Source organism: Macaca fascicularis, chromosome 11 (assembly GCF_037993035.2).
Source record: "Macaca fascicularis isolate 582-1 chromosome 11, T2T-MFA8v1.1".
NCBI lineage: Eukaryota > Metazoa > Chordata > Mammalia > Primates > Cercopithecidae > Macaca > Macaca fascicularis.
Window position 1 is genome coordinate 59,307,919 of NC_088385.1, and position 69,936 is coordinate 59,377,854.

At 48.9% G+C, this 69,936-nt stretch overlaps 3 protein-coding genes across 3 annotated transcripts in view; all 3 read right to left on the minus strand.

The window, feature by feature from the left end:
• Positions 1-16,542: 16,542 nt before the first annotated feature.
• On the minus strand, positions 16,543-22,396 carry KRT5 (keratin 5). Its single transcript, XM_005570943.5, has 9 exons — positions 21,747-22,396; positions 20,951-21,165; positions 20,116-20,176; positions 19,916-20,011; positions 19,610-19,774; positions 19,129-19,254; positions 18,643-18,863; positions 17,877-17,911; positions 16,543-17,217 (listed from the first exon to the last, which is right to left on the minus strand). The coding sequence occupies exons 1-9, from the start codon at positions 22,296-22,298 to the stop codon at positions 16,907-16,909; spliced, it is 1,782 nt and encodes a 593-aa protein (XP_005571000.3). The 5' UTR covers positions 22,299-22,396; the 3' UTR covers positions 16,543-16,906.
• A 19,331-nt stretch (positions 22,397-41,727) lies between these two features.
• KRT71 (keratin 71) lies at positions 41,728-50,932 on the minus strand. Its single transcript, XM_005570942.3, has 9 exons — positions 50,416-50,932; positions 47,805-48,019; positions 47,067-47,127; positions 46,496-46,591; positions 45,948-46,112; positions 45,653-45,778; positions 44,099-44,319; positions 43,371-43,405; positions 41,728-42,559 (listed from the first exon to the last, which is right to left on the minus strand). The coding sequence occupies exons 1-9, from the start codon at positions 50,860-50,862 to the stop codon at positions 42,348-42,350; spliced, it is 1,578 nt and encodes a 525-aa protein (XP_005570999.3). The 5' UTR covers positions 50,863-50,932; the 3' UTR covers positions 41,728-42,347.
• Positions 50,933-63,562: 12,630 nt separating this feature from the next.
• KRT74 (keratin 74) overlaps positions 63,563-69,936 on the minus strand; it is a 7,980-nt gene continuing 1,606 nt past the window's right edge. Inside the window, exons 3-9 of the mRNA XM_005570941.3 lie at positions 69,661-69,721; positions 69,089-69,184; positions 68,400-68,564; positions 67,605-67,730; positions 65,949-66,169; positions 65,440-65,474; positions 63,563-64,949 (exon numbers count right to left, since the gene is read on the minus strand). Coding sequence (XP_005570998.3) covers positions 64,750-64,949; positions 65,440-65,474; positions 65,949-66,169; positions 67,605-67,730; positions 68,400-68,564; positions 69,089-69,184; positions 69,661-69,721 — 904 coding nt within the window. The 3' untranslated portion in view covers positions 63,563-64,749. The remainder of the gene's footprint in view (positions 64,950-65,439; positions 65,475-65,948; positions 66,170-67,604; positions 67,731-68,399; positions 68,565-69,088; positions 69,185-69,660; positions 69,722-69,936) is intronic.

Here is a 69,936-nt window from a genome sequence, read left to right on the forward strand (position 1 = left end):
AGGTTGAGGCGGGTGGATCACTTGAGTCTAGGAGTTTGAGAGCAGCCTGGGCAACACAGTGAGACCTCATCTCTACTCTCTACAAAAAGTACAAAAATTAGTGGGGGATTATGGTGCATGCCTGTAATCCCAGTAGCTTGGGAGGCTGATGTGGGAGGACTGCTTGAGCCTGGGAACCAGAGGTTGCAGTGAGCTATGACCATGCCACTGCACTCCAGCCTGGGCAACAGAGCAAAACCCTGTGTCAAAAAAAAAAAAAAAAAAAGAAAAAGAGGAGATTTTGGCAAGGAGTCTGGAGTGAACTGGAAACAATCATTAGCCTGTACGATTGATCATGTTCTGTGCTTCGAGGGGCAAATATTGAGTGTTTGTACAATTACAGAAATGACTCTGATGACTCCCTACACATTGAGTTTGACGCATGTTCATAGAAAGTGTGGTTACCAAGTGATGTATTTTGCATGTGCCCAATCCGTCTTGATTTACCCTGTGCATGCTGGTATTGGGTAAGTAGGTGCACTTGGACTTTTACATCATTGGAAAGTGCACAACTGGGCTGGGCACTGGCAGGCATATTTGGAAGAAGGAGACAACCTTTGGCTTTCCTGATCCATGTGGGAACGCTAGTTAGAGGAGGAAGAGCAGTGTGTATCTTATGAATGAGACATTTTGATGATGGGAGGCAAGAAGGGAGTTTGGAGGTGCAGATAAGTGCTTCAGGGAAGATGAGAAGGTGGGAAAGGGACAGGTTGCACAACTGCATGAGGCAGGGGCCCTCCTCGATGAGCAGGGGATTGTGTGCAGGTGAAGGACCAGGCTCTCCTTCTGTCACGTGGCTGAGGTCCTTGATAAGAACAAGGTTGAAGGGAGCCCTGCCAGCATTCCAGAGAGACCAGTAAAATCTCCAAGAAGAGTTTCCAATGGACTAGTTTCCTTTTCTCTCCACTGCCTTCCCCAGTTCCCATCTCCCTTCTTATCCATCTCCACTTTGAACTCTGGTTTCTACTTCCTCACCCTTCATGGCTCCCCTCACTATACTGTGTAATTTTTTAAAAGTATAATTGGGAAAAAATATTTCAACTATCCCCCTGTGACATACCCAGGGCCTGGCTTAAATAATGTAAGAGATAGGATGAAGTGCAATCTTATAGAGGGTTGTCTCACTCCATTGGCCTTCTGGTCAAACAACCCTTATTTCTGGAAAATATCTGGTGAATTCAGGAAAATATTTCAAGAAAAATATCTGATTAATTATGAGGTAATAGGTAATTCCTCCACATTTGGAGTGATTTGGAGTAATTCACACCCATAAAATTTACTTTCAAATCATTTTACTCTTAGAGTACAAATACCCTAGAAAGCAAACCAGTCTCCTCTGAGATTTCCTGGAATTTCATGGCTGCTTCCATCTGTTAATCTTATATAATTTCACTTTAAGCCTAGGGGCAGGATTAGCGACAGATCATTGATATTCTGGCAGAAGTCTGTGGAACTCATGTTGCAAGTGAGGCCTCAGGGGGATCTGATAAATTTAACTTCCTTCTCCTTTTCCTCTTCCCTTCCTTCAGCTGTTTCAGGGAAATAGCCTGGATTTTTCCAGATAGGCGCAGAAGCACACACAACATGGCTAGGAAAGTTTGGACCTGTGGCAGAAACTGTAGATTGGCTAATCCATCCAACGGAAGTTCCATTCCTAACACACGTCTTTCTTTGCTATCTCCACTATCGCAAGAGGAAAAGCGAAATCTTCTTTCTCTCTTTATTTTTATTTTATTTAATATCATTTTATTTCATTTTTTAGAGATGGAGGTCTTGCCCTGTTGCGTGGCTTGGCTTGAAGTGCAGTGGCATGGTCATAGCTCACTGCAGCCTCCAAGTCCTGGGCTCAAGTGATCCTGGCCTTAGCCTCCCAAAGTGCTAGGATTAAAGGGAAGTTCCACCTTGCCCAACCACTTTCTCTTTTTAAGAAAACAGTTTCGTTTATTGAGGTAGAATTTACATACAGAGAAATGTACAGCTCTTAAGTATAGAGTTCAATCTATTTTGAAAAATTCATGCATCTCTATAAATCACACACTATCAAGGTATAGAATATTCCCATTACTCCAGAAAATTATTTTGTGCACCTTCCCTATGAATCCCACTGCACCAAGCAAACACTGTTTTGATTTTGCCAGCAAAGAATCATACAGTGTATACATAATGCACATGTGCCATGTATATACATGTTGTGTGTGTCTGGCTTTTTTCACTCAACAAAATGTTTTTGAAATTTACCCAGGTTGTTGTTCGCATCAGTAGTTTATGCTTTTTTACAGCTAAGTGGTGTGCTGCTGTATGAATATACCACAGTTTGCTTACTCATTCCTACAGATGAGTTCCTGGGATATTTCCAGTTTGGGATTACTGTGAATAAAGCAGTTATGAACATATTTGTGAATATTTCTGTGGGCAGATGTTTTCATTTTCCTTAAACAAGTACTTAGAAATTGAATTGTGACATCAAGGGCCAGTGTGTTTTAGCTTTCCAAATTAATTGTACAATTTTTAAAAATAGACTTTATGAACAACTTCAGGTTCACAGCAAAATTTAGCAGAGAGTACAAAGAGTTCTCATATAACCCCCGCACCCACACATACATGCATAGCTTTCTCATTATCCATATCCTCCACCAGAGTGGCACATTGGTTACAACTGGTGAGTCTACATTGATGTGTCATTGTTATTCAAAGGTCATAGCTTACATTAGAGTTCACTTTTGGTTTTGTACATTCTATGGGTCTTTAAAAAATGTATAATATGTATCCACTGCGGCGGTTTACCACGGTTACTATGGGACTGAACGAAGGGGGACAAATGTATAAATGAAAACTTAAGACAAAAGAAACTGTTTTAAAGAAGGAGTCCAGGGAAGAAGAAGAGAGCTCCCTACTTCTAGTGAGCAAAGGCAGCCCACTGAGCTTCCACAGTCCTTCGTATTTTTTGGGTAGAAAGAGCAGGGAGGAGGAGGTAATGATTGATCAGCTGCTTAATTTATCACAGGTTCACATTGCTGTTAACAGGCATCAATTATGCCTAATCACAAGAAACACTGCGCTTGGGGTTTGACTGCCCTCAGCATTCCTTCTGGGTGGCAGATGCTGTTTGTCAGTTTGCCAACAACCTGCATTCATGAGAACAGTTTGCTGTTTACTCATATAGCCTCCAGTGGTATACTGAGTTGATCACGACCCTCACTCTTTCTGCCTGCAACAATCCACCATTAAAGTATCATACACAATAGTTTCATTGCTCTAAAAATCCTCCTGTTCCACTTACTCATCTCTTCTTCCGCCCTAACCATTGGAAGCCAGTGGGCTTTTGATGGTCTCCATAGTTTTGCCTTCTTCAAAATGTCATATAGTTGGAATCATGCAGTATGTAACCTTTTCAGATTGGCTGCTTTCGCTTAGCAATATGCATTTAAGGCTCCTCTAGGTCTGTTCACGGCTTGATAGCTCATTTTTTTTAGTATTGAATAATGAAATTCTATTGTATGGATGTACCACAAATTGTCTATTTATTCACCCAATTATCTATTTAAGCACCCATCTTGGTTACTTCTAGGTTTTGAAAATTAGGAATAAAGTTGCTATTAATATATATGTGCAAATTTTTATGTGGGCATTAGTTTTCCATTTCTTTGAGTAAATATGAAGGAGTGAAACTGCTGGATTGTATGGCAAAAGTATGTTTACTTTTTTGGGGTTTTTTTTTTTTTGTTTTTTTGTTTTTTTGTTTTTTGAGACGGAGTCTCACTCTGTCACCTGGGCTGGAGTGCAGTGGCGCGATCTCGTCTCACTGCAACCTCCGCCTTCTGGGTTCAAGCAATTCTCTTGCCTCAGCTTCCTGAGTAGCTTGGATTACAGGCAAGCGCCACCACGCGCAGCTAATTTTTATATTTTCAGTAGAGATGGGGTTTCACCATGTTGGTCAGGCTGGTCTCTCACTCCTGATTTTGTGATCCGCCCGTCTCAGCCTCCCAAAGTGCTGGGATTACAGGCATGATCCACCATGCCTGGCCTTATTTGGGGACTTTTAAACTATCTTTCTGTTATTGATTTCCACCTTACTTCTATTGTGGTATGAGAGCATGCATTGTATGATTTATATATTTTTAAAAAGTTCTGAAGTATGTTTTATGGCCAGAATCTTGGTGAATGTTCTATGTGAGCTTGAGAAGAATGTGTAGTCTGCTCTTGTTTGATGAAGTATTCTAAAGAAGTCAATTATATCGAGGTGATTGATGGTGTTTTTGAGTTCAACTATGTCCTTACTGATTTTCTAATAAAAAATCAATATAAATATGTTCTAATATAAAATAGTGTTGAAGTCTCTGATTAGAATAGTGGATTCATCTGTTTCTCCACCCCATTCTATTGGTTTTTGCCTCACATATTTTGCTGCTCTGTTGTTAAGCACATATACATTAAGGATATTTATATCTTGGAATTAAGGATTGTTATTGACACCTTTATCATTAGGTAATACCTCTCTTTCATACTGATAACTTTCCTTGCTATGAAGTCTGTCCTGTCCAAAATTAGTACAGCTACTTCAGCTTTCTTTTAATTAGCGTTAGCATGGTATGTTCTTTCTCCATCCTTTTACTTTTAACCATGTATGTCTTTATATTTAAAATGGGTTTCTTTTAGACAGCATACAGTTGGGTTTTGTTTTTTGATCCATTCTGACAATGTCTATATTTAAATTGGTGCATTTAGACCATCACCATTTAAAGTTATTATTGATGTAGTTGGATTAATATCTACCATATTTCTTACTGTTTTCTAGTTGTTACCCTTGTTCTTTGGTCCTTTTTTGTCTCCCACTCTTTTTTCACCTTTTGTGGTTTTAACTGAGCATTTTATATGATTCCATTTTCTCTCCTTTTTAGTGTATCTTTAGTTATACTTCTTATTTTTCTTTTTTTTTAACCTCTTTCAGTGGTTGCCCTAGAGTTTGCAATATACATTTACAACAAATCTAAGTCTACTTTCAAATAACACTATACTGCTTCATGGGTATTGCAAGTTCTTTGTAATAACCAAGTACAGTTTACCCTTGAACAACATGGTTTGAACTTCATGGATCCACTTATATGTAGAATTCACAAGATGCAATATCCAAGTATCATGAAGGGGCAACTTTTCTTTTCAGGTAGAGGATTCTACAGGGCTGACTGTGGGACTTGGCTATGCCAGGATTTTGGTATATGTGCAGGATCCTGGAATCAATCCCTGGCATATACCAAGGGGTGACCGTATTGCTAATTCCTTCCTCACATCCTTTGTATCATTGCTGTCATTCATTTCACTTACCCATAAAGTACAAACATTGAAGACATTGTTGCTATTATTATTTTGAACAAATATTTATCTGTTAGATCTTATTTCTTCTCTAATGTTTTTCCCTTCTTTATGTAGATCCAAGTTTCTGACCTATATAATTTTCCTTCTCTGTGAAGAGCTTCTTTTAACATTTCTTACAAGGCAGGACTACTGGCAACAAATTCTGTTAATTTTTGTTTGTCTTGAGAAAGTCTTTATTTTTTCTTCACTTTTGAAGGATAATTTAGCAAGATATAGAATTCTGTGTTGGTGTTTTCTCACCCAACAGTAAATATTTCACTCCAGTCTTTTCTTGCTTGCAAGGTTCCTGTGAGGAAGTGAGATTTAATTATTATCCTTGTTCCACTATAGATAAGCTGTTTCCCCCCACCCATGGGGAAAATCTTCTTTCAAGATTTTATGTTGTTTATCTTTCATTTTCTACAGTTTGAACATAATATACACAGGGTGTTTTTTTATGTCTGACACTAAGTTTTGGAAATTCTCAGTCATTACTGTCTCCAATATTTATTCTGTTCCTTTCTCTATTTCTTCTTCTAGTATTCCTTTTATGTAAGTTACATCTTTTATAGTTTCCCCCACAGTTCTCGCATACTCTGTTCTTTTTTCTCAGCCTTTTTTTATTTTTGCTTTTCAGTTTCGAAAAAACAGTTCTATTGACATACCCTTAAGCTCAGATTCTAATGTCAGCTGTGTCTAGTCTACTAATGAGCCCATCAAAGGCGTTTGTCATTTCTGTTATAATGTTTTTTTATCTCTAGCAATTTTTTTTTATTATTAGAATTTCTGTCTCTCTGCTTTCATTACCCATCTGTTCTTGCATGTTGTCTACTTTGTTCATCTGTGCTCTTAGCTTGTTAATCATGGCTGTTTAAATTCCCGATCTAATAATTCCAACCTCCCTGCCATAACTGAGTGTGGTTCTGGCATTTGCTCTGTCTTTTCAAACTGTGTTTTTAAAAAATTATGATTATACTTTAAGTTCTAGGGTACATGTGCACAATGTGCAGATTTGTTATGTATGTATACATGTGCCCTGTTGGTGTGCTGCACCCATTAACTCATCATTTACATTAGGTATATCTCCTAATGCTATCCCTCCCTCCACCCCCACCTCACGACAGGCCCCGGTGTGTGATGTTCCCCTTCCTGTGTCCGAGTGTTCTCATTGTTCAATTCCCACCTATGAGTGAGAACATGCGGTGTTTGGTTTTTTGTCTTTGCGATAGTTTGCTGAGAATGATGGTTTCCAGCTTCATCCATGTCCCTACAAAGGACATGAACTCATCTTTTTTATGGCTGCATAGTATTCCATGGTGTATATGTGCCACGTTTTCTTAATCCAGTCTATCATTGATGGACATTTGGGTTGGTTCCAAGTCTTTGCTATTGTGAATAGTGCCGCAAAAAAATACGTGTTTTCTACCTTTAAGTATGCTTTGTAATTTTTTTGTTGAAAATGGGTGGAAGAAACTGGTAAATAAGGCTTTAGTAATGTAGTGATGAGGTATGAGGTGAGGGGAGGTGTTCTATGATTAGGATTAGGTCTTAGTCTTTTAGTGAGTCTGTGCCCCTTGGCTGTGAACTTCACAAGTGCTTCTGAGGTTTTTTTCACCTCTTTAAGTAGGGCCAGCATAGCTGGAGGGAGCTGGGGTTGGGTATGTCCCTTTCTCCAGTTAGACCAGGCTCTGATAAAACCTCAGCAGGGCTGGCTGTGGTTAAATAGTTTTTCCCGACCGCAGACTGCCTTAAGAACAGAATGCTGAGAAGAATGTATATTCTGTTGATTTGGGGTGGAGAGTTCTATAGATGTCTATTAGGTCTGCTTGCTGCAGAGATGAGTTCAATTCCTGGATATCCTTGTTAACTTTCTGTCTCGTTGATCTGTCTAATGTTGACAGTGGGGTGTTGAAGTCTCCCATTATTATTGTGTGTGAGTCTCAGTCTCTTTGTAAGTCCCTAAGTACTTGCTTTATGAATCTGGGTGCTCCTGTATTGGGTGCATATATATTTAGGATAGTTAGCTCTTCCTGTTGATCCTTTTACCATTATGTAATGGCCTTCTTTGTCTCTTTTGATCTTTGATGGTTTAAAGTCTGTTTTATCAGAGACTAGTATTGCAACCCCTGATTTTTTTTGTTCTCCATTTGCTTGGTAAATCTTCCTCCATCCCTTTATTTTGAGCCTATGTATGTCTCTGCGTGTGAGATGGGTCTCCTGAATACAGCAGACTGATGGGTCTTGACTCTTTATCCAGTTTGCCAGTCTGTGTCTTTTAATTGGAGCATTTAGTCCATTTACATTTAAGGTTAATATTGTTATGTGTGAACTTGATCCTGCCATTATGATATTAACTGGTTATTTTGCTCATTAGTTGATGTAGTTTATTCCTAGCCTAAATGGTCTTTACATTTTGGATGTTTTTGCAATGGCTGGTACCGGTTGTTCCTTTCCATGTTTAGTGCTTCCTTCAGGGTCTCTTGTAAGGCAGGCCTAGTGGTGACAAAATCTCTAAGCATTTGCTTATCTGTAAAGGATTTTATTTCTCCTTCACTTATGAAACTTAGTTTGGCTGGATATGAAATTCTGGGTTTAAAATTCCTTTCTTTAAGAATGTTGGATATTGGCCCCCACTCTCTTCTGGCTTGCAGAGTTTCTGCCGAGACATCTGCTGTTAGTCTGATGGGCTTCCCTTTGTGGGTAACCCGACCTTTCTCTCTGGCTGCCCTTAAGATTTTTTCCTTCATTTCAACTTTGGTGAATCTGCAATTATGTGTCTTGGAGTTGCTCTTCTCGAGGAGTATCTTTGTGGCGTTCTCTGTATTTCCTGGATTTGAATGTTGGCCTGCCCTACTAGGTTGGGGAAGTTCTCCTGGATGATATCCTGAAGAGTGTTTTCCAACTTGGTTCCATTTTCCCCCTCACTTTCAGGCACCCCAATCAGACAGATGTACCATATGACCCAGCCATCCCATTACTGGGTATATACCCAAAGGATTATAAATCATGCTGCTATAAAGACACATGCACATGTATGTTTATTGCGGCACTATTCACAATAGCAAAGACTTGGAATCAACCCAAATGTCCATCAGTGACAGACTGGATTAAGAAAATGTGGCACATATACACCATGGAATACTATGCAGCCATAAAAAAGGATGAGTTTGTGTCCTTTGTAGGCACATGGATGCAGCTGGAAACCATTATTCTTAGCAAACTATCACAAGAACAGAAAACCAAACACCGCATGTTCTCACTCATAGGTGGGAACTGAACAATGAGATCACTTGGACTCGGGAAGGGGAACATCACACACTGGGGCCTATCATGGGGAGGGGGGAGCGGGGAGGGATTGCAATGGGAGTTATACCTGATGTAAATGACGAGTTGATGGGTGCTGACAAGTTGATGGGTGCAGCACAGCAACATGGCACAAGTATACATAAGTAACAAACCTGCACGTTATGCACATGTACCCTAGAACTTAAAGTATAATAATAATAAAAAATAAATTAATTAATTAAAAAAAAAAAAAAGAAATACAGATTCCCTGTGCCTATCCCAGGCCTACTGAACCAGAAACTCTGCGGGTGGGGCTCATTAATCTGTGTTTTAACCAGCCTTCTGAAAGATTCTAAAGTATGCTCGTGTTTGAGAATCGCTGCTGTAGAAACCTGGAGGTTAATTTGTAAGAAATGTAAGAAAAATTGGGAAATGCAGATGCAAATAAAGTCAAATAAATTTCAAAAAAAAAAAAAAAAAAAAAAGCCTGTGTGATTAAAAAAAAAAAAAAAAAAAGAACAGAATGCTCTGGCTATTTCAAAATGATTCTTTTTCTACTCCCTCTACTGGAAGCATGAGATTTTTCTCACGTTTTCTCTGTGAGGACCTGGTGGAGCCCCTGGAGGTAAAACTAATGAGAAAGTATGCCCCTCTAAGACTAGGCTCCCCTGGAATTTTCAGCACTCAGACTTATTCACCTGGAGCCTCCGGCAATTTACCAATTACAGCTGAGGGTTTTCTACCCAACTACTGGTTCCTGTGGGGATTTCTCCTCATGGGTTACTACTCTAGTAAGTTAGGATTCTCTGTAATTGCCTCTCTAACTCTCCAGTTGGAAGGCAGTGAGTGGTTTGCCCTGTAACCTCAGTTCTCGGACAGATGGAGGAGAGTTGTTGCTTTTCATTTGTTCAGTTTTTTACTTTCTGTTAGAATGCAGTGATGGCTTTCAACCTCCTGACGTGCCAGACCCCAAACTAAAAGTCCCTCTGGTCTCTCTTGCTCTTTAAGTCGGAGCTGAGGTTTTCTGCCCTTTGTTTCCCCTCCTTGCCGATACCTGCTCCACGGGGCTCCCCTTGATCACCATCAAAAGACCAACAATCATTGTCACGCAGACATGCAAATGTCCTTCTCATGCTTCCATCTTATTACAGATACATGAGTCTGCCATAATTCTGGGACAAAAATGACATATGCCCCCCACTAAAAACTGAAGCTCAATCTGGGTCCACCTGCAGAGGAGGAGTCCTCTCTTCAATTCCCAGTAGTCCTGCCCATCATAACTACACTCAGGAGTTCCCATCTGACAAATAACGTGTCCTAATCTTCCCTTGCAGTGTCCCTGAATGGAGTGTGACGTACCTTCTGATGCATTCTGCATTTCTGCACTGCTTTTCTTTGCTCTCTTTGCCTTCTTTTGTTCTGTTGAATAAAGCAGATTGAGAACATGAACTTTTCTGTTAGATTGCCTTGCTGACCATGTGCTGGTTTAGAAACATTCTCATCCCACAAACATTCCTCATCTTCGAGGAACTGCCCCTCTCCACACCGACAACTCACCATGCTCCACACCCTCCTCTGTCAGTCAGAGATTCTGTAGGACACTCTGGGTGGACGATCACCAATGTTGTATAAGCCCCAAAAGCTGTTAGGACAAGTTTCCAGTGTGCCAGGCAAAGTCTGTTCTCCTTCCCCAACTGAAAAGCTCCAGGACAGCAGGCTACTGGCAAGGTACCTCACCAGCCTCGAGTGAAGGTCAGCTCTGAGAGGCCAACTAGACACCAGCTGGCTTGAGACTTGGAGAAGGCATTGCCATCCAAGTCACTTGTGAATAGGGTTGTTCAGACAAAATAGAGGATGCCCAGTTACATTTAAATTTCAGAAAAACAACAAGAAATATAGAGTAAGTATGTTCCACATGTTGCATGGAACATACTTATACTAAAAAATTATTTGTTGTTTATCTGAAATTCAATCTGAACTGCACATCCTATATTTTTGTTTGCTAAATCTGTCAACCCTGACTGTGAAGTCATCCTGCCTTTATGTGGAATCACAGACAAGGGCACAGGTTGTTGGGCTACTGCTTTGGATTTCTCCTATAAGGGGCAGACAATAGACAAGGACCAAGCTTAAGACCCTTCCTCCAAATCATCCCCATTAACTAACCCATAGGTTGCTTAAAAGTTTTGCTCAGTTTCTAAATATTTTTGAATTGTTGAGCTATATTTCATTACTGATTTCTAATTTAATATGCCATAATCATGGAACATAGTCAATATGTCTTCAATATTTTGAAGTGTATTGAGACTGTTTTATGGCTTAGCATATTACTTATCTTTGTGTATGTCTTAAGTACACTTGAGAATAACGTTGTTGTGGGTAGTGTTTTGTAGTTCTTTGTATATTCTGAATACAATTTCATATATATATATAAAAATTATGTCTATATATAATACACTATTTTTATATATTCAAAATTTTCCAGGGCTGTGGCTTACTGTTTTGCTCTCTTCATGTTGTTTTATGAACAAAGTTTATCAATTTTTTAAGGTAAGCTTTTTTTCTATCTCATTTAAGAAATGTTTGCCTATCCTCAGGGCATAAAGATATCTTCTGTTTTCTTCTGAATGAATTATTGTTTTACCTTTCACATATAGGACTATAATACAACTGAAATTGATTTTTTTCTATGGGATGAAGTAGAAATCATAATAGATTTTTCCCATATAGACAGCCAACTAACCTTGTACCATTTATCAAAAAGACTATCCTTTCTCTATTGCACTGTAATAGTACCTTTGTTGTAAATCAATTGAGTCAATATGTGGTTTGCTTCTAGATACTATATACTATCTCATAGGTCCATTTGTCAATCATTTCCCAAGTACCATACTTTCTTAATTACTACAACTTTTTAATAAGTTTCAGTATCTGGAACTATAAGTCTTTCAACTTTATTCATCATTTTTTCTAATTGAATTTAAAGTTCTGGGATACATGTGCAGGATCTGCAAGTTTGTTACATAGGTAAACATGTGCCACAGTGGTTTGCTGCATCTATCAACCCATCACCTAGGTTTTAAGCCCCGCATGCATTAGCTGTTTATCCTGATGCTCTCCCTTCCCCCAACCCCTTTGAGAGGCCCCAGCATGTGTTGTTCTCCTCCCTGTCTCCATGTGTTCTCACTGTTCAGCTCCCACTTATAAGTGGGAACATGTGGTGTTTGGTTTTCTGTTTCTGCGTTAGTTTGCTGAGAATAGTGGCTTCCAGCTCCATCCATGTCCCTGCAAAGGACATGATTTCATTTCTTTTTATGGCTGCATAGTATTCTGTGGTGTATATGTATCACAGTTTCTTTTTCCTATCTATCATTGTTGGGCGTTTGTGTTGGTTTCATGTCTTTGCTATTGTGAATAGTGCTGTAGTAAACGTGCATGTGCATGTGTCTTTATAATAGAATAATTTCTATTCCTTTGGGTATATACGCAGTAATGGGATTCCTAGGACAAATGGTATTTTTGGTTCTAGGTCTTTGAAGACTCATCACACTGTCTTCCACAATGGTTGAACTAATTTACATTCCCAACAACAGTGTAAAAACTGTTCTTCTTTTTTAAGGTTGTTTTGACTATTTTAGCTCCTTTTCATTTCCTGTCTTAATTCATTTTGTGCTGCTATAATGGAATAGCTGAGACTGGGTAGTTTAAAAAACCAAAAATTTATTTCTCACAGTTCTGGAGGCTGGGAAGTCCAGGATCAAGACACTGACAGGTTTGGTTGTCTAATGAGCGCTACATTCTCTGGAGGGGAGGAATGCTATCTCCTCACATGGCAGAAGAGCAGAAGAGCAACCTAACTGAACCCTGTGTGAAGCCTCTGAACTCTGAAAAGCCCCGTTTCTTAGTATCATCATATTGCGATATCCAAATTTTGGAGGCAATACATTCAAATCATCGCATTTCAATACAAATTTTAGAATAGACTTATCAATTTCCACAAAACATCTGCTAAAATTTGATTGAAATTGCATTAAACCCAGAGTTCAATTGGGAGAAACTGATGTATTTACATTATTAAGTTTTCCAATCCATGAAGATATTATGTACCTTTGTTTATTAGGTCTTCTTTAATATTGTCAATGGATCATTTTAGTTTTATCTTTGGTTAGGTTTATTTCTAGGTATTAGATTTTTCATGCTGCTAAAAATATCTTTCAAATTTCATTTTCTAATTGTTGTTTTCTAGCGTACAAAAACATAATTGATATTGGTATATTGATTTTCTGGTGACCCTGATAAATTCACTTATTAATTCTAGTAGTTTGTAGATTATTTTGATTTTCTATATATACAATTATGTCATATGTGAGCACCTGCAGTTTGCTTTTCTTCTGATCCTGAAGATGTTTATTACTTTGTCTTGCCTTATTGCAATGGCTAAGATCTCCAGTATAAAGTTGAACAATTGTGGTGATAATAGTTATCCTTACCCCCTTTTTGCTCAATGGAAAAGTTTCATTTACCATTAAGTATAATATTTTTTGTTTTTTGGGGTGGTCATTTGATTTCTCTCCCTTTATTCTATAGTTTTGTGTATTACATGATTTTTTTAAATATTAAACCATCTTGACTGCACTGATGTTTGATTGCTGACAACTTCTAAGCAAGTCCCTTGCCTCTCTTTCCTATTATGCTCATATCTGGGAAAAGCTGATATGAAAACCCAGGTGTTCCATCCTTTGGCACTGATAGCAACTTCCACCTTCAAACCACATGCAGACCCCACCCCTAATTACCATTAAAAAAACCTGATGCCATAAAAATCCCTGCCCACTCAAGCCACTTTTGGACCAGCTTGGAAGTCCTGTCTTGCTTTCCTCAGAAAGCTTTATTATTTGAGTTAAATATCCATTCATCCCCTCTTGGAGAGAGAGAGAGAGAGAGAGAGAGAGAGAGTGTGTGTGTGTGTGTGTGTGTGTGTGTGATGCCATTAGTCTCAATAGCTAAATGAAATTTTGGGTGGCTGTCCATCTTGCCTCTGGAAGGTGGTCATGACATGACAATCGGTACTATGAGCCTGCTAGATGTCTAGATGATGACTGCTACCACCAGAGTCTTTTCTTTCTTGCTTTGGCTTCCAGTCTAGCTCTGCTGTCTTGCTCTGGGCTGCTGTGTGCTGACTAGGGGGCCCTTTGAGTTGTGTTGCTGCCTGCTGGCAAACTTGCACTTTGAGCTGTGTTGCTTTGCACTGCATTTGCTGAGTTCTGCTGAGCCTCTGTTATAGATTTAACTGACCCAAATCAGAAGTTTCAAAAATTGGCATTTAAGGACAGGAGTATGGGATTGGGGGCTCTCTTAAGGAGGCCCTGGATCATGTTCATCAGCCCAGACCTATCTGTATGTCCCATATTGAATTGTATTTCTTGCTTCCAGCACAAACTGGGACTGATGCTAAGCTCAGGGGAGTGGCTCTTACCCCGTGACTATTGATTGTGTGTCTCCAGCAGGTGCTGGCCCTCATTCTATGGAGTTCTCAGGGAAAAGACTGATATGTGGTCCCTTCCGGTGGTCACTCATGTGGAAGAAGAACAGTTACTATGTGGCATGCTGAAGCCACGCTCCTAAAAACAGATGGCGGCCAGGTGCAGTGGCTCACGCCTGTAATCCCAGCACTTTGAGAGCCCGAGGCAGGAGGATCACCTGAGGTCAGGAGTTTGAGACCAGCCTGACCAACATGGAGAAATCCTGTCTCTACTAAATATACAAAATTAGCCGGGCATGGTGGTGCATGCCTGTAATTCCAGCTCCTCGGGAGGCTGAGACAGGAGAATCGCTTGAACCTGGGAGGTGGAGGTTGTGGTGAGTCGAGTTTGCGCCATTGCCCTCCAGCCTGGGCAATAAGAGCAAAACTCTGTAGGAAAACAAAAAAACAAAAACCAGAGGGCTTACTAACTAGTGTCCTGTAAAATGTCTTGGCTGCCGTTGCTGCCGTTGCTGCTGTTGCTCCTGTTGCCACCGCTGCCGCCGCCTATGCCTCTGTTACCAGAAAAGATCCTCATCCTCTGGGCTCTATGGAAAAACATGCATGGCACAGCCAAAGGGTTAATTCAACTATTTCCATATTTCCAGGCCTTGAACCCTGACAATACAGATTTGAGGCTCTTTGGAGGAATAAATATGTAAATATGAGCAGAGTAGAGAGAATTCCTTGCCTGCCAAATTATATTCAGAGACCACAAGAAAGAGAGAGAGAGAGAGAGAGACAGAGAAACCTGAAAACAGGGAGAAGAAACAAAAAATTAAAACAAAGGTCCATACTTTGATACAATTGGAAATCCGAAATTGCCTAAATAATTTATACATCTAAAAGATAAAAAGGCGTGCAGCTTGTCTTGGTGTCTTCACCACAAAAATTCTTTCTTTCACATCTGCTGACATACAATAATTGACAATTCTTCACGTCTTTAATCCATACTGAAGCTCAAATTATACTTATACTTGGGGATCCTATCAAATTTAAACAAGGTACCCCTGTAATCTTGGGGAAGTTACTGAACACAAAATAGAGAACAAACAGGCATGCCTCACTTTAATAGCAAAACTACTGACTTGCTTAGATTTCCCACGATCATAGAATCCTCTAAAGTATCCCACATAGCATCCTCTAAAGTAAAGGGCATGGACAGTCTGACCCAATAAGTCATAAATTAAAATTAAATCAAATCCTTGGCATTTATAAGTTGGTTTGACAAAATGGAACATCATGGGCCTCCCCAACCCCTAGTTAAAATAGTTAATATGCCCCAGTGTGAATTAAAACAGGACCTTTAAGGAGTGAAGCCCATTAAATAGGATCTATTTAGAGAAGGGTTGTTTATGTCCATTGTTTTTTCCATCAACAAGCTAATTTGGCCTATTTTTAAACTTGGAAAAAATGAATGGTGCCTCACAGTGGATTACCACAACCATAATGTCATGGTCATGCCTACTAAGGCTCCATACCCAACATTATTGGAATTATTGATGTATCCAATCAGCAGCTGGTAGATACTTCCTTCTTACGGATTTGGCTGTCGAATATTCTGTTGAGTGCCCATTGCAACAGCCTCTCAGTCACAACTCGCTTCACCACCAAAGGGGCATGATGCAGCTTTCCTAGATACTCAGGAAGTGCCTCAATGAGCCTGCCATGACATGCGATTTTTGCAGTCAAGCTCTTAAATGCATCTGACTTTCTCCAGGAGCACAGATATGATTTATATTGCTGAATCCTCCTCCAAAGAGATGCATTTGATACACTCATTCAGGACATATAGATACCAAGGAGCTCAGAAAAAAAGGGTGTGCCATTGTCCCACAGGTCATGCAAAGTCCTGCCACCTCCATTAAATTTCAGAAATTATTTGGTAAACCAAGAGCTACTCTATCCCTGACACTGTCAAAAAATAGCTATCGAGCATCTTAGTACCCACAATTTTTAGAAAAGGCCCAACATCTTTTAGGTCTTTTGAGGTCCTGAAGGCAACATATTCTTCATTTACAAACTTTACTTAAGCCCAAATACGCTGCTACTTGCAAATCATCTCACCTTGCATAGGCCTCTCTTTAACAAAAGGCTCTAAAATCTAAATTGCAGTACAATGCACACGCCCATTATTGCCCTCCAGAGACTCCTTCATTGTAGAGACTTTACAATCTCTGTACTTCTTGGAGTCTCTGGGCCACCCCCGATAGCCACTTTCCCTTAAATGTTATTCCATTCTCCCTGTGAATTGTCAAAAGAATCGCATCTGGGTAGACTGACCCTCATGGTATCTCTAGGCTGATTGTAAACCTAGAAGAAAAACAATTCTGCACACCAGCTTATATTATAAAAGCATTTTATTGAACACACTCTGGAGGTAGTTAGAACCAGAACAAAATTTGGGATTGGGGTGGGGATTCTGTTTTGACAATTTAGATTTGGGAATACTTTGGGTTCTTGTGTCAGCAGGGACCATGCTGTGGGAAACCTAAAGGCTGATTTGAAGCAGAATATAGAACTGTGGCAAGGGAGACCAGGGGCTGGGAATTGGGTTCTCCTGGGAACCAAAGAATGTGGTTCTGCAATGGGCTTGGTCTAGACTACTCTCCAGAAAAGGATAAAACATGGCTTGAGCAACTGCCTAGAAGAGGCAGTCTCCGTGGGCTGGGTTGCTGCACTTGGAAGGCAGTGACTTGCAGCAGACTCTTAGCTCTTGAAGCTCTTCCGGGAGGAGGAGGTGGTGGAGACAAATTTGACGCTGGAGCTGCTACCCCCACCACTGCCAAAGCCCACCCCCAGGCCTCGGCCACTGCTTGCACTGAAGCCAGAGCCCCCCACACTGAGCCCACCGCCTAGGCCGACACCCCCACTGCTGCTGGAGTAGTAGCTTCCGCTGCTACCTCCGCCAAGACCACCGCCAAGACCTCCACTGAGGCCGCCGCCAAGACCTCCACCGAGACCACCGCCGTAGCCACTGCCGCCGCCATATCCAGAGGAGACACTGCTTGTGACAACAGCTACAGGGAAAGGAGGGAGGACTCAGTGACACCGTCTGCCAGGCTGATCCTGCATGGCCCACTTATTTGATCTGCTGGTGTTGGAGCACTCTACAGGGCCCCCTTTACAGAGTAACAAACAAGGCCCAGAAGAACTGTCATTTAGTTAAGGTCCCTAAAAAAGTGGGTGAGCATAAGAGGCAAGGTGCTAGGTACTGAGGGGAGCTAGGTACTGAGGGGAGCTAGGTACTGAGGGGAGTGAGGTACTACAGGGAGCTAGGTACTGAGGGGAGCTAGGTACTGAGGGGAGCTAGGTACTGAGGGGAGTGAGGTACTACAGGGAGCTAGGTACTGAGGGGAGGAGCTAGGTACTGGGGGGAGCTAAGTACTGGGGGGAGCTAGGCACTAGGGGGAGCTACGTACTAGGGGCAGGTCAGGGAACAGTGTCCAAGAAGCATAGGATGCATGTCTTACCCTTTAAGAGATAAGACATGAACCACATTGTTTCCTGTCCCAATCTGTCCTTTCCTTCCACCACCCATACCTTACTAAGTGTATTATTATAAATTACCATATGCTGGGAAGGGAAAGATTTGGACCTAGAAATAGCAGAATTCTGAGTTGGCACTAAATATATCCCATATTATTGTCGTTGTTAATGTCTGTTCAAAGCTACTTACAGATGTTGACTGGTCCAACTCCTTCTCCACTGAGTCTGAAAGGAGAAAAATTGAATTAAGGGTTAACAGCTCCCAAAAAGACAGCATTAGTCTATGTGGCTAACTCCCATCCTCATGATTCGAGTTCATTCCATAAGCCAGGAGTCTGTATGACCAAAAGCTGCTTAAGTTAAAGGAAGGGAGAACTCTCCCGAGGGACTTTCCAATGAAGAGGGATTGACCTAGAAACAAGTTGTTAGGAAAGAATTATAATTCACATTCTCCTACACCCACCATAGGGAAAGCACAAGAGATATGGGAAATATGATTATGTCAAAAGCAGTTTTTGCCTTGTAGGAGTTACACTCTGTGAGAGAATTTGACACGGACAAAAATTCCTCAAACAGAAAGTAGTCAATGGGCAGTGTCAGAGGTTTGGCAATCCAAAGGTAGGTGAGTTTAACTCGGCTGGAGTAAACATGAAAGGCTTCCTGAAGGAAGGGGTACTGGAGGACAAGTGGGGATGGAGGTGGGCATGATGGATATTGAGGCTGAGCAAAGAACGTGGGCAAAAGCAGAAAAGACACAAGTGTCAAGACAGGTTTGCTGAGTTGCTCAGGTGCCTGGAGGACAGGCAGCACCCAGGAACACTATATTCAGCTATATGGCTATGAGTCAGACTGAAATAGTATTGATGATGTGTCATTACCATGCACAAGTCACTGATCGCATGTGTGTGTGTTGTACACCCCACAGTGGAGCAGCTTGTGTCATGCTGTCTGCTCACCTGCACTCCTCGCCCTCCAGCAGCTTGCGGTAAGTGGCGATCTCCACGTCCAGGGCCAGCTTGGTGTTCATGAGCTCCTGGTACTCACGCAGCAGCCGGGCCATGTCCTGCTTGGCCTTCTGCAGGGCCTCCTCCAGCTCGGCCAGCTTGTTTCTGGCGTCCTTGAGCGCCAGCTCCCCACGCTGCTCGGCATCCGCAATGGCGTTCTGCAGGTTGGCGCACTACAGACAGAAAGGAGGAGAGTGGGGTTGCTTGGGCAGCTGAGCTGGGCCTGAGGTGTCTCCTTCTGAGATTCTGGGTCAGGCAAACCAAACTATCATGAATCCCAGACAGAAACCAGTACATCGTGGGTGGCAGGACATTGAAACACTGGTACTGGATCTGGCTCCGTGTGTTTAGCAAAAGTAAAACAAAATAAACAAAACAAAGTAGATGTCCCTTTTAGAGCTCAGGCCCCTTCCTTGCCCTCTTTCAATCACACCCTACCTGTTTCTTGACATTGTCAATCTCAGCTCTCAGCCTCTGGATCATCCGGTTCATCTCAGAGATCTCATGCTTGGTGTTGCGGAGGTCATCGCCATGCCGGCCAGCTGTCTGCTGCAGCTCCTCATACTGATGCAGCCAGGAAAGAGAAAACATTCTGTTTATATGAGTGGGAAGAACTTTCCCAAAGTTCACAGGCAGTGAGTTCTAAGTAGTGGCAAGTAGTCTGGGGCTGGTTCAGGCTCTTCCAAGGTCGAGCCAGTCTGGTGCCTTTGCTCTCCTGGAGACACTGGTGTGAGATTCAGAGTGAGATTCTTTCTCAGGTCCTTGGGTTTAGATGGAAATTGTCTATAGGGCCATTCCTATAAAGCATCCCAATGGGTCTCAGCAGGTTCCAGGAGCCCCATCCTTCGTGTCATCATGGCCTAGAATCCTAGACATGGGTGTGTCCCCTCACTCAGGAGACAGTCATCAAAGCACCCACCTTGGTCTGGTACCAAGACTCAGCTTCGGTCCGGCTGCGGTTGGCGATCTCCTCATACTGGGCCTTGACCTCGGCGATGATGCTGTCCAGGTCCAGGTTGCGGTTGTTGTCCATGGAGAGGACCACGGAGGTGTCAGAGACGTGCGTCTGCATCTGGGACAGCTCCTGCAGGGAGTTTTGGAGTCAGTCATCTGGTTCTGTGTTATGTTATTTAAGGTCAGTTCCATTCAAATCTTCCACTCATTGTGATTTGACAACTTGAGGAAAAAAACCCACCCATGTGAAAAATTTAGATAAGTTTCTTACCGCATCAAAGAACATCTTCATGAAGTTAATCTCATCCATCAGTGCATCGACCCTGGCCTCTAGCTCCACCTTGTTCATGTAGGCAGCATCTACATCCTGGGGAAACAGGGATGGTTGGCACCGCACACACCCTACTTAAGTGAGCTCCACGCTTAGCGAGCATAGCTGCAGGCTGCCAGTTCTCTCCCACCCACACGCACCTTCTTCAGCATCACAAACTCATTCTCGGCAGTGGTGCGCTTGTTGATTTCATCCTCATACCTGGTGGTGAAAGGGATAGGAAGTGTTTGTCAGAGAATGAGCAACAGGTAAGGGGTCTTTATTTCGCAGTCAACTGTAAGCCTACTTTGCAGTGGGAAGGGGCTTCTCCTCATAGGCGGAGAGGGAGGGGACACTGGTAGCATGGGCCTCTGGCCAAGGTCCTTCCCCATTTAAATACTGCTTTCTCTGTAACCGCCTACCATATAATTCTATTATTGCTATAATTCGGTTGTTTCAAGCAGATTCCTGCAGAAAAGCTGTGCTGTTTCTCCCCAGCTGCGTTACCTAGTCAATTTCTCTAGTGTTCTTTTTTGAGCTTTCAGAGGCTTAAAAAAACAAATAAACAAAACTAAATCTAGCAGCCTAGTTGCTGGTTCATAAGACTAAAGAAATTATTTGAGCCACCAAGCTGGGTTGTGTCACCAGCTCCTGCTTTGAGACAAATCTATCCAAAGGCCCATGTACCGGAGAGGAAAGCCCCAGAGAGCAAGCCTTACATCAGGGCAGAAAATTCTCCAGGTAGTGCCAAGGGCACAGAGCATGTTGCTCTGGCTGTTGGCTAAGTTCCTTGCAGAGGGCCTGAGCCTGGGACTGGAACTTTCTAAACATGAGCCTGGCTTGTGTTTTTGTTTGTTTCTTTTAGTACTGGAGGTGTCCATGGAAGGTATATCCTCCCAGTGCCCAAGGAAGGCATGGTAGTAGACTAGTAATGAAGCCCATCTGGTGCCAAAAAGACACAGCCCTCCCCTGTGTCCACCCCCCACCCCAACTCACTTGTTCTTGAAGTCCTCCACCAGGTCCTGCATGTTTCTCAGCTCTGAGTCCAGGCGGCCCCGTTCCCCAACGATACTGTCCAGCTGCCTCCTGAGGTTGTTGATGTACTGCTCAAACAACGGCTCCAGGTTCTGCCTCACGGTCTTGGTGCCCTGCTCCTGCAGCAGGGTCCACTTGGTGTCCAGAACCTTGTTCTGCTGCTCCAGGAACCGCACCTGGAGGGGAGCAGAGTTAGAAGATAGAGAAACTTGGATTTCATGTTCTGTGATCAATTCACTAAGATGCCTCCCACCTCTTTCTGTCCCTCTGAAGCTTTCCTGTGCACCGTGCCTGGCCCTGGGCCCCAGGAGGGGAGGAGCAGACTGAGACACCCAAAGTCACTTTTCCAAAGGGAGATAGGACACCTATCCAGGGCACAGAAAGCACTAGGAGTGCTGCTTGGAGTGGGTCCCGGCTCAGTGGTGGCTGCAAAGGCACTCAGGCTGCTGCCCATGCACTTGTCTAACTTCCTGTCCAGTCAGCCCCGTTCTATGTGGCATGGAATTCATCTCTCTGTCCAACAGTTGTCAAGAGGCCCTTGTGAGCTAACCTCTGAATGGGAAGAAATAACTCTCCCTTCCCAGCTGCCAGTCTAATTCAGAATGCGTCCACAAATCCAGAGCACAGAAACAAATGGAAACACAGAACTGTACAACTATAAAGGTATTTACACAAAGCCAAGACATCTTCCCTCTTCCTCTCCCTTTGGCATTTACTTCAGACCCACAGTGATTTTTTACAAAAGATCGTAGCTCACCTTGTCGATGAAGGAGGCGAACTTGTTGTTGAGGGTCTTGATCTGCTCACGCTCCTCGGTCCTCACCCTCTGGATGCTGGGGTCGATTTGCAGGTTGAGGGGAGTCAGGAGACTCTGGTTGACGGTGACCTCTTGGATGCCTCCAGGGGGGCAGACAGGAAAGCCAGGGCCACCGAAGCCACCTCCAAAGCCAGCTCCGGCACCGAGCCCAAAGCCACCACCAGCTCCACCGCCGAAACCAAATCCACTACCGGCACCACCTCCAAAGCCATAGCCGCCTCCAGCACCAGCACCAAATCGGTTCCTGAAGCTGCCACCACTAGTGCTGATGGATATCCTTTTGGAGCCCCCCAGATTGTAGAGGCTCCGGCTGCCATAGCCACCCACTCCACAAGCACCCCCAAGGCTGACCCTGCCAAAGCCACCACCGCCACCCCCGGACCGGGACACAGAGGTGAAGCTGGTGCGGGAGACAGACGGGGTGATGGCAGAGGCGGTGCTGAAGCTACGACTGCCCCCACTCCGGAAGGACACACTTGACTGGCGAGACATGATGGCTTGTTCCTGGTGGAGCAAAAGAACCGGGCACTAGTGGGTTGGGAGGTGCTGGAGAGAACAGAGCTCAGCAGGACGCAGAAGGTGGCTCTGTTACCCAGGAACGGCAATGCCCCCTTTTTATCCCCTCCAGAACTGGGCTGGGCGAGAGAGCTGTCGAGCTGTGAATGATTAAGTGGGCTGGGCATGCCTGGGGGGCAGCTGTGAGCTCACCCGTCACACCTGCAGAGTGGTGTGGGGTGCAAACGCTTTCTTCCTGGCAGGCTCTGCTCAGTTAGAAATAACCTTGCCTTGCAGCACTGATCTCTTGGCAGCAAGTTGGTGATGCTGCCAGCAAGTATATTTTCACCATAGAGGCTGGGGGCTGAGAGCACCTCAAGAAGGATGCCAGGAAGTGAGGAGGCATTGGCATGGCCTGTGTCCTGAGGATTTTTACAGGACTAGAGGTATTGACAACCATCCCAGTACGGTACATACTGAGCATCTGCACTTCCAGTTTGGGGAAGCTGTCTATCAGTGGGGGGCAAACGATTCCCCCCAGTGATCTGCTCTTACACTTTTCCAAGCAGCAGGTTGCTGCAGGGTTTTCCCCTCTGGGAAAGGCAATCTGTAGCCTTATATCTTGGTTATGTGCTGGAGGGAAAATAGAGTTTCATCCTTTTCTGCACAATTTCTTTCTTAGGGAAGGCACAGCTATCCCAGAGCCCACTGGGCAGATCTGCCTGCAAGATTCAGGTCAGAGAATGTGGGAAGCCCTCAGCGCCCCCTATAAACCACTTTGACCTTTTTAGTGCCAGGTTTATCCTTCCATAGCTCCTCCTAACTCAGCATTTGTTCTGCCCTTTGACCTTTTCCTTGCTCTTTGGCCTGGGCAGGACTCTGTGGGGGGCTTAGGAAACCCAGGGATCCCATGGAATCCCTTAAAAAAAAACCCTGAGACTCATGGGCTATAGCGTCTCTTCTCGGGGGTAGCTACTCTGCCGGCTCCCCAGCCCCCGAGGTGTGTTCCAGCAAGCTCTATTCTACTAGGGAAGAAATGAGTCATCGTATGTGTTGATACAGGCTGAAGGCCGCCACAAACACATACCTGCAGGAGCTTCTAATCTCATCAGGAACATGTTGAGAGTCTGACGGCCTGTTATAACGGCGAACCACCCTGTTCCAAGCAGCGGGACTTGCTCTGCTTTCTCTATGCTGCAGCCCAAAGTCTCCTTCAGGGCCAAGGCAATGGAAAACGGGATTCTAAGTCTATGGATTGTCCTGCCAGAAAGGCTAGCCAGAGCAGGCCTGTGGGCCCAGGCAGCTGGCATGACAATCTGCCAGTTGCTTTAGGGAGGGCCCTGTGAGATCCCCTCTGCAAAACTTGTCTGGGGGGTTGTGGCACCAGGTGGAGGTAAGGGGATTTCTGATGAGGTTTTAACACACGTCTGTTCTAAACCACACCCACTCTTTTTGGCAGCAGATCTGAGTGGGGTCACCTCTCTGCTGTCCCCCAGATAGAAGCAGGGCTCTCAGGCAGGACAGTGCTTGGGCCTTTCAGAGCTGCGGGGGGTGGGGGGGCCCTGTGGCCCGAGGCTGGAGGTAGGAATGCAATGGGGATGGGTTCAAAGCCTCAGGGAGGAGGGGCTATATTCTCAAGAGTAGAAGAACAGGACCCGACCCAGGCTCAGGAATCTCTCACCAAGGACTGCGGTTGGCCACAAGGAAGCCAAGGCTGTGGGAAAATGATTCCCTGGTGCTGAGGATCAGCTGAAACAGTGACTTCTCACCAGAGAGCTGCGATGAGCAAGCAGCTGACAGGTCAATCCCAGCAGACAGACCAATGGCTGGAGCCGGTCTTACAGGTCTTGAGCAAAGTGGTTTGGGTGGCCTCCCTGGCTAGAGTGTTTCTGAGACCCTCAGAGATGAATTGTGCTGAGTTCACCATTTTCACATTTTGTTGCTTTTTGGAGAACAGATGTGAGTGTCCTGGAGGCCTGAGACATACGAGGGGACCCTTGGCTCCTGATAGAACAGAACAGGTCCAAGCTTGAAGCAAGTGTCTGAGGTCTTATAGTGGGATGCTCCCTCTCCACTCGAAGATCACTATCGGGGTATGTCCCCACCACCACATACGCTCACAGGTCCCAGGTACAGGCCTCACTGCCCTCGGGGAAGCCCCACCCCTCCTGAGACACTGGGACATTCTCTTCTCCCCATTCATTCTCCTCCCAGCTGTGTTGTGAAGAAAGAGGACTTGGCAGAGCAGGAATGCGTTCTGGCTAGTCTGAGGATTGCTAGAGTGTGTCAAGCTCAGATCCATGTGCCAGGGACCAACGGTGAGTGTGTGGCAAGTAACTGTGGCAGGGACTGTGTGGGTGCCCCACGGGAGAAGCAGCAGCACTCTTCTGTCCGAGCTTCATGGGAATCCTCCCGTGAGCAGGCAGAGCAGCCCCTCCCTCAATGCCAGACCTGGACAGGTATAAATAATGGAGCCAGGCACCAGCACCACTGTGGCTTGGGAGAGTCCCACCCCAGCCTGGAATTTCACTGTGGCAGGAAGGGAGGGATTGTGTTAAGCTCACCAGGGAGCTTTTCGGCTGGGCACCCCACAGAGGCAGTTCCCAGGCTGGGTGGGACATGTTGCTCAGCTTCTCCTCTGGGTGCTGCTTTCCTCGTCATCAGAAGACAGTGCAGGGCCCGCCCTGCTGCTCTCCCCATCGGAGAAGGGACAGTAAGCCGGCTGCCCTGGCCTGTCTCACAGAGCTGTGCGGGGAATGCAGGACCTGGTCAGCGTTTCATACACGGAGAAGCCCTTCACAGACACCAGGGAGAGGGTGGTATCCATTCACGGAACAAGGGTTAGGCAAATCCTGCCATCCTGGCCCGGGATTCCTTCTCCTCAGAGCCTCCACTCCAATCTGTAGGGCTTTAGTAGAAGATACATTGAATAGAGCATGATAAATAGAACATGTTCAATAGAACAGCATTTGTACATAACCTCTAAGTCTCCCCCAACAGGGCAGTCTCCAAGGTTAGGCAACACCTCTGCATGGCCCACACTCTCAACCCAGCCTTGGGCACTGGAGGTGTTCCGCAGATATTTTTTGGGTTGAATCGACAGACAGAAAATCCTCTTCCTCCACTCCTTCCCCAGATTGTTATGTGAAGCCCACAATGGCAAGAACCTCAACTGCTTTTGTACCAACCTACATCTACATATTATACATAACAGAATGTATATATATTATATATATTCACATATATTTCTGTGAATCCCCCAGCCCTATGCTGAGTCCCAGAGTCCTGTCCATCTGCCTTTGTCTCTAGGTCCATGTCTACAGGATGAGTCTCTTGTCCCATTCACACTGGGTATGCTCTATGTTTAGGATTTAGGATTTAATCCAGCGTTTAGGATTCTTTATTCCTTAGGCTTCCCTCCATCCTTCTTCTCCCCTTGCCCTCATCCTGAGGGCGTTCTGCATCTGAGCCCACTAACAAGTAGCCTGCACATGACACCCCAGCCCCCAGGCCCCTCCAGGAGAGAAAGAAAGCTTTAGTGGCCTCAACTTTGCAGCCCTTCCACCTCATGCTTGTTCAGCACAAACAGTGGGGAGCAATAGTTGAGGTGTGAGTCACCCTATTCACTGGGCTATGGTTGGCAGCCCCATCAGGGAGCCTGCAGCCAGATTCGCGGGTTGGGGAAGGGCAGATGGAACAGCGGGCCAGCCCCAGATAACTCTTCACAAAGCCCTAGCCGCGGGGGAAATTGAGGGAAGAATTTTCCTGCCTCCACCCAAAGTGGAGTGGAAAGTCAGTGGGATCTTGCCCCCATCCCAACCGTGGGTCCAAGCTCTGGTCTTAGCCAGATTCTCAGGATCACAGGGCCCCCGAGGGGAGTGGCCACTCTGTAGATCTGCGGAGCTGGACACACCACCACCTCCCTCATACAGACCAGTGTCTCTAGGACTTTCAGACCCCAGTCTGAAAACCAGCCTAGGTAGAAAGGTAAATGTCCAGAAGTAAAGCAACTGCTCAGCGTTGGCTCAGAGGGCATTTGGGGGTGACTCCCTGCTGCCATTATTGAGGTCCTAGTGACAAGTGACCCCCTGGAGTTGAGTTTTTCTTGTGCGCGGGCTTTGCACACATTGTGGGTCACAGCATAGGTGCAAAAGCATGTGGCACCACTCCGGACCATGTCTTGGTCCTTACCCAGTCCTTGGATGGGTCTGGAACCCTGAACAAGTTGCCCAACCTCTCACTACATAGTTTTGCCCTGTGGAGCTGGGAGAGAAGGGAGGGGCCTGGGCTCATTGGAGGGGCCATGCAAGCTGGAATTTTACTTTTAAGCTGGCAGGAGCTGAGCAGGAAGTGAGGGGCAGGCCTGCAGGGAGCTGTGGGGAGCTACCTTGGCCCCCATCCCTTAGATTCAACAGCCGATTGGCCCTGGCAGGAGAGTGTGCAGAGCAGAGCCCTCCGCTTCCCTCCAGCAGGCCCCTGCAAGTCTGAGGAATGCTCTTCCCTTGTTTGAAGGGTGTTTTGCTCACGGCATACCAAACTCTATGAAAATCCCCCTTGGTTGATTGAAACTATGGGCTGGAAATCAACAAATACTTTAATTAGTCAGAGGGACTAAAAAAGGATATACAGCAAAATCCTCTGCGCTTTGCTTTCTCATAGAGGGTGGTTTTATTTTTTAAATAAACACATACATACGAGAGACCATGTGCCAGGCACTGCCCTTCACACTTTACATATATGAATCTGAAACTGGAGCATGCAGAGAAGGGCTCTTAGCACTTCCTCAGCTTGGCCGTCCAAGGTCGGTGCGAGTGTGTCCCATACTCTGGGGATGTGGAGCCTCCCTCTTCAGTGGAGAGGCAGAGACACGACTCATTTACACCAGGTTGTATCCCTGCAGGATCAGAGGCGCAGAAGGAAGCTTGCTGACAACCCTAACGCACCCCCTGTTCCATTTCTTCCTGCTACTTTCTGTTCCCTCACCAGTAGCCACAACTGGGAACAGGGAGGCAGAGGAGACGCTGCAGCTGCCTGCTCTCTGAGTTTGTGTTTGGCTCAGGGCTTCCTGGTCTTGCAGGGACGGCAAGTGACAGAGACAGAGGCTTATTCCCTCTGACTTTCCTGCTTTGGGTGAGCTCTGATCATGGGTGAGGGGCAGGTGGGGTGAATCACTACAGAGGTTGGTAATATGATGGGGGAGAAAAGAAAGTAAATGACAGCATTGAGGCTGGAGCTGTTGCCTCTCCCAGGGCCACCCTCAGGAAATGCGCTCGGCATTTGCACAGTCCTCAAGGCCAGGGGACACCTTGCTGGCCCCAGTCCCACCATCTATGTGAGACTGTGACCCTGTGTCCTTCCCCATTTCCTCCTTCAGACTCCGGGACACACCCACGTTCCATGGGCACCTGTGAACACTGACCTGCTCACTGTCCACTTGGACCAACGATCGCTGTTGAAGGTTTGTGAAAACAGGTTAAGGCTTCTTCCAAGGGAGGCGCAGTGTGAAAAGCAGCTGAGAAAAGACATCGTGTAGGAGCGTTTCCATTCATACCAGTCATTGAATCAGGTCCTGTTCCACATGTGTGACTTGGCCAAGGCAGGTTCCATGCACTGGACTCCTGGACTCTGGTTGTGTTACCCTGTGTCCTTCCCCATTTCCTCCCTCAGACTCCGGGACTGCAGACAGGGCTGGGTCTCCTCTAGGATCTCCTTGCCAGACCCAGGATCCACACCACTTGACAGTGACGGGTCACTGTGCAAGGGCTGGGTTAGGGAAGCTGGCCTGACTTGGTTTCAGAGAAAAAAATCACTCTAGCGATCCATCCATAGAGGAACAGACTGAGTTCAGGGAGGTGGAGCCTAAAACCAAGCCCTTGGCAAGGTGAGGTGAGAGCCAAGCCTGGGTCCTGGTCCTGTCCCACTCGCTGTTGTTGCCCTGCACTGCCCATCTGGGCCTCAGCAAGAGGCTGCTTGTCTCCCAATCCAAGGCTGCATGTCTCAGTCCCCTTCAGAGAGCCATTTCCCGAGGGCTGTGTCCATGACAGGGCTGACAGGTGACTGTGATGGGTAAGGGTGGTTTTACTGCTCCCCATCCCTCCCCTGTCCAGAGCCCTCATATCCAGGTGCTGGTCTGGGTCTTTCCAGGGAGCAGACTGGCCTTCAAGCCTAAGTCAACACCGAAGCCCGTTCCTCTGAGGCATTTGCCTGCTCTAGGCCATGAGGTGCCACCAGTCTGCAGATGTTGATTGCCCCTACTCCACTGGCTGATGTAATGAGTGAGAATTCACACATGACTCCCTCTGCCCGTGCCCAGAGCCCCACAGTGCTTAGCTGGGTCTCTAGTCAAACCCCACATCCTGTGAAACAGTTGTCAAGGACTCTCATTATTTCTTGTTCATTCACAAGTCCCTGGTCCCCAGGGCCTTTCAGCCTCACCTCCACTCTCCAGCCAGGTGGATCCCTTCACAGCCTCAATCCCATGCCTGCTGGTTCCCGATTTAATGTTAGAGGGTCAGTGCTCAGTGCTGATTCTGCCTTCTCCCTCCCTCCCTACACTGTGCCTCCCCACTCCCATGTTCTCTGGCACAAAACGTGAAACAAGGACTCAGATGCCTTCTCTGGCAGTCTCTTGCAAATGAGGGAGATGTGGAGATGTATCTGATGATTTCTAGACAACTTGTCTCTGAAGTTCTGGACTTTGATGATCCCCAAAAAGCTCACAGCGTGGGATGAGCCTGTGCCCCCAATATGCTCAGTGGCTTGGTGAAAGATGACAGCAATCGCCACACTTGGGTGGCACTGACTGTGAGCCAGGCATGGTTCTGGATGTATCAACTCATTTACTCCTCACAGACTCATGGGGTGGGCCTATTATGATCCCTGTTTTGCAGATGAGAAAACTGATGCCCAGAGAGGGTAAGCAACTGGCAAGTGACAGAGCCTAGGTATGAGCCCAGGCAACGGTGTCTCCAAAAGCCCTTGTCGTCACCATTGTGGGCACTCAGATTCTCAGTGCAGGACTTGTGATGTGACTCTGAAGAGGACGACTTCAGCAGAGGCCTCAGTCTCCAGACAGCCTGTGAAGGCAGCAAACAGAGAGGGCCCCAGGTACCACTCAGAGGTCAGTGTACCTCAACATCTTCCAGCAACCCCAAGAGAGAGGAACCCTATCCTGGAGTATAGACAGGAGAGGAGCCCTTGGAGAGTCCTTCCCTTCTCTGGACTGCCAGAACCCAGGGCAGGGCCACTAAGACTCTGGGGCAAGACTCAGGGGATTGGGGTTCCCTATAAAATCCTATACAGTGTCCTCAGGGGTGAAGCTTGGGGATCGTCTGCCACCCATCTCCCTCCTACCCTGGCACCAGGCCCAAGGTAAAGCCCAGATGCCTCCTGGTGCAGTCCTTCCAGATGCCTGAGATGTGGTTAACAACTGCTGATACCTCCTAATACCTCGGGAGTAGCCCGGTGTCTTGGCCCAATCTTAGCAATTCCCTCTATTCCTCACCTCTCCAAACCCCACAACCACTTATGGCCAACACATTTAAACAGGGCCCTGCAACACTTTGTTCAGGATGAGCAGAGGCCATGATCTGGAGGGTATGAAATGGAACGACTCAGCCTGAGTGTTATTTGGCATTTTGGATCCTTTGGGATGGGCCAAACCATCCTGTGGCCTCATGGAGACTGACCACCTCCTTGCATGAGGTTGCCCCACTTAGAAAAGAAATTAGCACCATTCACTGAGATATGTAGCCTCGTTGCTTTTGGTGACACTGGACCTGATTTCCTCTAGCCCTTCTTTGAAGTGAATGGACACTGAGTGCTTAATGTGTGCCTGACATTGTGCCAAAATGTAGCATGCATTGTCTTACTATTCAGGTTATCCGCAGGTGATCAGCACTAGTTATTATTCCCATTTTCTGAACCTCAAAAAGGAACATGTCTTACCTAAGTTCATATGGATAATACTTGTCAAAACTGGAATTTGACCCCAGGTCTGGCTGCTCCTAGAGCTTATGCTCTCAATCAGCACATAAGGGGAAGTGCTGAGGGGACCCTGAAGAGCCAGTATCCCTATAAACAACATCAGCAGCCCATATACTGAAGTCACGCAAATAGACATGCCTCTTAAACAAAATTATATGCTCCTCTGCAAACCAGCTTTGACACAGATCTGCCATGCCACCACCCCTCCTAACCAGACCACCACCTCTAAGCCCCAAGCCCTACCCAGGAAGAAATTCTGGGGGTGCCCCTAGGGTCATCAATGCCACAATGCCCCCTGCAAGATGGGGCTGCGAGCTCTCTGGATCTGTGAGGCCCAAATGCTCTCCACCTACCCATCAGCCTTCCCAGGCAGGGCTGTGCCAAGGAGTGAACAAAAGCTCCATTCACCATGAGCCTCTCTCCGCCCCCACCATGCCCTGCTTCCCTCCTCGCCCTGCTTCCCTCCTCAGCCACCTGCCCTGGGAGTCCCAGCCAGTTTCTCAGTCTGCTCTGAGCGCTTGACCCAGCCATCAGCCTCCTCATCCCCAGGCCATCCTGGAAGGGAGGGCCTCAGTGTCCAGGGCTGGGGAGACACTCAGCAACCACTGATGCCATGCAGCAGATGCCATGACCTGTCTAGGCCTCTCGGGCAGCTGACCCGGGCATGCCCGAGGGCTGGGCCCCCTCACTGTGGCATCAGCCATGGCCTCCTGCAGGTTGGCACACCGCCCTCAGCAAAGAACAATAACATGTTATGGTCTGCAAGTCCTCAGGTACAATATGGCTCCATTGTTCTGAGTCTGGAAAATGATCTCACTCTCACCCTGAGAACCAAGGTTCGCCCCAGTCCTTCAGTGAAGTGGGGCCCTCCTTTGCCCAGGAATGCACAGTAGCTTCCTATTGGCCTTATCCTCAACAATGTGTTCTTCTGGGACCCCCTTCCTCATCATCTCTCCTACTATCTATGATAGGCAGAATTATGGCCCCCAAAGATGTCCCCATCTGAATCCCCAGGAACTGTATATCTGTTATGTTACATGGCAAAGGGAGATTAAGGCTGAAGATAGTATGAAGGTTGCTAACCACCTGACCTTAAAATAAGAAGATTATTCTGAATTATCTGGGTGGGCCTAATATAATCCCAAGGGTCCTTAAATGTGGAAGAGGGAAGCAGGAGATTGGAGTGACACCGTCTGGGGTGAACTTGATTCCCTGTTGCTGGCTGTGATGAAGGCAGGAGGGCCATGAGCCAGGGAATGTAGGCAACTTCTAGAAGCTGGATATGCAGGGAAGCAGACTCTACCCCAGGGTCTCCAGGGGAAGTCAGCGCTGCCAGCACCTTGATTTTTGCCCAGAGAGACTCTGACCTCCAGATCCATCACATCTTAAATATGTGCCATCCTACCAGAGTTTAGGGTAACTTTATTACAGCAAGAACAAGAAACCATGTCTAGACACATCATCTCTATCTAGATTCCGCTGCGGCCAAGGGAGCCTTCTCTTTCTCCGCAACACTCAGGAGACCCTCTTTCACCTTCTCCGTCTCCTCCCCTGGCCCTGCCTCGCAGCCCTGCCTGCCCTTCCTTCATTGTGAATTCTGCTCCTGGAAGCTCCCTCCAAAAGGTGGCCTCCTCCTGAGGACCGCTTTTCACCTCACTTACTTGCCCACTCCACAGACCTCGCTGAGCACCACTGTGTAGCTGCAGGCATTGGACTAGGTCTGTGGACCAAGTGAGCAGGCAGCCTTCACCATCCGCTGGGAAATCCGCCAGCATCCTCTGTGTGTGCTTTACTGCCCCAGCGCTCTCTATGTATTTGAGGGTTTTGTCCACTGGTCTCAGATCGAGAGCTCACTGTGGATTGGGGCTCTGAGTCTACCTTCCTCAGTACTGACTTTCCCTCCCCATCCCTCCACATTCCCTTGCCCCGAGGCTCAGCAGGAGCTGTGCCCTGTGCTGACTGCCAAGCTCAGGTGCTCACTCTCTGGCTGAGGGGAGGAAGAACTGGGGCTGGAATTACACCCACCCTTTGGCTACTCTTTGATAGCAGTGAGCCCTCAAATCCATGCCTGCTCCACCCTGCGGTCTGGTGAAGCGCACCCCACCTTCCCCAGCCTTCTCCTGGTTTCTGGAGGGGATTGGTCTCCCAGCAGCTCAGTGGCCTCATTTCCCAGGCAACTGGCTCCGCCCAATGCTGCTTTTGTCCACTTTTGGTTCTTCCCCCATCGATGGCTGCTAGATACAGGTTCTCACTCTGGAAAGGCCAAGGAAGACAAGATGGCAGCTTGCAGGGAAGAGTCTGGTTGGTGAGGCATGTGTCTGTCCTAGAATATGACACCATAATGGGGATTTCTCTGAGGTCGCTGCCCTGGCAGACAAATGTAGACATTTCCTGAGAGGCCCAGCTCCTGTGGGGAGGCAGTGGAAACCAGCCAGATGCACACCTTCCCCCCAGATAGTCCCAGAGGGCTCAGTCTGAAAGAAATGGACTCTGTCCGTCTTCCCAAGGCCCATAGCCTTCTTAGTTGGCAGAGAACTGTGGCGCCTTTTGTGTAGAATCTTGACAGAGTCTACTCATTGAAGAGAAGAGGGGCATGTCAGATAGGCTTATCTCATTATGACCTCAGCAGGGAGCACAATCTAAAGACAAAGGATTTGCTCTGAAAATAGCTTTGGCCTGCTCAGGAATTCTGTCCTGCACTGCACCCTACACCCTCTCCACTCCCTCCAGGAAATGAGCATGGCGGGCCCCACTGCTGGGGGACAGCTCTAGATGAAAGTGGAAGGGACAGAGTAGACAAGACCTTGAGTTTCCTCCCTGAGGAAGCCAATCCAACCTGGAAGTTCTAACCCCCAATCTTGGGGTTCACCTTAGCAAATTGAGCTCCACCTTGTGAGTCAGTGGGGCAGGTGCCTCCAAAGGCCTCCAGCACCATCGATTACTTGCTGAGGTCAGGTTCCAGAGCCCAGGCTAGCCTTGGGCTGGGCAGCAGGTTGGCCCCAGGCTTCCTTCCTATCCTAGGGGAAGGCCCCAGGTCTTCCCCTTCCTTCCTTCCTTCCTTCCTTCCTTCCTTCCTTCCTTCCTTCCTTCCTTCCTTCCTTCCTTCCTTCCTTCCTTCCTTCCTTCCTTCCTTCCTGCAGGCTTAGGTCCAGCCTGCAGTTGTTTTCCATGGACATGAATCCTAAGATGACTGAGGCAGGCTCTGTTTCCAAAACCCTCCTGAGGGATGAGGGCAGGAGCACGTCAATCAGGCTTGAGTCTATACTCCCTGGTCCCATTCATCTTGCTCTGAAGCAGAATTGGCCTTCAACCAGCCTGGGAAGCATCTCTCATCAGGCACGTGGCTGGGCCCTAAGTGACACCAGTCGCCTGGTCGCAGACATGATCCACCTGCCTCTGAAAGTGCAGTGGCTGTGTCTGCCTTCCACCTCCCCTTCCTGTAGCGCCGCAGTCACACTGTGCTTGCTGGGAGGCACCAGCGAAACGGAACTCACCACGCACGCACTAGACCCACAGTTCTCACAGCCAGCGTGTTCTTCCTCACTGTGAGATGAATTCTGCCTCCCTCTAACATCCACTTCCACGTCGTTGTTCTGCTCTGTGGAGTATCAGAGAAGAGGATCAGACTCTGACAATTATTTACAGGTTTGTGGGCATTTCTTGGTCTCCCTCCTCCAACTCCAAGGACACTGACTTCTAGGGAGAAGACGTGGTTAAATCCCAGGCTGCCTGCATCGGCAGCTTCCTGACCCAGATCCTCACAGCCCTCAGGAGTATCTGCAGCCCTTGCCACTAACGCAAGCCCAGTCTGGGATTGCTGGCCTCTCCAGCGGTGCCCCTTCAGCCCTCTTTCACATTTATGTGACTCAAATATTTCCCAAGCTACGGTCATTCAGCGGCCACCAACAGAAGTTTGCCTGTATCCACAAACCACTTGTCCTGTTATTTTCTTTAATATGTATTTTGTTTAATTGGCTTACATATTTACCTAGTGTATTTGCTTGATAAGGAAACTCTGTTAACTACTGACTTACATATCTTCCAATATACATCAAAATCATGCCATGACCATAACACAGGCCATGCCATGCAACCTGAAGTGATTTTGTGTGCCCACAGCAGCATACCCTTTCTGCCCAGGTAGCTTGGCTTTGCCGCATCTGCCCTCCCCTCTACCCCTCCTCAAGCCTTGGCCCCAGAGTCTTTCTAACATAGTTCTGGGCTCCTCCTTTGAGTAAGTAGTTTTAGACATAGACCTTTCCTGTTTCCTGGGTCCCTGTTCATTCTCCAGCCTAGAAGGCCAAGCCTTTCCCTTGCTCTCTTATCTCAGGCCTCTTCTCCCACCGCACAAGGAACCGCCTCTGCAGCACTTAGGAGAGGGCTGGGTTGTGGAGCCAGGGTCCACGCCTGGGCCGCCTTAAACCTCTGAGTGTCCAGCTATGTGCCTGGATGAACACACACCCCTGGCACAGAGTCAGGGTGGCGTGGGGGAATCTGTAATGACACCATCGAGGGGCTGGAAACCACAAATGAGCACTTGGAAAGTTGTACTGCAGCCCTTAGAGGGTGAGAGGGTGAATGTGGCAAACTGCAACTTCTGACCAGGCCGTCAAAACAACAGGGGCTGTGGGCGGTTCAGCCCGGGTGTGTTGGGAAAGGGGGAGAGGGCTGTGGTGCCCCACCCTACCCCACCCCACCTGTGATAGGTGCTGCCTACTGAGAGATGCTGGGAACCACTCTCGCCACCCTCTGGCAAGACCTGGGACAAATACCTGAAAAGCTTCTCACCCTTCTCACTTCTAGCGCACTTGGTTCCTCCCCGGGTCATGGGGCCCCTTGCTTGGTTTTGACCATCTCTGCAGTTCCTGCCCAGTCCCACCGGCTGACTCCAGCTTCGCCCTTTTCCCTCCCAGACCCTTATTGTTGGCCCCACACAGAGTCCCCCTCTTCTCTGGAAGCCCTAAGGGCCCTTGCTACTCCAGAACTTGGTTCTGTGTCTTCAGGTGCTGGATCTGGGACATGAGAGGGAGGCAGTAAAATTTCTCTCTCCCTAGGTAGGAGAGAATGTGGCTGGCCACTTCACCCTGGTGGCCCTAAGCATGTTTCATAGTCCCTCTGGCCCTAAATCTCCTTATTAATATAAATTGGTGTGTGTGTGGGGGGGTGCTAATAGGATTGTTGAGTATTTAATAAGGAAATATCCTTAAAGAACGCGGCTCATGGCCTGACACACAGGAAGCCATCAATGAACCATAGCGATGATCCCTATTCCCACCTTCAAGGTTTATCTCCGTGCTTATTCCCGTTCCCGTCTCCTTGACGGGCTCTGCACCTCTCCTTTCCTATCCCATCCTCCTGTCCTTTGACACCGGAAGCTTGGCCTGGGTGCCTGGTTCTCCCTCAGTTGGTGTCCCGAGTGTGGGCGCTGTCTCCAAAGTCCCCTTAGACTTGGTCAAGAGGGGCCCCTGCCTTGGGCCTTCCAGCTTCCCTCGTTCCACAGAGCAAGGAGTCTGCAGGGCCACAGGCGCATGCTTGGGTTAATTCTTGAGTCCCCAGTGAACCCCTAAAAATTACCCACAGTTTCTAGGGTATGTATTATTGTATCTAATAATGGTAATAATTTATTGTTATAGCTAACATTTATTGAGGTCTTACTATGGACCTGGGATTTTATGTCTCAAACAAAATGATGCAAAGTATTTATTATTATTTTTACTATTATTACTGTTATTGTTATTATTATCCTCACTTCTACAGAAGCGAAAAGAGACACAAAAAGATGAAAGAACTTGCTTAACGTGGCAGCTCTGCTGGAGGCTGAGCCCAGAGCCAGGTCCCTGACCCATGCAAGGCATCACTCCTGCAGGATCGTCCTCACCGTCGTCATCGCCATTCTTGTTCCTGACAGTCAGGAGCTCCTGGTATTTTTCCACATGCTTCCCTTTCTCCATCTCTCTTGGTGATTTTCTGAACGTTGTGCAGTTGACAGCGTGGTCATATTCTCATCATGTAGATGAGGACCCTGAGGTACAAAGAAGTGGCATGGAAAATGCTGAGACAGGGCACAGATTTGATGCATTTCTCAGTAGTCTGAAGCAATTGAGAAAAGTAAGTGCAATGCAGTAAATCTTTCATGGGGCTAGCTTGACTTCATCTAAAGGGCTGAGCTTAGTCTGAGAGAATATCCTTCCTACTGTTAAATTGTCCTTTTCTTTTATGCAATTATGACAGTAGTGGGTGGTGATTGTTGCACTCCCAATGTCCAATTTTGGCAAAATAAAAGGCTGGCTCTCTGCAGCTCCAAATCAGCCCCAGCAGCTGATGTGAAATGCTGCTTGATGATGGTGGACTCCCAACGTCCGACTCTAGTGGTCTGGAGGCTCTGGGGCTGGCTCAGGGCTCCTTCAGTGCACATCTCTTCCAGCTAAAGCATTTACCCAGGGACACCTACGCTGCTCACAAACATGAAGGATGCTCAAAGGTAGTGGCCCTGCCGCCTCTCACTGAGTTGGGAAAATGCCTTCCATTACCCCCACCGTGGATTAAGGGGTCTCAGATCCAGAGAGCCCTGAGGCTGAGCTGGACTTGCCTGCGAGGATGTGCAGAAGGAATGCCCCAGCCTTTCTGGCTTCAGAAGGTGCAGTGTCCCCACCAACTCTTTTCCAAACCTGCCTCAGCCTGCATGGGGCCCCTTTCCCTGGTACTCACTTTGTTTGCTTGAAGGAGAAAATCGAGAAAGAATCTTTCCTCTACCCTCCCTTGTCCCAGCCATCCCTAAAGCAGTCCAGTGTTATGATTCATCCACCTTTTATTTGCTTCAAAGATTTTCCATGGCAACTCAGAGGCCCCTCTCTTCCCATTTGGCTGGATTCCAAGACCATCAAAGATCTATTCAAAAAAAAAAAAAAAAATCAGGACTGAGTGAGGGCAGCTGGTTCCCATTTGGTTCAGCTGTGATCCTGAAGTTTCTGTGTTATGATGTAGCCTTCATTTCTGGATCATCAGTGGATTTCTCTACCACTTTCACTAGCACCAGCCATGGGCCGCAATTGTACTCTAATCAAGGACGGAGAACAAGAAATAGTTACGGCAGAAACCTGGGCTTGAAAATGCATCTCTCCTTGAGCTGGCACTGTGAGAAGGCCACGGCTGAATGGGGGGCATTAGAGAGTGAGCCTCAGGTCAGGCTGCGGGCCTGGGAAGGCCAAGGGTAGGGCCAGCTGGGAAGAGAGTCCTCATTGCTGGCCGTGGAGGGAGTGAGCTGTTGGGAGCAAGGGCCTGTGTGGCTGGAGGGTGGAGGTCAGATGTAAGGTAGAACTTTTCTATAAAGGATGGGAGACATGAGGATGACCAGGATGGCCGTCTCCAGCCTGCTGGGCCACCACACCAACGTCTGAAGAAAGGCCAGCGCCCGGAAGAGGCCACTTGCACAGCCGGCGCTGTCTCCTCTCTGCCTCTCCAGACCCTTCGTGCTGGTCTCAAGTTTCATTCTGATGCTTCTGCTCCCAGTTTACTCAGCTCAGGATAAGCTGCACATCCCAGCCTGCTCCAACCTCTCTCCCTCCAAAGTCACGCCCACCCTCCGCATCCCAGCTCCACCTCAGTCCACCACCTCCTGTCTCTTCCACCTCCTCCCTGTCCCCATTGCTTCCTGTGGGGCCCACACCTCCTCCACTGCTCTGGCCACCTCTGAACCAGGGCTTCAAGGAAAGCAAAAGTGGAGCTGGGTCCTAGGCACTGTCCAGACGCTCCCAACACTGAGAGGATCCACCTCCATGGCCTGGAAGTGACAATGGGCCACAGCCTCTGCAGGCAGCCTGCAGTAGGAAAGCCCAAGGAAAAGGGACCCAGCCAGTGCCTGGGACCCAGAGACATCAGGCTTTGGCTGATGGAATATGACAGAAGTGCCAACAGAAAATGGGCAGGGAGCCTGCAGGGCATCATGGGAGGGTGAAAAGGTGCAGCCGCTGGAGAGGCAGGGGCACAGAGTTCCCATCCGGGGAGGCAGGGCAGTGGTGTGGAAAGAGTGTGGGTTATGGAGAGACAGACCTCACTGGATTCTGGCTCTGCAGCCCTGGGGTTAGTATGTCTCTGCCTTGGGAATAAGAACACCCGCCTCAAAGGGATGACACAGGAGCTGTGCCCAGGCTCCAGAGCCTGGCCCATGGAAGGTGCTCCATAAACATCAGCTTCCATTTCCCCTGCCTGGTACTCTGGGTTTGAAGTGCAGGACAGGCCATGGGGGCGAGGCTCTGCAGATGGAGAGAAGTAGTTGAGCAGTGGCCAAGGCTGGGAGGCCTCCACCACCTCGGCAGGACCCCCAGGTGCCGTAGGGAACCTGCTGTTCTCCTCAGTCCCAGAGGTGTCCTGAGGGTGCCAACCTCCATGTCTACAGCCAGCTTGACCCCCAGCAGCCCCTGATAGTTCCGCCTCTGTGCTGCTGTGTCTGGCTTGGCCTGCTGCAGGCACCCTCCAGCTGGGTGTCCCAAGGACCAGCTCCTGTCAGTGTCCGCAGGGAAAGCCTGGAGTCAGAACTGCAGGGAAAGCCTGGAGTCAGAGGAGAGACAGGCCATCGGCTCCTGCTGAGTGCAAACGGGTGCCAGGCACATGCTGGGAATATGAAGGTGAAGGCAATCCAGTCTCTGGTCACTGACACTGGGAGAGATGCCAGAAAGGACCGGTAAGTTCTTTCTGTTGGAGTAACTGGAAGAGAGAAGGGCTCTCTCCCAAGCAGCACTGTCTGCACTTGAGGAAACGGACTCTACAGCAAACAAACTATGACTCCTCTCCTCCTCTCCCAGAGTCCTGCAACCACAGCCCCCTCTGCCTTTGGATACCTTCCTCACCCCGCCCCAGCCCAGCAGCCCTGCCCCAGCCTCCCTCTTGCACCAAGCGCTCCTGCTCAATGAAGCTGTCCAGTTGCTTGTAGTGTTGTCTTGGGCCAGTCTCTGTCCCCAGCCCAAGAGATGCTCCACCTTGGGATTGACTCACTGACATTTTGTTCCTGCTGGTAAACTATACGGAGCATTTCCTGCTATATAGTACAGAGGCCACCCCCCATCGGGACACCCGGGTCTTGTGAAGAGTCCTTGCAGCACTAGTCCTCTTCCACATTTACCCTGTGATTGCCTCTTCCTGGAACCTTCCAGGTGGGAGAAGCAGGCAGGTGGCAGCACTTCCAAGGTGAACTCCTGTCCAGATTTGTGAGTCGGAGACCTACACCCACTCTCCTCCCCGTGACCCCCTAAAAGGCAGACAATACACAGGGTATCCTTGAGGTCTAGCCCAGGGTGGCTATAGATAGGCTGGGGCTCTGATCCTCAATTTTTTCATCTATGATAATGGCCGTAACAACAGTCCTTCACTCCCAGAGCTGTTCTTAGGCAATGGGTATGAAAATGCTTTGTAAACTGTAAAGCAACAGATAGGCACCCATCAGAAGAAAAATATGTACTATTACTTCCTCCACTGGTTACTGTGGCAGACGTTACTAACCAATCAAACCATTCTTTCCATCTGTATCTGGATGCTACCACAGCATCCCCCAAATCACAGTTTAGGCCGATGGCTCCCAGCTCTGGTTGCTCATTAGAACCCCTTTGCTGACTTTTAAAATATACCAGTCAGTGCTTAGGCCCTAATTCCAGTAGCCTTACTTAATTGGTTTGGAGTAGAGGCTTAGACATCAGTATTTTTCTAAGTTCCCGGGTTATTTTTTAGTCTGTGTAAACAACTACTACTCTTGGCAGCCATGATCAAATTACCACACAGATTCACATGGTGGCCACCTTGCCTGCTAGTCATTGTCATTATTCCCTTTCCTCAGATCCCTCACTTGCTCCCAAAATTGTCCATCAAGCCCTGAGCTCTCATGCTGGAACCTGTCAAGCTGATAGCTCAGGCCCCTACCATGGGCCCCAGGGCTGGGTTTCTGAGTCTCCTGCAGGAGGCTCCAGTCTCCAGCACTTTGTTTCGTGGCTCTAGAAAACAGACTCAGAACCTAGGATAACCCTGCCCACTCAGGAGACCTCTGTGAGCCCTGGAGCACAAAGGGAGTTCTTCCCTCCCTCCTCAAATGTGCGTGATAAACCAGCATCATCTAGAGAAGCCTCCACCTCCCCATTTGGAATCTAGCCACTTCTTTTAGCCTCTCACCTGGAAAATTATTTCTGCTATCCAGCCTCGGTCCCTACTGTTGCAAAGGCAGGAGGCTAGCAAAGGCAGCAGGTGTGCATGGTGCCTTCACTGAAGAAATGGCAATGTCTGTGCCCAGTACTGAACACACACACACACATGTCTCACCTTATCAACCAAGCTTGCAAACATGTTGTTGAGCCTTATTCCACTTGCCCACCTGCTAGATGGCGGTGCTGACGGGTTGATGACAGCCAGGAGTGTCCGACTCCGACCACCTCCTGGGCAGGGGCTTTTGAGCCTTGCTCTAAGTCCCAGTTACTACTCTAAGTGTCCTAGATGTCAACTCAGACCATCTGTCCCTTCCTCTGGACCCTCTGTCTTCCTCTTCCATTATACTTGCTCTTCTTGCCCCAAATTCTCATCCTCTGATCCCTCTCTAGCCCAGCCCCAACCCCAGGCCTCCCTGCTCCTCCACGAAACTGAAACCCTCTTCCTTCCCCCAAATGACGTCATTAGTGTGGCTACCATGAGACTAGATGGCTGCCTATTCACTACAAAGACATTGGTTTCCCACTCACCTGCAAATGCCCTGCGCCTCCTACTCCTCCCCTGCCCACCCCAGACACAGAGCTGGCCTGGGGAGTCTGTCTGTTCATTCTCCTTACACCCCTTGCCAAGGCAGGACTGGCCATCACCATAGTGGTTCTGGAAGGTGGGACAAGAGTATGTCTGGGGCAGTGCCAATGCCACAGTCACTGAAATTCATAGCCCACCCCCACCCCATGGTGGGACCCCAGCTCACTCCTCCCTACTCCAACCCCAGCTTCCAATACTTGTTACTTATCTTTCCATCAGAGAGGCCCAGAGTGTGGGACTCCTACCTGCTGACCCCCTCAGGAGGCCAGGTCTCTGAGCAGTGAGGAAAGGCTGGACAAATGCAAATACCTGTGCACTAAGCCCATCTTCCGATGAGGAAAGGTGCAGTCTCAGAAAGAGGCAAGGTCATGTCAGGAACAAGACCGTTTGTGCATGTCCATCTGCTGAAGCCTCCAGCCAATACATGCACATGCTTTCTGGGCTTCTCCTTTCCCCCCTCCCTGCCCCTCCTCCCAGACCCTGCTCCACACCCCATTTGCCTCCTGAAAATTAACACAGATGTACAGGTTGCATGGGCAATACACAGTGATGTACTTGTGTGTGTGTGTGTCTGTGCTTCGTGCATTCATGAATGTACATGGTGTGCGCTCATGTGAGTGAATTGAGTTGCATGGGTGTACTTTGAATACTCAGAGACCAAGCCATCAGATTGTGCTGTTTATTGAGGATGCAACAGAGGAAGACCGTTAAGAATAAAGGAAAAGTGAACAGTCCTGCTCTTCTCTGCTTCTGGGTACAGGCAAGTGGAGAAAAAGGCCTTGAATTGCACTTGGTCCCACTCAGATCTGAGACTGAGCTAGATGTGGAGGTGGGGACTGGGCCACTCTTGATTGTTTGTCCTTCAGTCCTCCCTTTCTTGAACATAGAACCAGCTCCTAGCATAGGCAGGAGCTATGCTAGGCCTCAGTGTGTGCAGGGCCTTGGGCAGAGGCCCAGGGAGCACAGCAGAGTAGTTAGCAACTGAGCCAGAGGCGGGGCAGAAGAGGAAAGCTGGGAGCCAGGACCTGAGCTGGTGGTGTAGCCGGGGGACCGCAGCCAAGGAGTCAATACGGTGTGTGCAGGGAGGAATTTCACCAAGTTTGGTCATCCAGGCCTTCCCAGGCTCAGGAAGACACAGGCTTGGAGAAGTGGGTGGCCAAGGCCAGTGCCAGGTGCATGGGAGCAGGACCAGCAGTGTGGAGATGGAGCTAAGAGTGGGCTGTGGGAAGTACAGTGTGGGATCCAGAGCCAGGTCATGGAATGAGGCGGGGCCCGGGGCAGTCTTCTCTACCGACTGGCTTTCTTGGAAGGGGCACTCAGGCTGGAACCCTTCCCCAGGGTGTCTTTGTAATCGCTGGCACTGCCCCGGCTCCTGCCCTCCCCACCTCTCACGCTGCACACTCCAGAGATGCAGCCGCTGCTGTTGGCCACGTAGCCGCCGCTGACCGTGCTGGGCCGGAAGCCATAGCCACTGCCACCGCTGGTGCTGCTGATGATGGCTGCAGGAGGAGCCGAAGCCAACACCCACTCAGACAGAGAGCTGGGGAGGCCTCCTTTACCCAGGGCAGACAGGGCTCTTCTTGGAGGAATTGAGGGGGGAGGCGCACACCACTCCCTCCCAATGTACCAAAGACAGCTTCCCTCATACTCTGACCTTGGCTTGCTCAGCTTATACCCAGTCTGACTGAGTCTTGCCCCATTAATGCTCAGTGGCCCAACTCCTTGGTCCAGGTACCAATACGCCTACCTGTCCTCCTGGACACCCACCCACTGCCCTTTCTATTAGCCTTTTTGCTAAACTTTCCAGCCTCCAACCTTTCCCTCCTGCTAGCTGTCCCACAGCAGGCATCTTTTCCAAGCTCTGGTTTAACTCTTTTAGCCCCGCTAAGCAATGCAGTGACCTGATACTGCCAGCTTGACCTCTGAGATCCCTCATTCTCTCACTCCCTCAGCCCTCCCTACTTCCCAAGCCCAGGTCTGATTGCAGTTTGCAAACCTGACCCCCTAAGCCTCACACAGACCCATGCATCATTTTTCTGCAACATGACCCTTGTTTTCCCATTGACAATAGCTTTCCCTTGCTGCCATCCCCTAGGAACAGAAAGTTAGAGAGATAAGAATGAAAGAGGCCTGGCCTGGGAGTTAGGAAAGCCGATTCTGGCCATGGCTCTGCCATCTGGCTTTGTGATCTCAGGCAAAGCTTTTCCCTCTCTGGTTCTTAGATCCCTCATCTACACACACAGGGTGTCACTAAGGTCCTTTCCAGTCTGCAGATTTTACAGTTTTAGATCAAAGCATACGAATACTTACAGATGCTGACAGGGGAGGGAAATTCTCCTGACATCCTGTTAAGGAAAGAAATAAAATAAGAGAGAGAAGTCATTCAGCTCACAGTCTCTTCAAAGCTACTGCCATCCCCAGCCTGATGTGGGTTTTTGAACCCAACAGGCACCTGTTGACATTCCAAAGTTTCTTTGATATAAATAGAGCCTGAGAAGTTTTGGAGACTACCCCCGAATCTTTGGGGTAACCAGACAACAACCCTAGTTAGACAATAGTTTACAAGAGGTGCACACATGGGGGCAGTGTATCTACCTCCCACGTGTCAGGTCCACACACCAGCCTGCCCATCCCTGTAGAGCCCTGGGGAAGCTGGGGTGGCGGCCCCAGCACACCCTCAACAAGCCCATGTTGCACGTGGACAGATGAAGAAGAGAGAACAAGAATGCCTAATAGAGTAATGGGGTTTTGCAGGGAGCAGGGTGGTGGATATTTCTAGTATGCCTGGGAAGAATGAGCAAATCTGCTTAGCTTTCCACATAGCACAGTGCCTGCCATGAAACAAGCTCTCACAGTCTATTATGAGTGGATACTCATGTCCACTCATGGTAGTATTATTAATTACTATCATTATTTCTATCCTCATCACCCCACCACTTCCCAAGAACTCGTGTCTTCTGGATTGAGATGTGTTAGGGTTTCTCCTTTGGGTCTTCCCAAACCCCTGGGGTCCTCCTGCCTGGGCACGCCCCACCCACCTGCACTCCTCGCTCTCCAGCAGCTTGCGGTAGGTGGCGATCTCCATGTCCAGGGCCAGCTTCAGGCTCATGAGCTCCTGGTACTCGCGCAGCATCCGCGCCAGCTCCTCCTTGGCCTGGTGCAGGGCGCCCTCCAGCTCGTCCAGCTTGGCCCGGGCGTCCTTCAGGGCATTGTCTCCCCGCTGCTCAGCATCAGCAATGGCCGTCTCCAGGTTGGAAGCCTAAGGAAGGAATTGGTGAGGTCGAAAAACTGGGAGGAGCCACTGCGGCTATCCACATCCAAATCCCTCTGGGTCCTTAGAGAGAGGCCCATCTCCACCCTACACACCACCACACTTCTTTTGCAGCCAGAGCCCCTTCTGGGGCTGGCGCGTCCCTCCTTAGCTCTAGCCCCATTCCCTGTGTTGGATGTGTGGGTGATGGAAATCATGCAGCCCTGCCCTCCTGAGCGCCACTTTAGTTCAGCATAAAGACATTTATTCAGCCATATTGTACCAAGGGCACGAAATGAATGACAGTAATGCTCTTGAGTTGTTTAGGTCTGGGAGGAGAGATGGTTGAATATGCTGTGGCAGACGCAAGGGCAGCAGCTGCCCAGGAGCACGGCACCACAGGTGAGGGGGACAAGGAAGGGCACACCTCAGGAACAACTATTATTTGCCAAGCACTTAGTGTATGCCAGCACCACGCTCAATACTGTACATACCATTGACATAAGTTAGCTCATTTAGTCCTTGCAACACCTTGTGAAGCAAGCAGAAGTAACCTGTCCAAGGTCACGAAGCAGCTAAGTGTTAAAGCCCACAAGAGAATAGAAGGAGCACTGGACTAGGAGTCAGGAGACCTTGATTCAGATCACAGCTCTGCTACTTACCAGCTGTGTAACCCCCTTATCCTCTCTGAGCCTCAGTTTCCTCATCTGTAACAACAGCGAGGGCAACTGTTGCCTCTCAGGGTCTTGGTGAGGATGAAGTGTGATCGAAGAATAGGTGCCGCTGCCATTGTTATCATATATGTACATCTTGTGCCTCACCTACAAGCCGAGGCTATATCCTATATTCCTGGGAGCCAGTCCTTAACAAGGCGCCTTAATGGGTGCTCCCTGAGCCCATTTCTCCATCTCAGTCATTAACTCCACAGATGTTTATCAAGCTGCGACTATGTGGCAGGCACTGTGCTAGATGCTGGGGAAACAGGGCACAAAGCAGCCAGCTCCTTGCCCCTTTTCAGTCTAGTGGCAGTGTCAGTAATAACAGGAAGTGTGACAAGTACAGGGAAGCACAGGTGCAAGGAAGGCACATCGCTCGGGGGAGGTCCTAGCCCAGTGCCGAGGAGGCTTCCTAAGGAGGGGCTTCGAGGCCGAGGTCCTTGGAGTGAGTCAGAGATCAGTAGCCCCCAGGGACGTCCTGCTCCGGGTGTTTGAGGCAGCGACCTCACTGGCCTCCTCTCTTCTCCCAGGCAGCGATCTGGGAAGCTGATGTTCTCAGCAGCTCATCTCCCCTCCACTCATACTCCCCTGCACTTGACCACAGGCCAAGGCCAAGGTGCTCTCACCTGCTTCTTCACGTTCTCGATCTCTGAGCGGATTCTCTGGATGAGCCGAGTGAGCTCCGAGATTTCATTCTTGGTGTTTTTGAGGTCGTCCCCATGCCGGCCAGCTGCCAGCTGTAGCTCCTGGAACTGGGGACCCCAAAGCGCAGAGTCATGAACGTGTCGTGGGAGTGCATGTATCTCGGGGTCAGAACACAACAGACACTTACCGGGACACTGCCTCTATTCTGGGCATAATCTGTCCCCGTCTGCTGCCTGCTGGCATCACCCTCCCTGGCCCCGCCTCAGCCCAGCTCACCTTGGTCTGGTACAGGGCCTCAGCCTCGGCCTTGCTCTTCAAGGCGATCTCCTCATACTGGGCGCGCACCTCGTCGATGATGCTGTCCAGGTCCAGGTTCCGGTTGTTGTCCATGGACAGGATGACGGACATGTCGCTGATGTGGGACTGGATCTGAGTGATTTCCTGCAGGGGACATAGGGAGGTCTCTCAGCTCAACCACTGTCAGAGGCCAACCACCTCCCCCACACAAGATGAGCAAATTCTGGTGATGCCATCTTGGAGGCTGTGACCCAGGGCTATTGCCTTCCAGGGTTGTTTGCTTTGCGGCAAAGTAAGTTCCCTGCTGGGCCCAGACAGATTCCCACTGCCGTGTAGCAAGGGCCTGGCCCATTCCCTTCCCGCTCAGAGGGTGGAGACTGAGGAGACTTGCAAGGCTGATGCGGGAGATGGATGGCTAACTGAGGGGTCTCACTGAGGGCTGGGGCCTCCATGTCTCCCGCAGCCCCTAGAATAGAGTTTAACCCACCAGCCTTCCCCAGATGAACCGAGTGGACAGACAGACTTACGGCTTCAAAGAGACACCTGAAGAACTTGATCTCCTGGTCCATGGATTCCACCTTGGCCTGCAGCTCCACCTTATTGGCGTAAGCCGCATCCACATCCTGAAAGATGCCCCCACCATCCCCTGTCACTGCCGGTACAGCCAAGAAGACAGCAGCCCCCCTGCCTGGTTCCCCGCGTGAGGAAGGAGTCACTCTCTTCTCTTCACCTTGCCTTGGGAAAGGAGATAAAGGAGCAAAGGCCCAGCCCCACCCCACCCCACTCTGGGAATCTGAAGTGCCTGTGGTGTCTGAGCCGGGTCCCAGGGCTGCAGGGGAGCCCCTGAGTCTTGTCCTCCGTATTCTTCGTGTTCGAACCACAGCCCCATTGGACATGCAGTCAGGCGTCCTCTCACGGGCACTCTCCCTGTCTTTTCATTCTTTTTTCTCGATAGTCTTTCATCAAGCTTTTCTCTGCCTTCACCTCACTCTTCCTGAATCAGTTTACCTTGAGAGGGGCTAACAGAGCACCTTAGCAGGCTCCGTTCCTCCAGGTCCTAGGCCAGCCCCCAGGATTCAGGGCCTGCCTTCCTCTCACCTTCTTAAGCAGCACAAACTCGTTCTCCGCTGCTGTCCGCTTGTTGATTTCCTCCTCATACCTGTGGGAATGCGAGGGCCCATTGGTTAATATCTCTCACTGAAAGCCTTTGCTTGCACAGGGCAGAGTTTGAGCAAGGAGCAGCATGTCCATCAGAAGATACAGGTGCTGGGGGCCGCAGAGTACTGGGCAGGGGTGAGTTGGGGAAGACTTCCTGGAGGAGGGAACATGCTAACCAGTTTGGAAGAATGAGACTGTTGAAGATCCAACTTGGCAAATGAGGAAGGAGCACATGGAGCGAATGCCCTGTGGGACTTTCAGAGGAAGCAAGATGTGAACTGCCCTCCCCAAATTTGAGTACAGCTTTGCAAATGACAAAGTGCTTCAACCTGCATTTTCTCAGTTACCCCTGAGAGCAGTCTTGGAGCCAGATGCACTTAACCCTCCTCTTATATGGGAGGAGAACGTGAATGGTTTCCCCTAATAGTCCCTAAACCCAGAGCCGGAGATAACCCTCTGCCCACTGCCCAGCTCACTGGGCATTTGTCCTGAGAGTCAGGCCAGAAGCTGGAGGAGCAGAGAGCAAGTTCCAGAGTTTTGTTGGGGTGATTCTGCTTGGTATGACCAAGAACAATGCCCCCCACCGACCTCCAAAATGTTTAAGCTGGGGTGACTGCCAGGGGTCCCTCAGAGGGACAGCAGCAGTTGTCCAGTTACAGGGGGTCTCCTCCTGCTCACCTCTTCTTGTAGTCCTCCACTATGTCCCGCACATTCCTCAGCTCTGAGTCCAGCCTCACCCTGTCCCCGGACAGCGTCTCCAGCTGCTTCCGCAGGTTGCTGATGTAGCCCTCGAGAATGGGCTCTAGATTGTTCTTGCAGTTGTTCAGGTCCAGCTGCTGCAGCAGCTCCCACTTAGTCTCCAGCACCTGGTTCTGCTGCTCCAGGAACCGGACCTGGAACCCAAATCCCGGAAACTGCTGAACCCCTGTGGTAATAGTCACACGTGTCTCTCACAGGGCATTGTGCAAAGCCTCTATCTGCATTTTCTCCTCACTAGAGCTGAAGGAGGTTGGCAAATCATTACTCTCTGCCACGGAGAAAAAACTGAGATGCAAAGCAACTTAGCTTCTTTCCAAGGCCCAACAGTTTAAGAAGCAGTGGAGCCCGGAACTGAACCTAGACATGTGTCCCTGTAATCCGTGCATCCAATCACCCAGCGCCCACCATGGCCGCACTAACTCAGGGCATGGCTGTGATTGAAAATACCAACAGAGAAGCCAGGATGGGTCCATCATTTTGGACAGGTTGACCATCCTGAAGAACAAAGTCTGCTCTTCATTTCAGGGCATATCAGAGCTCACTAAGGCTTGGGCCAAGGCCTTCTAGGGATTTTAAATGCCTGGAGCAGGCACCAGCTTCATCTTTGCTTATAGCCTCTCCTCTCCCTCCTTGGTCCTGCTCCCCAGAATGATCTCTACAACAAGCATGGCACATGGAACACGATGGACAGATGGAGCTCCTGATCCCATTGCAGCCCCTCACTGAGCCAGGAAACTGACCAGAAGGAGTTGTCCATACACATCTCTTGTTTGGTTTTTGGGGATGGGGAGCACAGTTTTTAAAATGTGACTTCCCTTAATCTACATGAGCACAGCTACTGCTTGAATAAGGTTGTCTTCCTCCAAATCAGAAACACAAGACATGGGAAAACTATCTAAGAATCGGTGTCGAGATGGAATTATTCCCTGAAAATTTGTCTCTAGCTCATCATCCAGCATTTGGTCTGGTTTAATCAGTCCTGAGTTTTCATGTGATCTACAAAGCTGAGCATTAACCACAGAGTAAACCCTGCATCTGAGACACCACAATACATACCTGCACTACTGAACACATCTGGATGCCAAAAGGATTTACCCGTCTTCTCTGGCTGCCTGAGGTTAAGGGACTGAGCTCTGGAGACTGAAATTATTTGGGAACTGTCCAAGCCTTTCAGCCTCCTTCCCCTCCCTCTGGGCAGACCATCTTTATAAACAAGATGTGACTGTCCTCATGTTCATCTTTCTTCCCATGTCTCCAGACTTTATCCCTCAAGATTTTGACCACCTGAGCCAAGAATCAGTCCACTCCCATCCCCCAGACCCCAACTCAGAACACTTTGATCTTGCAGATATGAAAAGGCTTAGAAGAATAAGAAGCCACAGAGCCAGTCCTAGCCCCTGAGGCTGAGCCGAGGGCAGCAGGGACTCCTCCAGGCAGGAAGTGTGAGCTGCAGGAGCTAGCTAAGCTCTGATGGCCACATGACCATCTCACCCATAGGCTTTGTCCTGGGTTGACCAGTCCTTAGTGCCTGACTGTCACAGAGCCAACACACCCCTCCAGTCTCCTCCTCTGGGTCTGGAGGCAAAAGGTTGAGGGTCCAGCCTCACCCTTCCCTTTCCCCAAATGACCTTGAGAATGCCATTTACCTACATGCCTTCAGTGACTCATACAATAGGGATAATTATTTATTCTCTGCCAGAAGTCGGGGGCCTATCTGGACTGTGTTATCTCTTCAGGTCTCTAGACACCTTTGATTCCTCCCCAAAGCATCCCTCTCCCACCTTCTGGAGATAAGAAATGAGAGTCACAATCACAATCATTTTTGTAGTACTTAGTGTGTGTCAGGCTTGTGACAAGATCTTCACCTGCATTTTCTTTTATAAGCCTGACAACAACCCCAAGACAGGGGTTATTATCCCCATTTTAGAGATGAGGAGATGGAGACACAGACAGGTAAATAACCTTCCCAGAGCCACGCAGCTGGCCAGCGGTGATGCGAGAGCACTGTGGAGTCCCCTTCCCCAGTACCCTCTTCTGCCTCTCAAGAAAGTCTTCAACTGACTGGAGCAAATGCCCACAGCAGACATCGGTGAATCAGAGGGCTTGCAGTGGCCCCTTCCTGCTGCTCCTGATCCGCTGGGCAAGTGACTAGTGGGCAGGACAGCCTGCCAGGGGAGGATAGTCTTCCCTGCTTACTCTGGGTGAGACTGTCTCTCACAGGCCTTTTCTGCACACGGTCTGCAGGCCCAGCAATGGCACCAAGCTAGCCCTCAAGAGGAAGGACCACGTCTCTCGCTGGGAGCCCTGAGAAGCCTCTGCCAGTAGAAACTGACCTGCCTCTGTTTTGTCTCTGGAAAGACAACATGGAGAACCTTATACAGGTCACCCTGTTGATGGGTTGTGCCTACCTTGTCCACAGTAAAGGCCTCCTCACACTTAACCTCAATCTCTCCTTCTGTAACAAAATCTTATGTTCCAAGAAGAGAAGAGGAAGGCTGTTCACAGGTTCCCCAGGTCCTGGAAGACCCACCTTGTCGATGAAGGAGGCGAACTTGTTGTTCAGAGCCTTGATCTGCTCTCGCTCCTGGGCACGCACTTTCTGGATCTCGGGGTCCAGCTCCACGTTGAGGGGGGCCAGGAGGCTCTCGTTGACGGTAACCTGGTGGATGCCTCCAGGTGGGCATACAGTTGGGCACACAGGCCCCAGGGCCACACTGCCAAACATGCTGCCAGCAAAGCCACTGGCCCGGCCCCGGCCAAATCCATAGCCTCCACTCTTCCCGCTGCCACTGGCCACATTGAGGGAGATGCTCCGGGCTCCCCCCAGGTTGTAGAGGCTCCGACTGCCAAAGCCCCCACTGAGCCCTTTGCTCCCTGCCCGGAAGGAGGATGAGCTGCCCCCCGAGAGCACAGCCGAGCAACCACTGAAGCCCCCCTTGGCAGCAGCTCCTGACTTGCAGGTGAATTGGCGGCTCATGTTGCTGTGGGAGACAAAGCTCAGATGCAGGAGGGAGGAAGGCAAAATCCCAAAAGGTTCTGCTCGTTGTAGTGAGGACTGGCAGGTGCCTTTATATGTGCTTGGCACTGGGGCTTGTGGATGGGCAGTCAAGAGCTTAATTCGTGGGTTTGGCTTGCCTGGGAGCAAGAAGTCATTTTCTCTATGCTGAGCTGGAGATCAAGCCCTCCCCACCTCTGAAACATTTAACCTTCAAATTGCTGGGCTTGCAAGCTTTGCTCATGTAATTTGGGTCTTATCTAATTAACCTGCTGTTAGAGTAATTTGCCCCAGGCCCCAGCCTCTCCAGGGGGATGTCACTGGCACTGTGCCATCCCTATCCCGATTAATCTTCTCTGGGTTGTTGGCTTCCTCCTGGGGATACAGCAGATGAAGACAGGATGGACTTTCCTGGACAGTTCAGGACACTGGGTATAGTACCAGGGCCTCCAATTGCTGTTCTCCTGCTTCCTGGAGAGGGACTGATCATTCAGGCATCACCTCTCCCCAGGCCTCCTGGAAATATAACCCATAGAGAGCAGCTGCTCTCACTTACGGGCTATTAGGAGGTAGAGTGACACTCTCCCTAGCATGGGACAGGAGCAGCCCAGGCCAGAGCCAACCATGGGCACTATCCTCACTTCACCCCTCTCAAACGCCCATAATAAAGCAGGCTGGAGGCTTCAAACACTGGAGAAAATGACAAGGAGAAAAGGAGGATGGAGTTGGGGCAGGTGGCTGAGAAATTCGGGGACTCAACTGGAAGGAGGTACAGAGAAGACAAAGAGAGAGGCTGGCCCATGGCCTGGAGGGTTACGGAGATTCCCGGGTGGTCCGTTTCATCATTTCTGTCTCTCCTCCAGTGTGTATCTGCTAATAAGACTAGGAACAACTTGAGGACAGTAATCATCTATTTAGAGTTCAAATAAAGAAGCTGTTATCAACATGAAACTTAACTCCTATTGCATCTCTCCAGGCCCAAGTGGGCCAAGAACAAGTCTGGCTGAGCCCTCCACAGGAGTGCAAGCCTCCAGGCAAGCTCAGGCCAGAAAGACCCAATGGGGGTGACCCAGTAAGCACGATGTCATTCTACTCCAAACAGTCCTTTGATGCCAGCCCCAGAGATGCTGCAGGCCCTGCATCCTAGCCACTGGCTCCCATGATGGGCCCCAGCTACTCCCATGATCTCCATTGCCACTGTGGCCCTATTCAACCCAAGGCAGCTCTGTCCCTGAAGATCACCCTTGCCCAGAGATCCCTGCTGGAGCCCCATGGGTGAGCTGCAGCTCTTGGCTGGGTGGGGCACTGGAGGGAAGAAAATCTGGAGACAGGCAGGTTTGGGGATCTCTCTCACATTGTTTAGGGGAAGAGCCTGGACTCCAGTCCCTCCCACTCCTCTGCATTCCTTCCGCTACTCTTGCCCCTGCCATTTTGTCTTCTTCATTCTTACTAAAACTACCAGAATTTTTCTATCCTTCCCTTCTGTCTTTCTCACCTTCCCTCCTCATCCCTCTCCATCCCTCCTCATCCCTCCCATCCATCTTCCCTCCGTTCTTCCCTCTCAGCCTTTCGCCATCTCTTGTTCTGTCACTTCCCTATCCTGCTCTCCTCCAGGAGGTCTTCCTGCACCCACACTGGCCAGGTCTGAGCTCTCTTCACCTCCCTTCGCTCTGAACACATCCTTAGCACGTGCTGGAGGGGCTGCAACTCTGTGACAGCTTCCATGGGGCTCCTCTGAAGCCATGTCACATGTCATCTTAGTTTTTCTTTGTAAGGCTAGTAGAGTCTTCTCCAGATTAGAGACCATGTAGTGTACTCTGAGATGCAGCAGGGACCTCCTCTTAGGGGCCTGCAGGTCCCCTCAAGCATGGAAATAAAGGAAAATCTTGAGTTCCTTCAGGGGAAATTCTGGGCACCTTGCTAGCCTGCGAAATAAATAAGCAACTTGATAAGCAAGAAAGAAACAGTAGCCCAAAACAACAGCCACGAAAGCTAGAATCATGGGATGTTTGGTTCCCTTATAGAAACTAAAGATAGCATCTTAACACATGTCCCTGAGTTGTTTGTCAGAAACCTAAACCCCACCAAAAGGGACACCTGGGCATATAGACCTCAGATAAAGGGACACCGGGCACTAAGCTCTGACCACCACTCTTTGTTCTAAATTTCTCCCCAAGGGAACTGGAGAATGTCACACCCACAAACCAGAGCTAACATTCTGTTCTGCTGACCCCAAATTTTTAAACAAAGTTTCTCTTCCTTAACAAATTGCAAATCGGAAAATCTTTGAATCTATTTATGACCTGACCTGTAAGCTCCCACTTAAAAACATCCTGACCAAACACCGCATGTCCTCACTCATAAGTGGGAGTTGAACATTGAGAACACATGGACACAGAAAGGGGAACAACACACACCAGGCCTGTTGGGGGATGAGGGGTGAGGGGAGGGAACTTAGAGGATGGGTCAATAGGTGCAGCAAACCACCATGGCACACGTGTACCTATGGAACAAAGCTGCACGTTCTGTACAGGTATCCTATTTTTTTTTTTTTTTAGAAGAAATAAAAAAAAAGACACACTGCCCTTTTAGCCCAAAGTCAATGTGTAGCCTTCATGTACTGAGTTTTGCCTGCAACTTCTGCTCTGCTGATATTTACTCCGCCTTTAAAGCCTCTGATCTTCAAGCCATTGGGGAGGTTGAGACTTCAGCATTAGCTGCCTGGTGGTTCTTGCTTGGAGCCCTGCAAATAAACGCCTTCCTTTCCACTGCTGCAAACCTCTGTGTAGATATCAACAACACTGGATGTCTCATGCCTAATGGCCAGTGTCTTCCTGGGCCGGGCAAGTGGACTCCAGTTTGGTTCTAGAATTCCTGCCTCCCTCCCACCCTTCCTTTCTTCCTTCAGTGGACTTCTACTGAGTGCCTGCTGTATGCTGGCACCATGCTCAGCACGGGGGACACAGGAGTTGGCGGTGTGCACTGAAGACTTGAAGGTTTTCTAGAGCTCTTGCGTGTGCTCCTTCATCTCTGGCTCTGCTGGCTGCGTTTCTCGACATGCATGGCAGAGCCCTAGCCAAGCCTTCAGTGTCCCTGCTGCTGCTGCAGCCAACCTGACCCATCCCACAACCTCCTTCTTCGATGCTCCCTGCCCCAGCCAAGGACATCTCGCCCACTGGCCCCACCTTCAACTACCTCCAAAATTTTGCCAAGTTATTCTTACTCAGCCTGGAACCCCTTCTCTCCCGATCTCCTCTGACCCCAATCCCACTGCTCTTCTGAACTCCTGCTTAAAACACTGGATTTTGCAGTCTCCCCTCCCCAGCGTCCCAACTCCTCTGTCCATTGACACCCATGTGCAGGTTGCTGTTTCCTAGGGCCTGGGTCCTGGGTCCTGGGGAGGGTCCCATGTCCACAGTCAATTCGTCCCTCTGTGCCTTCCCTGAGAGCCCAGGACCAGCCTCTAAACACCCACTCCCAGGTACAGGAGAACCAATGAATAGCCCCTTGTTGGAGAAGCAACAAAACAGAGCAGAGTCAGGGCATCTTTAGGGGACTTGTAGCTGTGTGTCCACCTGGAGTGGCACCAGGTTGGAGACCAGGCTGCAGGGATCTGAATTCCACGCCGCCACTCAGCAGCACAGTTTGCTTGGTCTCTCTAAGCCTCAACTTCCCCAGCTGTAAACGGGAAATAAACTCCTGGTGGGATAGTTGTGATGATGACACATATTAATCCATAGAAAGTGCCTACTTTATAAAATACATAATAAATGATATCAGCAACTAAAGCAGAGAGCTCAGTAGAATTGGGGAATTGGCCTGTCCTCCCCTCTCTCGTTTCTCTCCTCTGGACCAGCACATTCCCATGCAGTGTCATCCGATGTTGGAGGAAAGGGAGGGAGTGGGGTTCCCACAGGCCCCAGGCTCAAAGAATCTGTGGACTCAGACCCTCCTTGATATTGGAAAATTCACGGTTAAAAATAAAAATAGTAGGCCGGCTGTGGTGGCTCAGCCTATAATCTCAGCACTTTGGGAGGCCAAGGCAGGAGGATCACTTGAGGTCAGGAGTTCAAGACCAGCCTGGCCAACATGGCGAAACCCCATCTCTACTAAAAATACAAAAAAAGAAATAGCCGGGCATGGTGGCTCGTGCCTGTAGTCCCAGCTACTCGGAAGGCTGAGGCAGGAGAGTGGCGTGAACCCAGGAGGTGGAGCTTGCAGTGAGCCGAGATCTAACTACTGCACTCTAGCCTGGACGACAGAGTGAGATTTCATCTTGAAAAACAATAAATAAATAAAAATAACAGCCACCGTCTAATAAGTGCTAGCCAAGTACAAAACTCAGTAGGAGGCACTTTACAAACATTATAGCAGATCTTTTGGAATTGACCCTTTCATCAAATATTTATTGAGCACCTACCAAGTGCTGAGGGGCCATAAAATGTTTCCTGCCCTCAAAGGACTTAGTCTCTTGGTCCCTCCAAATGCCAGCACCCCTGGGAGAAGCAGTTCATCAAGCTATTAACAAGTGGTTAACACCTTAGCATGAATTAGTTAATCAGACACTGGCCATTAGGCATGAGACACCCAGTGTTTTTGATGAGGCCATTGATACAGAAGGAAGGAGAGTTGGGGACCTCCCACAGGAAGGGAGGGCCTAGGTGGGGCTCCTGAGGTGCCTGTGTTTTTCTGGAGGGAAAAACGGGGAGACTGAAGGAAACCAGGACAGGGCCACAGCTCACCAGGGGGACAAAACCCCCATTCCCCCTAGTCCTGCTTTAACTGAGACCTGGGAAGATTTAGGGGTGGGAGGAGACAGCACCCCTGCTTGGGGAGCCCTCTGGCCTGGTGAGGAGGCAGGATGTGAGCTGCCCATCTGACTCTGTCTTTCTTTCACGCCCTCCATGGGAGGGGGTCCAGCTTTCCACACGAGAATTGAATTCTGAGCAATGTTTGGGCAGGCGTGGACATCTCTGGGCCAGTTATACCCATCTGTGAAACTGTCAGGGGAATGTGTCATATCAGAGGATCAAACTCCCGAGATACCAGGAATATCTGGCTTGGACATTCAAGAACAAATTAAATGGCTTGTTACATTACATTTGTGTGGCTCTTGGTTTTATTGCCACATGTTTTGTGTGTGTAATTTGTAGTTTTCTTGTAGTTTTCTTTGTGTTGTTGTTTCTGTGTCTGTGATGATGACCAATTTGACACATTTGTGTGTGAGCCCACGGCTCTAATTTGTATCTTGTTCTTTCTTTTCAGCACTCTTGGTTCTGATAAGTCTGGGGAGAAGGCCTCCAAGAGCAGGGCAAGAAAACTGAATACAATATAAGAGGGTAGTTGCTGGGCGAGTGGTTACGGGAATGCATAGATGTGGGGACACTAAACCCTCAAGGGCTGCCTGGAGGACGGAGTTTGGATCCCAGTCTCTTAAAGGAAGAAGGCTTGGATGGACAGGCATGGGCATGGAGGAATGAAGAAAACTGCCCTGGGTGGCAGGAAGCAGGTCATTTGTGAGAAAAAGATCCACCAGGTTGGAGCAATTATGAATAAAGGACAACTTTGGGTAGGGGACTCTAGATGCCAGGCTGTGCACATGATGGGGCGAGTGATGGGGATCCATTGAGGGCTGCTGAGCTAGGGAGGGCCTGAGCAATCCATGTTCAAGACAGCAGAATCCAGGTGCTATGTGGGCAGGGTTGGTGGGGGTGGTGAGAGGCTGAAGGCACCGAGAGAGGGGCAGGTGGCTCTTTGAGCAAATAATTGTCTCCAAAATTAGAGAGAATGGGCTGAGCTATTTGGATGACATCAGCCCAGGTCCTGCCAGCCTTCCTCAGCAGATGGACCCAGGAAATGAGCATGTCATCTATGGATCCCCCAGAAGTGCCCCTCCTGGCACCCCCTCATCTTCCAGTGGTTTCAGATGGGCAGGGCATTCAGCCCGAGCCAGCCGATGGAGCACAGTGCCGGGGGCCTGGCCACAACCCACCACTCATCAGGGGACAGGACAGCTGGTCAGCATTTTTGCAGCTGCCAAGGCTGCGGGTGTACCCACCCCAGAGGAGCTAGGATATAAAGGACAGGAGGGCTGTCCTGCCAGGCATGGCTCCCCTCCCATTCTGCCATATTTCTGACAGAGAAGGGTCATCTGGGGCTGCCCCTCTCCTCTTTTCCTCCTCACTCAGCTCCATGGCTGGGAGCACCTCCTTTGAGCCATGCTCCAGCCCCACGCCAAGCCTCTAGTGAAGTGCATGGACTTGAGACTCTGAGGACCCAAGTCCCAGTCTTGTCTTGGCCACTCACGAACCATATGACTGTGGGAAGGTCTCCTACCTTCCTAAGCCTCTGTTTTCACATCCCTAAAAATGGGGGTACCAACACCTGCTCCACCTACTCCCCAAGGTGGTTGGGAGGCACCTTGTAAATAAGAATAATGGTGACAATGATAATAATAGTAGTGGTTAACACATATACAATGTGAATGCTGTGAGGCATCCTTCTAAGCGCTTCACATATATTAATTCACATAATTCTCACAACAGTCCTATGAGGTAGATACCATTATTGTCCTCACTTTACAGATGAAGATGCTGAGACACAGGAAGTTAAGCAGCTTACTCAAGAGAGTAGCTCAACCAGGATTTTTTTTTTTTCTGTCGCCTAGGCGGAAGTGCAGTGGCACGATCTCAGTTCACTGCAACCTCCACCTCCAAGGTTCAAGCGATTCTCCTGCCTCAGCCTCCCGAGTAGCTGGGATTACAGGTGTGCGTCACCACACCCGGCTAATTTTTGTACTTTAGAAGAGATGGGGTTTCACCATGTTGGCCTGGCTGCTCTCGAACTCTTGACCTCAAGTGATCCGCCCACCCTGGCCTCCCAAAGTGCTGGGATTGCAGGCATGAACCACCGAGCCCAGCCCTCAACCAGGATTTGAGCCAGGGTTCAAACCCAGGCAGGCTGGCTACAGTCTGTGCCCTTAGCCTCCACACCATCCTGGCTTTCTTGAGTGTAAATGTCTAGTGCCCCTGTGTGTCCTGTTCCCAGGTGAGCATGCCCACCTCTAACCCTCACCAGCTCTGGTCTCTGCTCTTTCCTGTCCCTCTGACACCTGAACCACAGTGTGAAAAGCTGAGCTCATCACTTTCTATCCCTAATGTGCCCTCCCACCCGATGAGTGCCCACACCCCCACTCACCCAGGTGCTCCCCACCCTCAAGAAGTCACCTACCGTCTCTTAAGGCAGTTGTTCTGCATCTATTGCCAAGGCATGGCCCAGGCTGCCCCTCATCCTCTCCCCTCTGGAATTCTGGCAGCAGCCTCTTGGGTGGTCCTCCCACCAGCCCACCCTATAAACCCATGGTTTCCAGGATCGACATTTCACACACTCCTGTCTTCCTGTCACAACCCTCCAGCCAGCCACATCTGACCCCTCAGTCCCCTTTTCAGCCTTCTTTGCTCTTTTGGAGAAAATAGATGTGATTTCAGGACCTGGGTGAGGATGGGGTTGGGGATGCTTGTGAGGCCCTGGCATGTTTCTTACGGGCAGCTTCCTTTTCCCTGATGTCATGCTCTGGGCTATTCTCCCAGCCTCCTGCCTACCACGGAGGACATAGCTACTCCAATAAGCCTCCCCTAAGCCCTCCCGAATTCCCCTGGTATCCACCCCTTCCCTGTCAGTGTGAGGCTGCACCTCCTGCTGCTCAGGTTCTGGGTGCATCCCTCCACCCCAAAATGGCCAAAGGCTCCAGGGCTTGATGCATGAACTGTGAGCGCTGCATGTCTTACCAGCTGACATATGTTCCAAGGCATATCAGAAGATGTGTGTGCACATCTGTATGTGAGTGGCTGGGAGCAGAACAGGTATCCAGCCATTATGAACATGGCTGTCCTCATTGTCCATGGCTGATATCTCTGACTGGTCAGTGCCTGCTTGTATCAGCCGTTAAATGTTTTGCATCTTCCATAGACATCAGCTTTGTGGACCTACAGCCTCATGTCTATGCATGTGTACATGGGTTTCTGATGACAGTGCACCTGATAATTGCTCCCATCTTCTATTAGCTGTTGCTTTCAGACCCCTGAGTCTCCATTATCCTCCATTAGTGGTTTCTAAGAGGGAACTGATTGTCCCTTTTTCATATATTTTCAATATATTCTTTTTCAATAATAGGCATGAGGGGAGGCAGCAATGCAGTGACTCCCAGCTGGTGACCAAGTGAGGGAATCAAATTCATTTATTCATTCATTTAACATCTCTGAGACCATGAAAGCAGGAGAAGTCATGACAGCTTAGACCTGAAAGAACATCCCTTCCCCAGGGCAGGAGCATGGCCAAGGTGACTTTTCAAGGTCATGGAGGATGCATTTCAATGAGACTTTCTCTCCCAATGAACACAGATTACTCAGTTAAAGCCTCCTGCTATACCAAGTTTGGAACCTATAGAGAATGTTTAGAAAAATCAGAAAATGGGAAGGTCAGAGGCAGAGGGAGAGGCATAGGAAGAAGCTGCAGGAAAGGGTGGATGAGGACCCAGGAGACAGTGCACAGACACTGATTGCCATATTCTTTTGCGTTCCGTGATCCATTTGACATTTACTAATCAGCCTCTGTGTGCCAAGCATTTGTCACATACTGGGATAGAGGAAGACACCAGCCTGCCTTTGAGAACTTCTCAGTCCAGCAGATAGATCTGCCATTGCAGATCCTTGTAGCTTTCGTTAAATCCCAGGTGGGGAGAAGATTCCAGTAGCACCTGGGTTTTGTGCTCACTTGAGCTAATGAACCAAGATAGTGAGTTTGGGAACTTAAACAAGATTTTGAGTGTCCACTTAAAATCCTAATCCAAGCCACTGTGCAGAGGCCATGACCCTGGCAAAGAAAAGAAATATTGCAGTTTGTTGGCCTCACGTGGCATCAGCAAGGGCTCAACAGGCATCAGCAAGGGCTATGAGAGCCACTCAAGGGCACTGAGTTGCTCTTCATGACCAAAGTCTGAGACTCAGGTGGTTAGTTAAGCAAGCACTTAATTAGCCAAGAGAGAACCAGTGGTTGCCCTCAGCTGGGTGGCGGCCAAGTGTCCAGAGACATGGTCAGCTCTTGGCCATCAAAAGTCCAGCTCCCCCAGGCTTGCCTTGGCCAGTCAAAATGAGGGTAAGTGGTGTCTGTCCCCCTGCTGGCCCCTTTATGCCAGGCTGTGATTTGCCACGTGGTAGGGAAGGCTGAGAGCGAAGTCCAGGGATACGGTTTCTCTGGCTTTTTCTCTGCTGCACTCCCAAATTTAATTTAATTTTTATTGGGGTTCACATAACATAAAATTGCTCACTCAAAGTGAGCAATTCAGTGGCATTTAGTATGTTCATCATGTAGTACAACCATAACCTCTGTCTAGTTCTAAAAATTGTCATTACCCCAAAAGAAAGTCCTGTGCCCACTAGCACTCGCCCCATTTCCCCTTCCCCAACTCCTGCAACCACAAATTTGCATTCTATCTGTATGAATTTACCTATTCTAGACACTTCATGTAAATGGAAGTATATAATGTGTGGGGGTTTTTTGTTTGTTTGTTTGGCTTCTTTCCCTTAGCATAATGTTTTTGAGATTCATCCACATTGCAGCATATATCACTAAGTCATTCCTTTTTGTGGCTGAATGATATTCTGTTGAAAGTATATACCACAATTTTTTTTTTCTTTTATTGATGGACTTTTGAGCTGTTTCCACATTTGGCTATGGTGAATAGTGCTGCTGTGAACATGCATGTGCGTGTGTATGTTTGAGCACCTGGTTTTAATTTTTTTTTTTAATGAGACAGGGTCTTGTTCTGCCACCCAGGCTGGAGTGCAGTGGCACAATCACGGCTTACTGCAGCCCTGAATTCCCAGGTCCAAGTGATCCTCCCAGCTCAGCCTCCCAAGTAGCTGGCACCACAGGCATGCATCACCATACCTAGCTTTTTTTTATTTAAGAGACAAGGTCTCCCTGTCTCCCTTGCCCTGGATTGCCCAAGGGCAACTTCCCTTGCCCAGGTTGATCTCAGACTCTTGGGTTCAAGCAGCCCTGCAGCCTCTGCCTCCCAAAGTGCTGGGATTACAGGGATGAGCCACTGGGCTCAGCCATGTTTTCAATTATTTTGGCTTTATATCTAGGAGTGGAATTGCTGGGTCATATGGCAAATCTGTTTAACTCTTTGAGGAATTGCCGGACTTTTCCACAGTGACTGAACCAGTTTACATTTCCAACAGCAATGTATGAATGTTCAAATTTCTCTACAATCTCATGGCATTCATTATTTTCTGTTATTTTTATTATAAATCATCCTAGTGGGTATAAACTGGTGCCTAGTTATGGTTTTGGTTTACATTTCCCTGATGACTAATTATGTTGAGCATCTTTTCCTGTGCTTCTTGGTCATTGTGTATCTTCTAAAGTAAATTTATTAAAATTACTTGCTCTTTTGTTAACTGAGTTGTTTTTTTATCGTTGAGTTGCAAGAGTACTTTATATATTCTGGATACTAGACCCTTATCAGCTCTATGATTTTCCAATATTTTCTTTCATTTGGTAGGTTGTCTTTTCACTTTCTTGATAATGTCCCTTACTGTAAAGAAGTTTTTTAACTTTGAGGAAGTCCAATTTATCTAGTTTCTCTTGTGTTGCTTGTGCTTTGGGTGTCATATCTAAGAATTCATTGCCAAATCAAGGTCACAAAGATTTCCCTCTAAATTTTTTCCACGAGTTTTATGGTTTTAGCTCTTATATTTAGGTTGTTGATTCACTTTCATTAATTTTTGTATATGGTGTAAAATAGAGATTCAACCTCATTCTCTGGTATGTGAATACCTCACTGTCTCAGCGCCGTTTGTTGAAGAAACTATTCTTTCCCCTATTGAATGGTCCTGGTACCTGGGTCAAAATGGCCATAACTATAAATAATTGAAATTAACAATCGCCTGCGGTCCTGCCTCCATGATTTCTCAAGCTTCAAAGGACTCTCTAACTGAGTCCAAAAGCAAGAGCACAGTCACTCCTGTGCACCTCTCAGCGTCTTCATAATCCCAGGTGGCAGAGAATCTCTCATTTCTCAGGTGGATAAGCTGCAGCCAGAGAAGCTGCTCCTACTGCCCACCTCAGCACTCTAACAGAGGACACACTGTATCACATCTGCTTAGCCCTTCATCCCTGCATCCAGAGCCACACGCACGTGCAGCCGTCACAGCCCAACAGCACCAGCTCAGGTGTGCCCGGTAGTCAGGGGCATGCTGCACAGCAGCCCTGAGAGGTGATTTCACGGAGGCTCATGTATTAATATTTCTCCAAAGGCTATTTCAGGTTGTGGGTCTCATTCCCTTTCTCACCTCAGCCCCTCTTACTGGGTCCCTCACTGGGAATGAGGTCTTTTGGGAAAGACAGAGCATCAATGCTAAGAAGGGCCTTAAGGGTATCTGGTCCAAAGGCTCTTAACCTGGGGCGCATGACCCAGGGAATTCGTGGATGGGCTGTGGGGATCTGTGAACCTCTGGACATGCAGTAGACTCTGTCCACATTTCAGGGGAAAGATCCATGGCTTTCATAAGTCCTCAAAAGGTTCATGACTTACAAGGTTAAGAACCACTGTGTATAACAGGTGACTAGTTAGTGGTAGAGCTGGAATAGAGCTTCCCATAACTCCCAGAGCACTAGTTCAGTATCCACAGTGGCGGCAGTGGTGACATCAGAGGGAGACATTTGGGCAGAAAGCCCAGAACAGTCTTGGGCTCTTGTGCTTCCCACGGTTTATTGCACCCTGGCACACACAGACAAGGACCTCCTTAACACATGAAAGGCACAGGGAGGTGAATGGAGGCCACTTCTTAGGCCAGAGGCCCCATCCTCCCAAGGCCCATCCCCATTATCCTGACACCTGTAGAGGTGAACATCTTTGGGCACACCTGTGACACAAGACCAATTTGAAAGCTGCTAAGACGCTAGACTCTGCCGGCCACAGCTGAGGGACTTGGAAATCCACGAAGCCCCACTGTAGATTAAGCATCTCTAATCAATCCAAAAGTCTGAAATCCAAAGTACTCCAAAACTTTTGAGCACTTTATTTAAAATTTGTATAAAATTATCTTTAGTCTATGCAGAAGGTATATATGAAACATAAATGAATTTCATGTTTTGATTTGGGTTCCATTCCCAAAATATCTCATTATGCACATGCAAATATTTCAAAATCCAAAGTCAGAAATGTTTCTGGTCTCAAGCATTTTGGATAAGGTATACCCAATCTGTACTGACTTTGGAAAATCTGAGATCTCCCACCCCCTACTAAATAAACACATGAAAGCCTGTGTCCAAATTACTATGTTGCTGTGATTTAAATTATCTCTCCAGGAGCCTATGTGTCCATCTTTCTGGTTATTTAATTAAACTGTCTTCCTCCTCCAGGAAGCCTTCCTTGCTTAGCCTCTCCATTCCAATCACTTCTTAGCATTGCTGCCCTAGGCTGCCCTTCCCTGATTTACATGAGTATGTATCTGTCTCTTCCAGTAGCCTGAGACTGCCTCCAGAGCAGCCTCATCTGAGTTGGCCTGCAGCTTCCCGGCAAGAGTCCTGCACACTTGCTGGGAAGAAATGGAGGGTGGTACATCCTCACTAGAGGGTGGAACATTCGGAAAGATTGACAGATTGACAGAAGCATACCTCTGACACCACTCAAGGACGGTTTATTGAACATACAGCAGAAATTCAGAGTATTTAACTTAAGCAAAAGAGGAACTAGTTGCCGCCATTCTTAGGAATATTTACACTCTGAGCCACGACATCTGGACTAGGCAGTACCACCCAGGGACAGAAAGGCAAGCTCCACTCACTGAGCTCAGCTCATGGCACCAGAAATTGAGAGTCAGAGGCTACGTAGGACACAGCTTCAGAGAGATGGCCAAAGACAAATCACATACCCACTGTCCTGACAAAAGGCAATGTAATTACGCTGCTCTCATCAAAAAGAATGGTGATATTGACAGTCCGTTTGTTAAAGAGGCAGTGACATGCCACGGAAAGAGCATAGACCCTGGTGTCGGCCAGGTGCGACTCTGGCACGTAGATGGGTGACTGGGGCCAGTTCTGTAGCCTCTTGGGATCAGGCTCCCAGTCTGTTCCAATGATGCTGATCACATCTTCTTTGCAGAACTGGATGAGAATTGGAGGCAATGCATCTAGGGTGCCTGGCATCTAGCGAGTGCTTGACAAATGATGGTAGCTATTGTTGATAATGAAGGAGGTGGTTGGGTGACACAGGCTGGCAGAGAATCCCCAGTACACCTTCACTTGACTTTGTGGAGATGGGTGCAGCTGGTGGTCTACAGATGTACACATGGTGTCCTAAATATTGGCGTCATCCTGCAAAGTTGTTTCTGGTGGAGCAAGTAAAGGCTGTCTAACTTCTCACCACCTGGTTACAGGTCTCAAGTCACCCCACCGTGCTGGCAGGGGATGTAAAACCTCTCAGGCAATAGCTAATTTGGCCTAAGCACAGAACAAACCAGCCCCTCCCCTGTCCTCTCTTGCTCCTTCCCTCTCTCTAGGGATGATCACCGCTTCCTTAGGGCCAAGAAGGTTATAATGGCTTGTGCCTCCAAAGCCTCCTGCCAGCCGAAAGCAGCAAGGAAAATGACAAGTCGTTAGTCCACATGGGACCTAAGGAAACAGGGAAGGTGACTGTGTCAATCAGAGTTTGAGAGTAAAAGCTAAACCATGATGCGGACAGTCGAGTGTACTACAGATGGTTTTAAAACTCAGGGGCTGGGAACTTGGGTGTGGCAGACACCTCTGGGAGTGGCAAAGTCACCTCTTCTTCCAGGTGCTGAGGTGGATGAGGCCATGGGTCTAGCGGGTGGCTTTCCTTGCTGGGGTGCTGCCTGGGGTGTTCTTGCTCTGGGAGTCCTTGAGGTCTCCCCCTCGCACCTCTTTGGTCTTGGTCTGCCCGCTCTGGGTGGTGCCAGAGCTGCCTGCCACAGTGCTGGCCCCAAGGTCAGCACCCGCAGAGCTGGGGTGGTGGTAGCTGTAGCTGCTGCTGCTGATGACGGCTGAAGAGGAGGGGCCAAGAGCAGGGGAGAGGAGCAGTGTCAATCAGCAGGTAATAGCCATGGTAAAGGCTGTCCCCAAGGGCTTCTCTACAACAACACTCTATTTAATCCTCAAAATGACCCTCAGTAGTCAAGGAGCACTACAGAGATGAACTGAGAGCCTATTATGGGCCAGACTTTGTGTGAGATGAAGACCCCATAGGATAGATACAGTCCCTGCCCTCCTGGAAATTCTAGGAAAATCCATGTCCACCAACCCTTTCTCCAAATGACAACACCCTAGGGGAGAAACAGGAAGGGAAAGGGGTGGGCATGACCTCAGTCACCATTTCATAGGATGAAAAAGGAGAACATTTCCTTTGAAGCCCAAGAATCTTCCCAAGACAGTAACAGAAGCTTCTGGGTGGGATGAGACAGTAAATGGAGGTGACAGCACTTTGTCCCAGGGTCCCTGGCTTTCCCAACCCAAGGCATCTCTCAAGATACTCACAGATGCTCACAGAGGATGGATTCTCCCCAGACATCCTGTGAGACAGAAAGTTAGAGAAAGACAAAAACTCAGTGTCGAGATTCCACTGAACCTTAATGGGCTCCTGCTTTTATACGTGCATCATTTAAACTCATCCTTATAACAACTTATGAAATTGACACTATCACCTTCATCTTACAGATGAGAAAACAAGAGGCTTGAAGATACTAGATGATTTATTGAGACCACAGCACTAGCATGGGGTAAAGCCAATAATTAGCCCCTGCTGTACAGCCAATCATTAGCCCCAGGTCTGTCTGAGCCCCTGGTTCTCTTCACAGCAGCACATGGCCACTTATGCCTCATGGCTCATGTCCGACAACCCCCTGCAGGAAGCTGCCTCTGAGTTCATGAAATCACCACATCCCTTGCCTGTATTGGCACTAATGATGCTGTTCTCCAGGTGGCCCTTCAGCCAGACAGGAGCCACCCCAAGTCCCTTCTCACACTTTCCCCTCCACCCTGGCCACCTGCACTCCTCGCCCTCCAGCAGCTTGCGGTAGGTGGCGATCTCCATGTCCAGGGCCAGTTTCAGGCTCATGAGCTCCTGGTACTCGCGCAGCATCCGTGCCAGCTCCTCCTTGGCCTGGTGCAGGGCGCCCTCCAGCTCGTCCAGCTTGGCCCGGGCATCCTTCAGGGCATTATCTCCTCGCTGCTCAGCATCAGCAATGGCTGTCTCCAGGCTGGCACACTGAAGGGCAAAGAACAGAGAGACCATCAGAACAGAAAATTACATTTAGCTCATACCAGTTAAATAGAACAGCACCCTTATTTTGCAGACGGGGCCCTAGGTGACAAGGAGTAAAAGCTGCAAAGTCAACACCAGAACTTTGTCTCTTCTATTTTCTATTGCAGAGGAATATTCAAAGCTGTTGTCACATGAAGCTGTGGAGGCAGTTGCATTTCAAGAGGTCAGAAAGAAATGTTGATGTTTGCCTGAGATTGGAGGCCACCAGCATCTACAGATTCAAAATACTCCAGGTTCAGGAAAATCATACCCGATTCCCCAGCAAGGCCGGCCCTGAGGATGAGATGGTATGCCACAGTCCCACTGCGATCAGATTCCTGCTGCAGGACCTCTCACCAGTGGGGATCCTTCTGATCTGTTAGCATCCAGATGAGTGTTTCTGGACTCCAGCACTCCGGGGAGGGTCTGCCTGAAGGCTCCCACATCTGGCCTTCCCTTAGAGCAGGAGGGTAAGGCCCTAAATTATAGGCACAACCTCAGAAGCTGGACTCTGATGAACATCTGGGGGCACTGCGATGCCTGGTGCTAACAGAGGGGGAGGAACTATGCTCACGGAATCGGCCAAACGTAGAGTCGTAGAGCTGTCCCTGTGTTCCCCTGCAGAGCATGGAGGGCGGTGGGGGTACCAGAAGGAGAACAGGCTCAGATCTTGCCGCTGGGCAATTCTGTCACTAGTGGAGCAGACCTAGTTCTCACAGAGGTCACAGGAAGGATCCTCCAGCCTCCAAAATCATCTCCCCACTGATGCAGTGTTTAACATTTGCTGCTGTCAGGTAAGACAGCCCCCCTCCCCGGCCCACTAACATGGAAGTAGTACCGTGGCACAGGGCAAGGAAACCCAGGAGGGCTTCATCGACGGCTGTGTCCCTCAATCACCAGACCATGTCCCACTCCAAGGGCAGGAACCTGGTGTGGCCACAGAGGTGCCTGATGTATACCCCCTGCACCCCACACACATTCCGTGTCCAGTGGGAGGAGGAGACAGAGGGTCTGCCCTCAGAGGGGACACCCAAAGGGGACATGGAGCAGGTTCCCTGGACACAGAAAACGTCTGCAGAAGAGGAACCTGGGTTCTAATCCTAGCTCCATTCATTACCAGCTGGGGGCTCTGGGCAGGTCCCTTCCCCTTCCCAACTCAGTTGCTTTATCTGCAAAATGAGGAGCCAGAGAAATAGGTTTGAGGCTCCTCCCAGTTCTGGGCGGGGTGCCAGCTCTGATGGTGGAGTACCAAGGCAGGGTGGGAAAGGGGGACTGTGGGTGGCCAAGGGACCCCTAAGCCTGGCAGGGGAGATTTGCTTGTTCCCAAAGGGCAGGCCCCATTTCCTCATCCCAGAGCCTCCCGTGGAACCCGAGAGTTCTTTGTGGGGCTGCTGCCCACCTGCTTCTTCACGTTCCCAATCTCACACCGGATCCTCTGGATGAGCCGGTTCAGCTCCGCCATCTCGCTCCTGGTGTGTTTCAGGTCGTCACCATGCCGACTGGCTGCCAGCTGCAGCTCCTGGATCTGGTTTCCCAGAGATAGGAAGTTGGCAATGAGACAAGGGCACTGGGGAAGGGTCCTGTAAATAAGCCACCCCTGCCACCTGGCTGTTGGTGGGATTTAACGGAGCTGAAGAGGAGTGCTGGAACAGGGTCCTGGGGGCCCAGGCAAGCAGTTTTCTCCCTGACAGCCCCAAAGCAGTTTACCCAAAGCATAGTTCCATTACTCAGAGGACTCCCGGCCTTCCATTTCCTTTTGAAAGTCTTCCCGTGTGGATCAGGAAAGAGCTACAGGCTTCTCCTTCTCCCACTCGCCCCCCACCAAATTCACCCATGGCTACGCTCCTGCAAGTCTGTGATTCTCCCTCTGCCCTGTGGCAGCACACCCCCATTCCTATAACTGTATTTGTTTTACCACCTCACTTCTTTCACATGCAACAGAGAGGGACAGGTAGTTGGTGGACGGAGGAAAGAAGTGAGGGATCCTCTCTGTTGCATATATTCAATCCATACCAGTTTCATGATTTATCTTTGATAACAGGCTCTGCTGAGAATTCATTTTGTCCTTGAAGCCTTGGTTGGAACCATTCTTTCATTCAGCATGCCCACAAAAGGATTCCTCACATTCACTGTGGAGGTGACCCTTCCCAGGAAGAGAGAGGCCGCTGTGGGAGGAGACCCGTGCGGTGCCCACCTTGGTCTGGTACAGGGCCTCAGCCTCGGCCTTGCTCTTCAGGGCGATCTCCTCGTAATGCATGCGGACCTCGGCGATGATGCTGTCAAGGTCCAGGTCCCGGTTGTTGTCCATGGACAGGATGACTGAGGTCTCACTGGCATGAGTCTGGATCTGAGCGATCTCCTGTATTGAGAGAGGAAGACAGACTCAGCAACCCCCGGCTTCCCTCTTCTGCCCCATTAGTCTTCTGGGCCCACGGTCTCTGGCCCAATAGGCTGCTGGGATCCACGGCGCCAAAGTAGAGAGAAGAAGTGACCTCTGGGATGTGTCTGCAGAGCTGAGGGAGAGCAGCTCACAGCAGCAGGAACCCCTGCAAGCGGCAGGTGTCTGCGGGCACATGCAGATGGGTGAAGAATGCATTTCCCACAATTTCGCAGAATCCAAGGGTCTGTGCTTTGTAAGACCTCACTGGGTTATCTTTTCCTGCCTGTGGGCAAGGCCACTATTGTGGTCGAGATCAATTTCCTCCTGCATGTGTGGCCTCCAAGGACCAGCATCCTGCACTTCCATGGTCTCCTGGTGCAGGATTTTGACCTTTCCACCAAAACGTCTTTCATTGTGTTGATCTCAAACCTCTCCTGTTGGCATCTCCCTGGAAGAGTCGAGAAGCAGTCAGGGTGAGGGTGAGGGGACAGGAGTGTCCTTACCGCATCATACAGACACTTGAGGAACTTGATGTCTTTGTCCAGAGAGTCCACTTTGGCCTGAAGCTCCATCTTGACCGCGTAGGCTGCATCTGCATCCTTCCAAGAGGCCCCAGAGTCATTGGTGGATGCAATCCTCATCCCACAGCTGCCTTGCCCAACCCCTGCCCCAAAGCCACCTGATTTTCTACTTTCCACCTACAAAGGAAAGCTCACTCAATATCTATTTCTTCTCAGACTCCCTGAAGCTTTGGGAATAGGGAAAGGAGGATGTGGCAGCTCTGTTATGCCTGGAGAAAACAAAGCCCAGAGAGGTAGTAGGTTTCCTCAGGTCACACAGCAAGGCTGAGCTGGACCAGAGTTTCACAGTTCCCAGACCTGAATTCTCTGTCTGTCTCTGTCCATTTCCCGAGTGTGTGTCTTTCCTCTCCAACTCACTGGAGGCCAGGACTATGACTCGCTCCACCCTCACCAGGCGCCAGCCCCTTCCCCAGTCACCTGGGCTGAAGTCCTGAGCAGGGTTGTTAAGATGGGGGTGAGAGAGACCCTAATAAGGAGGCTCTTCCCTCCCTTACCTTTTTGAGCACCACAAACTCATTCTCTGCTGCTGTGCGCCGGTTAATCTCCACTTCATATCTGCCGGCAGGGAGAGAAGATAGCCTTAGCCCTCTTAGCCAAGGAACTTTCTCTTCCTGCTGGCCAGGCAAATGTTTGGGATGCAGGGTCCCTGCAGGGTCTCTGGGGTGAGCAGTAAGAAGCTAGTGACAGGAATAAGATATCCCTGAGTTGTCTCACTTGCCTCCTACTTTTTGCATGTTAGGAAAACACCCAGGTGACACCAGCAACTGAAC

Bases quoted from the DNA above. Each gene is read 5' to 3' on its own strand.
- KRT71 (XM_005570942.3), bottom strand. From the start codon at position 50,862: ATGAGCCGCCAATTCACCTGCAAGTCAGGAGCTGCTGCCAAGGGGGGC. The intron at 46,113-46,495 runs GTAAGTCTGTCT...TGTCCCCTGCAG, and splicing joins TCAGGTGTCTCTTTGAAGCC to GAAATCACTCAGATCCAGTC. The intron at 45,779-45,947 runs GTGAGCTGGGCT...TGGGGTCCCCAG, and splicing joins AGGCCCTGTACCAGACCAAG to TTCCAGGAGCTACAGCTGGC.
- KRT5 (XM_005570943.5), bottom strand. From the start codon at position 22,298: ATGTCTCGCCAGTCAAGTGTGTCCTTCCGGAGTGGGGGCAGTCGTAGC. The intron at 20,177-20,950 runs GTGAGTTGGGGT...TTTCACCACCAG, and splicing joins GTGGAGGACTTCAAGAACAA to GTATGAGGATGAAATCAACA. The intron at 17,912-18,642 runs GTGAGCAGACAG...TTCTCCTTTCAG, and splicing joins CTGGAGGGCGAGGAGTGCAG to ACTCAGTGGAGAAGGAGTTG.